The sequence below is a fragment of the Eriocheir sinensis genome, unplaced genomic scaffold (genome assembly GCF_024679095.1).
Source record: "Eriocheir sinensis breed Jianghai 21 unplaced genomic scaffold, ASM2467909v1 Scaffold558, whole genome shotgun sequence".
Classification (NCBI taxonomy): Eukaryota; Metazoa; Arthropoda; class Malacostraca; order Decapoda; family Varunidae; genus Eriocheir; species Eriocheir sinensis.
This window is the reverse complement of record NW_026111896.1, coordinates 60,935-133,023: the sequence shown is the minus strand read 5'-3', so window position 1 is coordinate 133,023 and position 72,089 is coordinate 60,935. Positions and strand designations below refer to the sequence as shown.

The window sequence follows — 72,089 nt, the reverse complement described above, 5'->3', positions numbered from 1 at the left end:
CAGTTAATTGAGGCTTCTTAGTCCAGATTAGTTTTCCATTTTTCTTTCAGTCTTTTTACTTTTAGATTATTTTACATTATCAGTTTTCCATCAGTTTGATACGTATATTTATATTTTTAGTAAATATATATCTTGTGTTTTATATGTATAGAGTATAGTAATTTTTAGGGAAATAAAATTATTCTGATTCTCTCTCTCTCTCTCTCTCTCTCTCTCTCTCTCTCTCTCTCTCTCTCTCCCCCCTTGGTGTATGGCTGTTCCATGTAAGCTGTTGTCAAATCCCCTCAGCTGTGTCCTTTCTTTGTCACTGGTGGAGGGTTGAGACTGACTGGTGCTGAGTAAATGCTGTTGTATTCTATTTTCCTGTACAGTCCTGAGCAGCGCTGGGTGGGCTATTTTTGTTTCCTTTCTTGTTGCTCCTCAGCTCCTCCTTTGATGTAAAGAAACAGCTCATCATTGCCATGGTTAAACCTGTTTCTCGATCAAGAGTCTTGCCCCATTCACCCGTCACGTGGTTCCACTGACTTGCATGTTTTGGTTCTAACTCCACATCCTCACCATCGTCACTGTTCTCCTGCTGCCCCACTCCCTGTCACAGCCTCCTCTCAACTTGCATATTTTGGTTTTCCTGAGGCCTCGTCAGCATTATTGCCAAGCTTGGGTTCTTTTGTTCCTGTTTTACTCATGTTGTCAAAACACATCAGCTGTATATGTCATTTCAGAGGTAAAAAAGAAATTGAGTTCTTGGTATTAATTCGGCCTCATCAGCACCACAATCCCAGCTTGTAATCTCCTACTCATGTTTTTGCTCCCATCTTCTGTTGCCAAGTCAGGTCGTCATATCCTTTCAAAGAAGAGGTATGGTGTTGGTTATATCTCTGTGCCCCGGCATCACTGCCTGGGCTTGCATTCTTTGCCCATGTGTGTTGGACTCATCCTTGTCTTCTGCCAAATCACATCAGGCGTATATATCCTTTCAGAGACTCGTCTGGAGCCCAGGAAGAAGCTTGGGTCTGAGTATGAGTCCCTGATGGAAGTGGCGGCGCTGTCAGCCAGTCCAGCTGGCCACCTCTCCGGGCCCATAGTCGTGGGGGGCATCTTGGCGGAGGGGACTGTAAGGGTTCATGGAGCTCCTGGCTCAAATTACAAGCAAAAGGTGTCTCAATTACTGCCTCAAATTAGAGTATTAGGAAGATGAATTATGATGACTTACATGTCTCCAATAAGTTTATAATACCCTGCTGTATATAAATGCATCACAATATCTTCTGGTCTGGATTCAGTACTTGAAGGGCGGGAACTTGAGGCTGCTGAGTACCCCCTTGGCCGAGGGAGGGGACCAGGCCTTCCTCACACTTAGCTTTACTCAGGTGAGGTTGGTGGAGGCTGAGTTTAATGAGTCATTAGCTTGTCCTCACACTTCTTAAAGGTAGAGGTGGGTGCCTGTGGCATGTCTGTGGTGCTCATCTGCAAACCATTGGCCCTTTGAGCCTGTGTTGGGGAAGAAACACTCACACTGGGGCAGGCCAGGGGGAGTCCTGGGAATGCCACACTGTACCTTCCCCTGGTTTACTCAGCTGCTTGTTTATGGACCCCCCTCAAGGGGAGGATGAACAGCTGGGTGAGCTGCACGCCCTGCACAGGTTGGGATTCAAACCCCGGCCCGTGCAGTCATGGCCAGGCTTGGTGACCATTGCTCCACTTCTTTTACTGTCCCTCAAGTTATTTTTCCTGACTGTTAACTTTAGCCAGCAAGGTTGGTGGCTTGTGAGGTTTAGTTCATATGACATTGTTGTTTTGTGACTTTACAGGAGATTGTCACAGACAGAACATAACTTTAAGTGTCTGCAAAAATATGATGACTTGTAAAAGGAAACAGAAGTCAGAACTGCAGTTTTAACGTTATGTTCCTCCTCTGTGTAGGTCAACCGCAAGAGTCTGGACTTCCAGATCAAGTATGGGTCCAGCCTGCAGCACCTCCACGGGGTAGTGAGCCAGCTAAAGGCCCACCTGCAGCAGTCTGGCAGCCTCAGTGGCGCCCTCCGGTCGTGGAGTGATTGTCTTGCTGTTTGGGTGACTTAGGGGCTGGACAAGGGAAAGGAAGGCATGGTTAGGGTAGTGATTGTCCTGCTGTTGTTTGGGTGACTTAGGGGCTGGCTGGACAAAGGGAAGGGATGGTTAGGGTTGTGATTGTCCTGCTGTTTGGGGTGACTTAGGAGGCTGGACAAGGGAAAGGGAAGGCATGGTTAGGGTAGTGATTGTCCTGCTGTTTGGGGTGACTTAGGAGGCTGGACAAGGGAAAGGGAAGGCATGGTTAGGGTAGTGATTGTCCTGCTGTTTGGGGTGACTTAGGAGGCTGGACAAGGGAAAGGGAAGGCATGGTTAGGGTAGTGATTGTCCTGCTGTTTGGGTGACTTAGGAGGCTGGACAAGGGAAAGGGAAGGCATGGTTAGGGTAGTGATTGTCCTGCTGTTTGGGTGACTTAGGAGGCTGGACAAGGGAAAAGAATGCAATCAAATGGTCACAACTTTTTAACCCTTTAAATTGGGCACAGGCAGAGACTGACGCTGGGTGTGGGTGGAGCAGCTGGATACATGGACCTTGCTGGGTGTGTGAGTGCCTCCCAAAGAAGAGTTCCCAGCGCCACGGCTCCCAAGACCTCTGCCAAGCTGGGCAATGTCAGTCTGGTCATTGGACACAAGTCGCGGCAGGTGGCAAAAGTGGACGTGGCTGGTGAGTAGTGTGGACTTTGTAGTGATTCTTTTTATCCGTGTATTTATTTATGTTTGGAGCAGGTTTTATTATAATTCCTTCTTCTTTTCTCTTTTTCTCATTTTCTCCTGGTAATGGCTCCTCTCTGTTTTCCTTTTTTTCTGGACTAGGTTTTATTGTTGAAAGATTAGGTGTTGTTAGATATAGTATTGTTAGGTGTTAATAGGTTTAGATCAGAGTATTAGTCTTTTCCTTTTCTATCTTTTTCTCCCTCCTCCTCCTCCTAGTAGTAGTGATTCTTTTTCTTTTCTTTCTCCTTTTCTTTCTCTTTTTTTTCTATTTTCTCCTCCTTCCCCTTCTCTTTGTTCTTCCTCCATTCCTCTCCCTCCATATACAGTGATGCATGCTTTCTTTTTCTGTGTGTCTCTAAACATGTCCACTGTTCATCTCAGTAAACAAGTCTGTCTTCAACGCAGGGACTACTTGTGTATATGTACACTTCATGCATGTTGTCTTTGTGTTCATAAGCAAGTCTTGCTTTTGTGAGCTGAAGGAGGACTGTTTATCATAGTATACAAGCCTGCTTCAACTTATGCTTATGTACTCAAACCTGACATGCACTCATCTCCTAGAATATTGTTGACACAAAACTTCTCTCTGGGGGTTCTGGTAAACCTGCCTCTTACAACAATGGGTAATCCTAGACTATTGTAACTTACTATGGGTAATCCTAGACTATTGTAACTTACTATGGGTAATCCTAGGCTATTGTAACTTACTATGGGTAATCCTAGACTTGTTACTTACTATGGGTAATCCTGGACTATTGTTACTTACTATGGGTAATCCTAGACTATTGTAACTTACTATGGGTAATCCTAGACTATTGTTACTTACTATGGGTAATCCTAGACTATTGTTACTTACTATGGGTAATCCTAGACTATTGTTACTTACTATGGGTAATCCTAGACTATTGTTACTTACTATGGGTAATCCTAGACTATTGTTACTTACTATGGGTAATCCTAGACTATTGTTACTTACTATGGGTAATCCTAGACTATTGTTACTTACTATGGGTAATCCTAGACTATTGTTACTTACTATGGGTAATCCTAGACTATTGTTACTTACTATGGGTAATCCTAGACTATTGTTACTTACTATGGGTAATCCTAGACTATTGTTACTTACTATGGGTAATCCTAGACTATTGTTACTTACTATGGGTAGTCCTAGACTATTGTTACTTACTATGGGTAGTCCTAGACTATTGTTACTATGGGTAGTCCTAGACTATTGTTACTTACTATGGGTAATCCTAGACTATTGTTACTTACTATGGGTAATCCTAGACTATTGTTACTTACTATGGGTAATCCTAGACTATTGTTACTTACTATGGGTAATCCTAGACTATTGTTACTTACTATGGGTAATCCTAGACTATTGTTACTTACTATGGGTAATCCTAGACTATTGTTACCTACTATGGGTAATCCTAGACTATTGTTACTTACTATGGGTAATCCTGGACTATTGTTACCTACTATGGGTAATCCTAGACTATTGTTACTTACTATGTGTAATCCTAGACTATTGTTACCTACTATGGGTAATCCTAGACTATTGTTACTTACTATGGGTAATCCTAGACTATTGTTACTTACTATGGGTAATCCTAGACTATTGTTACTTACTATGTAATCCTAGACTATTGTTACCTACTATGGGTAATCCTAGACTATTGTTACTTACTATGGGTAATCCTAGACTATTGTTACTTACTATGGGTAATCCTAGACTATTGTTACCACACTTGCCACAAAACCTTTCCTCTCTGGGGGTTCTGGTAAATTTACAAAGACTTATTCTGTACAAATTTGTTACCTTATTAAGTAGCTTTGAAAAGATAAACTGTCCTTATAAGTCGCATAAGTACTGCATGATGATTTGCTGTTGAATGCCACTCGGAGATCCAGTGATCCTTAACATTCCTCTGGAAAGCAAGTTTCTAGCAGTGTGTTGTGAACCTCTTGTTCCAGACACATCCCCGACATACTCAGCTGAGTTGTTCAACAGCGATTTTATACTTCATCCTTGGTGATTTGGAACTATTTTCATTATGCATTTTAAAAAAGACATTGATACATTACATAACAGTTTCTCTTGTTTACCGGAAATTATCCTTGAGTCAACCAAAGCCTTGTCAAACTATCACTTTGCTCTTAAAACTACCCATGGAAATACTACTAACACAACCACTACCAAAGCCTTGTCAAACTATCACTTTGCTCTTAAAACTACCCATGGAAATACTACTAACACAACATCTACCAGAGCCTTGTCAAGCTATCACTTGGCTCTTAAAACTACCCATGGAAATACTACTAACATAACATCTACCAAAGCCTTGTCAAACTATCACTTGGTTCTTAAAACTACCCATGGAAATACTACTAACACAACATCTACCAAAGCCTTGTCAAGCTATCACTTGGCTCTTAAAACTACCCATGGAAATACTACTAACACAACGTCTACCAAAGCCTTGTCAAGCTATCACTTGGCTCATAAAACTGCCCATGGAAATATTACTACTAACACAACCTCTACCAAAGCTCTGTCAAATTATAACTAGCCTCGTAACTCTACTCATAGATGTACCCAGAGGGTCTTATCCATTGTTGGCGTGTGAGGCCTGAACTCTCTGAGGATACTGACCCAGGCCTTGAGATCAGTCCCAGCAATGTCAGTCAGCCAGGCACTGTTCCCTACACACTTCCCATGAACCTCTGCTGTGGGTCAATGGCCACACCCAACACACTCATTATCCCTGTCAGTAATAGCAAACAGACCCCAAAAAGTGATGGAAATGAACTCTATGGAATGTAAGGGAGGCAGAAAACAGTGTAAAAGCTGCCATTGTTTTTTAAGCTGGTAATAGTTGGCATTTCTTCATGAGGGAGAGCTGGCAATACTGTTTTTCATGCCCAAGGCAAGGCTTAGGTAGTCTTACACTTGACTAATTAAACGGTTCAATGAACACTTTCAAAATAATAGGAATGTTAATAATATGACACACACACACACACACACACACACACACACACACACACACACACACACACACAATAACATCCTTAGCACACACAGTAGCTAAAATAACAGTAGTAGCCTAGCACACTGACCCCCCATGACCTGACCTGACCTCTGCCGTGTGCATAACTAAACTCAATCTTCCCTGATGTGCCGTGTCCTCTGCCGCCCCGTGCTGCCCCGCGTCGCCCCGCCAGTGCCCCATCAGGACGTCATTGTCTCCAGTCATGCGGTCCAGCGAGTCGCCGCTCTACCGCACGGCACTGACCCCAAGGACGTCCCGGTGAGTCAGTCCGTCTGTCAGTGAGGGACATAACCCCTGCCTGAGCTAACCCATCGCTGAGTCAGGCATTCATTATTTGTGTTATTTCAAGCCATAAGAGTAGCCTGGCATATGAGGAGGAGGAGGAGGCATCCATCAGTTTACTCAAGCACTATCTCAAGAGCATAATGTAACATAAGATAATAAGGAGTCTGCAAGAGGCTGATAGGCCAATACAAGGCAGCTCCTCACTATCCATGAACTCATCTAACCTCTTCTACCCGGCCCTCACACCACCAAAGCCTTATTAACACTCCTTACTAATTAAAGCCCTTCATACATTTGTAAGCCTCCATCAAGTCTCCTCACACCCTTCGCTTTTCTAGAGAATGCAGGTTTAAATGTTTGGGTCTGTCCTCGTATGACAAGTTTCTCGCCCCTAAGAGATTGTAACCCTTTTCCATATACTAACACAGGTAAACACACACACATTGACCCTTCCTGACCTGTTGTAACCCTCCACAGATCCACAGCAGGGACGTGGCCACCCCTGCCAAGCCCCTGGACACAGCCCCAAGTGTTCCCTGGTGGGCCATACTCGCTGGGCTCCTCCTCCTCCTCCTCCTCCTCCTCCTCCTCACCCTGCTGCCGTGGAAGGTGAGGGAGAGAGAGAGGGACTTTGATCACTGTCCCAGGCATGGCCAGAGGAATGTTGATGATGAGGTTACCGTAGTATCTTTTTTTTCTTTCCTACTAATTCCTCCACCTCGGAAAAACTGAGCTTGTCGTCCGTGACCACACCAGTGTTACCTTAGGCTGGGATTAAGTTCATGAAAGTGTTATTCTCTCTCTCTCTCTCTCTCTCTCTCTCTCTCTCTCTCTCACACACACACACACACACACACTTCTGGTCTGGGTCATCACTGTATCTATTCTTTCCAGTTTGTCTGAGGTACAAGTTGTTTCTGGCTGCCACAATGTCTTGGTGCTCCAGTAATATTTGTCTTCCATTCCAACACTTCTTAAATCTAAACCCAAGTTCTCTTATAACTTTCCATAAAGCTGTTCTGCCACCTTGAAAGTTTTTTGGGGTTTCCTTGGCTTTCTGTAGCACAGTATTCATCATCATCATTTCCAGGAGATGGCCATGGCAGAAGAGCTTCCATCTTCCTCTATCCAGACACTCCCTCCTTGCCTGCTCAAAGTTTCTCAAAGATCTTTCCCCCCTCTCCCTAACGTACTCTTGCACCCTATCCCTCCATTTCACTGGAGGTCGTCCTCTAGTATTCCCTCCCTCTCTCTCACTCACATACACCCTTCTGGTCATCTTACTCTCCTCCATTCGCTCCATGTGGCCAAACCACTTTAAAGTCTGTCGCTTCCCTTCTTCCACCACTCCACACTTCTTCCCTTCACCCCGTGACACATTCCAAAATGCTCGTACACACTTTCATTACTCATTCCATCCATTCTACTCACACCACAAGCACTCCTCAAATAACTCATTTCCACTGCCTGCACTCTAGACCTCTGACTTTCATTCCAGGCCCACGTTTCACTTGCATATGTGAGGGTTGGTACTATTATTGCATTTCTCAAATCCCTCTTTACCTCCATGCTCACACTTCTGCCATTCATGATTCGTCCCAAAGACCCTACCACCCTTCTTCCTTGCAATGCCCTTTCTCTTGTCTCTCCCTCCATACCACCATGCTTACACATAACTGATCCAAGGTACTTAAACTCATTGACCTCCTCCATTTCCTCACCATTCAAAATTATTTTGCATTCTTTTTCACATTCAATTCCCACTCTATATGGGCATACAAAATCTACAACCTCACTTTGCTCACAAACCATCACTTTACTTTTGTTGACATTTACTTTCAGCTTTCTCCTTTTACAGACACTATCAAAAACACTGACCAAATTATGTAGGTCACTTTCATTTTCTGCAATGATCACCGTGTCATCAGCAAACAGTATTGAATTCAGTACCCACTTCCTTCCCTCATCGAACAGTCTTACTCCAACTTCTCCAACTTTGCCCTTCATTTCTCTAATAACACCATCCATATAAATATTGAATAACCATGGTGACATGACGCACCCTTGTCTTAAGCCCACTTTTATCTCAAAATGTTCACTTGTTTCTCCAGTAATTTTGACACATGCAGATGCATCCTCATAGAAAGACTTTATTGCACTAAGCAGTTTTCCTCCCGCACCATAAATCTTTAAAACATCCCACTTTGCAATGCAATCCACTCTGTCATAAGCTTTTTCTAAATCCATGAAGGCAGCGTATAGTTTCTTTCCTTTTGCTATTATTTTTTCTAGTACCATCCTGAAGGCAAATATCTGATCCACACATCCCCTTCCCTTCCTGAAGCCTCCTTGCTCTTCACTGATTTTCTCTTCTGTAAGTCTTTGCACCCTCTCTATTATGACTTTTCCATATACCTTTCCGGGTATACTCAGGAGGCTTATACCTCTATAGCTCCCACATTCCCCTCTCCTGCCCTTCCCCTTGTAAACTGGGACAATGATGGCTTTCGTCCAGTCTGCTGGCACCCCCCCCCCTCCCCCTCCCATGCTACTGCACATATCTTGACCATCCATTTCACGACTTCATCTCCTCCACACTTCAACATTTCTGCTGTGATTCCATCAATTCCTGCTGCCTTTCCATTTTTTAATCTTTTTATTGCCTGATTTACTTGTTCATATGTTATAGTTCTTTCTTTATATACTCCTCCTCTACCTCTACTCAAAACTGCTGCTGTTACAGCTGCTGGACGTCCATCCTCCAATTTCATTAAGGTTTTGAAATATTCTCTCCATCTCTTTCACAGCTTCCCCGTCTTTCAACATCTTTCCATTCTCATTCATAACTTCATTTATTTTACTTGAGGAGATATTTTCTGCATTTCTTTTGTTTTTTCCTGTCTCCATATCTGTATTTATCCAGCTTTTCCTTAAAGTTATGCACACTCTTTGCCAATACTACATCCTCATTTAGTCTGTTCCAAACCTCCAGGTTTCTTTGCGGGAAGCTATATTTCTTTGTCTCTCAAGCATCTTCCCTTTCTCAATTGTGTTGCTGGTGTTTCTTCCTTCTCTTAGTAGTAACTAAGCTAACTAAGCTTGTTTTCGTGCTGTCAGAGATAGAGAGGCAGCTCACAAAAGGTACCAGAGCCTTTGCACTCCTGCTAACCATGATCTTTACATTTTCGCCCAAAATCGTTCAAAATCTATTCTTCAACTTACCAAAACCACTTTCATCCATGGCAAATGTCAAAACCTTGCTTTTTCTAATTCTTCCCGTGACTTCTGGCACCTAGCCAAAAATATCTCCTCCAACTTCACCTCTTCATCATTCCCTCCACTCCTTGACCCTGACGGCAGCACTGCCGTCTCATCGTCTCATCAGCTCTCCTCCTCATACTGATAGTCTTCTACCTCTCAAATTCTGCCGCCATGTTGCGTCTCTTTCTATCTTCTATCGATATTTTCATGCTGACTGCTCTTCTGAACTTGCTAACTGCATGCCTCCCCCCCTCCCGCGGCCTCACTGTACACGACTTTCTACTCATGCTCATCCCTATACTGTCCAAACCCCTTATGCAAGAGTCACCCAGCATCTTCACTCTTTCATCCCTCACGCTGGTAAACTCTGGAACAATCTTCCTTCATCTGTATTTCCTCCTGCCTATGACTTGAACTCTTTCAAGAGGAGGGTATCAGGACACCTCTCCTCCCGAAATTGACCTATCTTTCGGCCACCTCTTTTGATTCTTTTTGTGGGAGCAGCGAGTAGCGTTTTTTTTTTTTATTGTTGTTTCCTTATCCTTATCCTTATCCTTATCATATCCTTATCCTTGTAGTGGAATGCTAATCCTATATTTCTTACCATTCTATTCATATCTCTGAATATCCTATTAACATGACTCTCAGGCTGTTGATTATCTTGTATTGTCACTCCCAGATCTCTCTCTTCTTGAACTTTTTTTTAATATTTCTCCATCTCCCATTCTATATGTTCATTTTGGTCTCCCTTCACTCTTTTCCCATTTCCATTACATGACATTTATTCACATTGAATTCCATCTGCCATTTCATACTCCAGTCCCAGATCTTATTCAGGTCCTCTTGCAAAATTTCAGTCTTTACTGTTTCTTATATGTCTCAGCAATTTCCCATTGTCTGCAGACAGGCTCATGTAACTGCTTACTTTCTCCGGCATAACATTTATATATACCAGGAAAAGTATTGCTGCCAATACTGATCCTTGAGGCACTCCACTCTCTACAATTATCCTTTCAGATTTCATGTCCTTTACCACTGTGTGTATTTAGGAAATTGGATAGCCTTACTGTTTTCTGTGGTAGATTCTGGTGTTTATTTAAGAAATTGGGTAGCCAAACTATTTTTTGTGGTAGATTCTGGTGTTTATTTAAGAAATTGGGTAGCCAAACTATTTTTTGTGGTAGATTCTGGTGTTTATTTAAGAAATTGGGTAGCCAAACTATTTTTTGTGGTAGATTCTGGTGTTTATTTAAGAAATTGGGCAGCCAAACTATTTTTTGTGGTAGATTCTGGTGTGTATTTAAGTAATTGGGTAGCCAAACTATTTTTTATGGTAGATTTTGGTGTGTATTTAAGTAATCGGGTAGCCAAACTATTTTTTATGGTAGATTTTGGTGTGTATTTAAGTAATCAGGTAGCCAAACTATTTTTTGTGGTAGATTTTGGTGTGTAATTAAGTAATCAGGTAGCCAAACTATTTTTTGTGGTAGATTTTGGTGTGTATTTAAGTAATCAGGTAGCCAAACTATTTTTTGTGGTAGATTTTGGTGTGTATTTAAGTAATCAGGTAGCCAAACTATTTTTTGTGGTAGATTTTGGTGTTTATTTAAGTACTCGGGTAGCCGAACTATTTTTTGTGGTAGATTTTGGTGTTTATTTAAGTACTCGGGTAGCCGAACTATTTTTTGTGGTAGATTTTGGTGTGTATTTAAGTACTCGGGTAGCCAAACTATTTTTTGTGGTAGATTCTGGTGTGTATTTAAGTAATCGGGTAGCCAAACTATTTTTTTGTGGTAGATTCTTGTGAGTATTTAAGTAGCCAAACTCAGGCAGCTGTTTCTGGCGCCAAACACCAGCTTATTTCAACATCCTCCCCACTATCCTAAACCTCTGTCTGAATACACTGCAGCCCAAAAAATCTAACCTAACTCACCCTGGCATGAATAACCTAACAGGGGGCCTTGTCACCCCCCCCCCCCCCATCTTCACATATCATCTGAGAAAGGGGAATAAATTTAAGCTAACCTAAGCTAATGTAGCCCCAGACATTTAAGACTATGGGCCGCTTCACAGTCACTTTGTTTGTTTTGACCGTTACCAATGGCGGCTATAGTACTTCCGTGTCAAACTGGCCGATGGGGTGGTAGTGGCTGCTGCGGGGTTAGCCTGGCCCAGCACCTTGGCACACACTCTCAACACCTCTCGCTTCCCCTGCTGCCGCCACTCCCCTATAGGACAGTTTCACGTGGAACACTGTAGCGTTGATCGCCGCCATTAGCAGCGATCAAAACAAACAAAGTGACTGAAAGCGGCCCGATGGACACAACTCTTCTTCTTCTTCCACAGGTGTCGGGTTCCTGCACAGGTGAACCAAGATGGAGTCATGGCTTTGGGGCGGCTTGCTAAACAGGTGCGTGTGTGTGTGTGTGTGTGTGTGTGTGTGTGTGTGTGTGTGTGTGTGTGTGTGTTTACCTGTTGTGTAAGGAAGTGGAGGCTTTCAGGTTTATTTTACCCACACACACACACACACACACAAAAAATGGACATATAAAATGGGAGATGATGAAATACTAAAGAAAGTACATGAAGAGAAAGATCTGGGATTAATAATGCAAGATAACAAACAGCCTGAGTCTGAGAGTCATGGTAATCTGATATTCGGTGATATGTAAAACATAGTGAGAAATATAGGAATAGCATTCCACTACTTGGATATGATGAAAAAATTCATTACCACTGTGATCAGACCAAAATTGGAATATGCGGAGGCAGTGTGGTCTCTCCATAAGAAGAAACACATAAAGAAACTAGAAAGAACACAAAGGATGGCAACAAAAATGGTTCCAGAGCTGGAGGGATTGACATATGAGGAAAGACTTGCCAACACTGGAACAAAGAAGAGAAAGGGGAGACCTAATACAAATCTATAGATTGTTGAGCAAAATGGAAGAAGTAGATAACGGTGAGTTACTACTGAGGGAAGGAAGTACAACCAGGAACACAAGAGGACACTGTAGAAAATTGAGGAAGGGAAGATGCTTGAGAGACAAAGAAATATAGCTTCCCGCAAGGAAATAAAGAGGTTTGGAACAGACTAAGTGAGGATGTAGTATCGGCGAGGAGTGTGCAAAGCTTTAAGGAAAAGTTGGACAAATATAGATACGGAGACGGGACCACACAAGCGTAAAGCCCAGGCCCTGTAAAACTACAAATAGGTAAATACAACTAGGTAAATACATACACTTAACTTCCGCTGACCCACACTGCAAGCTGAAAACATCTAAACTAACCCGAACATGAACATAATTTACCTAATACTCTTTATTTATTTATTTATTTATTATTATTTTTTTTTTCCCTAACACTTAACCTCTTGACTGTGGATTTCCTACAGTCCGACCTCACCAAGCTACAGGAATGGAACAAAAAGTGTCTATGGCTACAAATCAGTCAAGAAAAATGTCAGGTCCTGCACCTTGGGAGGGGATATCCAGCACACCAATACCACATGGGAAACACTCTACTATCCACCACAGAGGCAGAGTAAGACCTGGGAGTGTATGTTACCAGGCTACCAGTGAAGGGATATCCAGCACACCAATACCACATGGGAAACACTCTACTATCCACCACAGAGGCAGAGTAAGACCTGGGAGTGTATGTTACCAGGCTACCAGTGAAGGGATATCCAGCACACCAATACCACATGGGAAACACTCCACTATCCACCACAGAGACAGACCTGGGACTATTATGTTACCAGGCTACCAGTGAAGGCAAAGTCCCTGACAATCGCAGCGGATGGGTTAACTTTGGTTGGCTACACCGCAAGCCAAAAACTTTTAAACTAACTTAACGTAACCTATCGAACAGACTTCCTTGACTCCCCCATCGTTTTCGCATTTATTATTTTTTTTTATTTGTTATTTGTATGCCCGAGCCCACAGTGCTGTTAGGCTTTCTTTTTTATGGGCCTAGTGGTCGGTTCGAGCCCATCTTGGCACAGGCAAGTGTTTATAGTGGCGCCATCTATTCTCAATTAAAATCTATTCTCGATCCCCCTTGTTTTCAAATTTAATCTGAGCATTCTGAATTAACCCGTCCACTGTGGTTGGCAAGGATTTTGCCCTCACTGGTAGCCTGGTCATATACAGTCCCAAGTCTTTCTTTGGCTCTGTGGTGGATAGTGGAGTGTTTCCCATGTGGTATTTGTGTGCTGGATATCCCTTCACTGGTAGCCTGGTAACATATAGTCCCATGTCTTTCTCTGCCTCTGTGGTGGATAGTGGAGTGTTTCTCATGTGGTACTGGTGTGCTGTATATCCCTTCACTGGTAGCCTGGTAACATATTATGGTCCCAGGTCTTTCCCTGGCTCTGTGGTGGATAGTGGAGTGTTTCCCATGTGGTATTGGTGTGCTGGATATCCCTTCACTGGTAGCCTGGTAACATATGGTCCCAGGTCTTACTAAGGCTCTGTGGTGGATAGTTGAGTATTTCCCATGTGGTATTGGTGTGCTGGATATCCCCTCCCAAGGTGCAGGACTTTACATTTTTCTTCATTGAATTGTAGCAGACAGTTTTGGTCCATTCCTGCAGCTTGGTGAGGTATTCTGGTAGGAAATCCCCAGTCAAGGGGTCACACTGCCCTAACCTAACGTAACCTCCTTAATGGGAAACTTTGAACCCCGCGACCCCTCGTTTCCACACTTAATCTGAGCATGCCAAATTAAATCAAACTAACTTAACCTAACGTAACCTCCTTAATGGGAAACTTTGAACCCCACGACCCCTCGTTTCCACACTTAATCTGAGCATGCCAAATTAAATCAAACTAACTTAACCTAACGTAACCTCCTTAATGGGAAACTTTGAACCCCACGACCCCTCGTTTCCACACTTAATCTGAGCATGCCAAATTAAATCAAACTAACTTAACCTAATGTAACCTGACTAATGTCTTTTTTTGTTCGCCCCTTCAACTCACCCTGTTTTCACATTTCATCTCAGGCCTGTACTTTTGGCTGCTTTTGGGGGGCTAGAGGGCATCATACGCATCTCTCTCTCTCTCTCTCTCTCTCTCTCTCTCTCTCTCTCTCTCTCTCTCTCTCTCTCTCTCTCTCTCTCCAAAAAAAATTAAAGTCCCCACATCCACAGGTCAGATGAACCACAACGTGTGCAGGTCACGACAGGTCACCACATGCGGGTCGGAGGTCACACAGCCACCGTCCACGACCTGACCCCTAAGAGTGGATACCAGCTGTCTGGAGTGGACACGGAAGTGGATTCCTTACAGCATCGGGACTCCCATAAGAGGAGACGTAGGAAGCACAGCTGTGGAGGAGGAGGAGGAGGAGGAGGAGGAAGGGTTAGAAGAGGCATAGAAGAAAAGAAAGACAATATAAGAAAATGAGAGAGAGAGAGAGAGATACACAGAGATACTTACACAGTTTATATATATATATATATATATATATATATATATATATATATATATATATATATATATATATATATATATATATATATATATATATATATATATATATATATATATATATATATATATATATTTAGTTATTATTTACTATTTTTAACTATTTCATATTTATAATTATATCCTTCTTCCCTCCCCTTCCTCCCTTTCCTCCTCCTCATCTTCTTTAATTTTTTTTCTTTCTTTATAATATAAATTTTCTTTTCATATATTTTCTTTTTCTTATTTGTTTTCTTCTTCAACCTCCCCTTCCCTTCCTTCCTTCTCCTCCTCCTTTCACCCAACCCCCTCCTAACCCTCCCTTACCCCATAGGTCAAGATCTCGGTCACCTCAGTCTCCTCACTGGCAACTTCCCGAGGAGCTGCGTCGGCGCGTCACACTCCACCTCCAAGCTAACCCAGGACTGTCCCAGGCTGAGCTGCATGACATAACCTATACTAAGATTGAACCCGCCTGCAACCTCAAGATCAAGTACGGGTCACCCTAGCCTAGGAGACAGAGTAGCACTCGCCGATCTAAGAGGTGGGTGATTGCGGCTGATTGGGGTCGGGAGAGGCTGTTTTTAGGGGCGAGAGGGCAGGGATAAGACTGTAAGGTTACTATCAGTGCTGAGAGACAAAAAATGTGAAGGGTAATTTTTGGGGCTGATTTCGGTGCCTGAGGGGGCTGAAAGGAGTAGAGGGGAAGGAAAGGGGCTGAGAAGGAGTCGTCAGGTCGCTATGGGCTTAAGAATGGGCTGGTTTGGGGCTTTTTAGGGGGCTGATTTCGGGCTGCGAGTGTAAGGCCGCGGGCACACAGAAAGTGAGAAAGCTACCGAGAGCTGCAAGGCGAGTTTCTGTGGCCATACTCACTCTGGAATAGCTTAAGTTAGGTTAGCACTTTTTTTTTAATTATTATTTTGGTGTAATGTCTCTCATGCATCTTCCTTTTCTCTCTCTCTCTCTCTCTCTCTCTCTCTCTCTCTCTCTCTCTCTCTCTCTCTCTCTCTCTCTCTCTCTCTCTCTCTCTCTCTCTTTTTTTTTTTTTTACATCTAAGGATGCGGCTCAAGGGCAACAAAAAGAATAGAAAAAAAAAAGCCCGCTACTCGCCGCTTCCACAAAAGTAGAAAGTACAGAGTAGCCAAAAGAGAGGTCAGTTTTGGGTGGAGAGGCGTCTTGATACACTTCTTGAAAGAGGTCAAGTCCTAGGCAGGAGGAAATACAGAAGAAGGAAGGCTGTTCCAGAGTTTACCAGTGAAGGGGGACGAAAGAATGGAGATGCTGGTTAACTCTTGCATAAGGGGACTTGTTATCTACTTCTTCCATTTTATTTCACAATTCGTACATTAGTATTACTATTAGGTATTTACCTAGCTTACCTAGTTGTGAAATACAGGAAAAGAGCAGTATTAGGCTCGTGCTGTCCCGTCTCTATAACGCTTAATTTTCCAGTTTGGCTTTAAATTCATGAATCGTTTTTGCACACACAGTCTCCTCGTCAAGTCCGTTCCATGTTGTTGTGCTTCTGTATGGGAAACTGTATTTATTGACGTCTCTCCTACAGTCGCTCTTCTTCAATTTCTTACCATCCCCTCTTGTCACACTTCTGTCACATACCACTAAATCTTCCGTCCAATTTATCCAATCCCTCTTGTATCCTGTATTAGTTCCCCTCTCTCCTTCTCTCCAGTGTTGTAAGTCCCAATTTCTCCAGTCTTTCTTCATAACCCCCCGGTCCCACAGAGCCCGAATCGGTCCCGAATTTGAAATTTTCAAATTCGGGTTGAATTCGGCTAGCTTCGGGAGCTTCGTAGTACTTCGTGAATCAAATCGGCATCAATTCGGGTTCAAAAACACTTCGGGAGAAAAATTTCAACTTGCGCCAAAAAAAAATTTTCCCCCCAAATTCAGAAGCCGTCCCGAATTGATAAGAAATCAGCGTGTTTTGGTGTACTTCATAGTACTTCATAGTGTTTTGGTGTACTTCATAGTACTTCGTAGTGTTTTGGTGTACTTCATAGTACTTCATAGTGTTTTGGTGTACTTCATAGTACTTCATAGTGTTTTGGTGTACTTCATAGTACTTCATAGTGTTTTGGTGTACTTCATAGTACTTCATAGTGTTTTGGTGTACTTCATAGTACTTCATAGTACTTCGTAGTGTTTCGGTGTACTTCATAGTACTTCATAGTACTTCGTAGTGTTTCGGTGTACTTCATAGTACTTCATAGTACTTCGTAGTGTTTCGGTGTACTTCATAGTACTTCATAGTGTTTTGGTGTACTTCATAGTACTTCATAGTACTTCGTAGTGTTTCGGTGTACTTCATAGTGTTTTGGTGTACTTCATAGTACTTCATAGTGTTTTGGTGTACTTCATAGTACTTCGTAGTGTTTTGGTGTACTTCATAGTACTTCATAGTGTTTCGGTGTACTTCATAGTACTTCATAGTGTTTGGGTGTACTTCATAGTACTTCATAGTACTTCGTAGTGTTTCGGTGTACTTCATAGTGTTTTGGTGTACTTCATAGTACTTCATAGTGTTTCGGTGTACTTCATAGTACTTCATAGTGTTTCGGTGTACTTCATAGTACTTCATAGTGTTTTGGTGTACTTCATAGTACTTCATAGTGTTTTGGTGTACTTCATAGTACTTCATAGTGTTTCGGTGTACTTCAAAGTACTTCATAGTGTTTTGGTGTACTTCATAGTACTTCATAGTGTTTTGGTGTACTTCATAGTACTTCATAGTGTTTCGGTGTACTTCAAAGTACTTCATAGTGTTTCGGTGTACTTCATAGTGTTTCGGTGTACTTCATAGTACTTCATAGTGTTTTGGTGTACTTCATAGTACTTCATAGTGTTTCGGTGTACTTCAAAGTACTTCATAGTGTTTCGGTGTACTTCATAGTACTTCGTAGTGTTTCGGTGTACTTCATAGTACTTCATAGTGTTTTGGTGTACTTCATAGTACTTCGTAGTGTTTTGGTGTACTTCATAGTACTTCATAGTGTTTTGGTGTACTTCATAGTACTTCGTAGTGTTTTGGTGTACTTCATAGTACTTCAAAGTGTTTTGGTGTACTTCATAGTGTTTTGGTGTACTTCATAGTACTTCATAGTGTTTTGGTGTACTTCTTAGTACTTCGTAGTGTTTTGGTGTACTTCATAGTACTTCATAGTGTTTCGGTGTACTTCATAGTACTTCATAGTGTTTTGGTGTACTTCATAGTACTTCGTAGTGTTTCGGTGTACTTCATAGTGTTTTGGTGTACTTCATAGTACTTCGTAGTGTTTTGGTGTACTTCATAGTACTTCATAGTGTTTTGGTGTACTTCATAGTACTTCATAGTGTTTTGGTGTACTTCATAGTACTTCATAGTGTTTTGGTGTACTTCATAGTACTTCATAGTGTTTTGGTGTACTTCATAGTACTTCATAGTGTTTTGGTGTACTTCATAATACTTCGTAGTGTTTCGGTGTACTTCATAGTGTTTTGGTGTACTTCATAGTACTTCATAGTGTTTTGGTGTACTTCATAATACTTCGTAGTGTTTCGGTGTACTTCATAGTACTTCGTAGTGTTTCGGTGTACTTCATAATACTTCGTAGTGTTTCGGTGTACTTCATAGTACTTCATAGTGTTTTGGTGTACTTCATAATACTTCGTAGTGTTTTGGTGTACTTCGTAGTGTTTCGGTGTACTTCATAGTGTTTTGGTGTACTTCATAGTGTTTTGGTGTACTTCATAATACTTCGTAGTGTTTCGGTGTACTTCATAGTGTTTTGGTGTACTTCATAGTGTTTTGGTGTACTTCATAGTACTTCATAGTGTTTTGGTGTACTTCATAATACTTCATAGTGTTTCGGTGTACTTCATAGTGTTTTGGTGTACTTCATAGTACTTCGTAGTGTTTTGGTGTACTTCATAGTACTTCATAGTGTTTTGGTGTACTTCATAGTACTTCATAGTGTTTTGGTGTACTTCATAGTACTTCATAGTGTTTTGGTGTACTTCATAGTACTTCATAGTGTTTTGTACTTCATAGTACTTCTGAGTGTTTTGTTGTACTTCATAGTACTTCATAGTGTTTTGGTGTACTTCATAGTGTTTTGGTGTACTTCATAGTACTTCATAGTGTTTTGGTGTACTTCATAGTACTTCGTAGTGTTTTGGTGTACTTCATAATACTTCGTAGTGTTTCGGTGTACTTCATAGTGTTTTGGTGTACTTCATAGTACTTCATAGTGTTTTGGTGTACTATAACTTGTAGTGTTTGGTACTTCATAGTACTTCATAGTGTTTCGGTGTACTTCATAGTACTTCATAGTGTTTTGGTGTACTTCATAGTACTTCGTAGTGTTTCGGTGTACTTCATAGTGTTTTGGTGTACTTCATAGTACTTCGTAGTGTTTTGGTGTACTTCATAGTACTTCATAGTGTTTTGGTGTACTTCATAGTACTTCGTAGTGTTTCGGTGTACTTCATAGTGTTTTGGTGTACTTCATAGTACTTCGTAGTGTTTTGGTGTACTTCATAATACTTCGTAGTGTTTCGGTGTACTTCATAGTACTTCGTAGTGTTTTGGTGTACTTCATAATACTTCGTAGTGTTTGGTACTATAGTACTTCGTAGTGTTTTGGTGTACTTCATAATACTTCGTAGTGTTTTGGTGTACTTCATAATACTTCGTAGTGTTTTGGTGTACTTCATAATACTTCGTAGTGTTTGGGTGTACTTCATAATACTTCGTAGTGTTTTGGTGTACTTCATAGTGTTTTGGTGTACTTCATAGTACTTCGTAGTACTTCGTAGTAGTCTCCTCTTTCTTCTTCTCTCCAGGGTTGTGAGTCCCATGCTATTGAGTCTCTCCTCGTAAGTCCGATCCCTAAGTTCCGGTACTATCTCTGATCTCCGTCCAAGGGCACAATGCATTCAAGCTAGAAATCGAGCAAATAGGGTGCTGGGATTAATTTCAAGGAGCGTAAGCAACAGAAGCGCCGAAGTCTTCCTCAAACTATATTTAGCATTAGTTAGATCTCATCTTGACTATGCAGTTCAGTTCTGGTCACCTTACTATAGAATGGATATCAAAATGTTAGAATCGGTGCAGAGGGGGATGACTAAGATGATTCAGGGGTTGAGAAACTTGCCATACGAGGAAAGACTCAAACAGTTAAACTTGCATTCTCTAGAAAGGCGAAGGGTGCGTGGAGACATGATAGAGGTTTATAAATGGATGATGGGCTTTAATAAGGGAGACATTCATAAGGTTTTGTTGGTAAGAGAACCGGGTAGGACACAAAGTAATGGGTTTAAACTGGATAAATTCAGATTCAACAGGGACATGGGCAAAATTGGTTTACAAACAGGGTGGTGGATGAGTGGAATAGGCGTATCAGTCATGTGGTGATTGCCAATACTATTGTCACATTCACAAATAGATTGGATAAATTCATGGACAGCGATTATTAGGTGGAGTTAGATACACGGGAGCTTAGGTTCAGAGGAGCTGCCTCGTACAGGCCTACCGGCCTCTTGCAGACTCCTATGTTCTTATGTTGTTATGTTATCTTAGTTGCCATTCTCTGTTCTCTTTCCAGCTTTCTTATATTCTTCTTTTCATGAGGAGACCAGACCACTGCTGCTTACTCCAACCTTGGCCTTATCATTGTAACTATTATTTTCTTCATCATCTCTTCGTCCAAATACACAAATGCCGTCCTTATGTTCTTCAGCAAATTCATAGTTTGTCCCGTTATCCTGTTGATGTGTTTGTCCGGTGACATGTTCTCTGAGATAGTCACTCCCAAATCTTTTTGTTCCATTCCTCTGCATATTATCTCACTTCCCATCTTATAATCATATTCACATCTTCTACCACTCCTACCAAACTCTTTTACATTTCCCAAGGTTGAATTACATCTGCCATGTACCACTCCACTCCCATATTTTGTCCAGGTCCCTCTGCAATGCCTCACAGTCTTTCACATCATTGACTCGTCTCAATAGCTTTGCATAATCTGCAAACACTCACATAGCTGGTCACTCCTTCCACCATATCATTTATATAAACAGCAAACATTATTGGCGCCAGCACCAAACCTTGTGGGACCCCACTCCTCACTGGGCACCAGTTGGAAGCCTTGTCCTTGATTATTGTCCTCATTTCCCTGTTAGTTAGGAAGTCCTCCAGCCACTTAATCAGTCCATTACCCACTCCACCCCTATTTTTAATTTTCCAAATTAGTCTTCTGTGTGGTACTTTGTCGAATACCTTTTTCAAATCCAGGTACACTCCATCCCCCCAGCCATCTCTCTCTTGTATTAAATATGTCACCCTTGAGTAGTAACATAACAAGTTGGTGACACACGATCTCCCTCTCCTGAATCCAAACTGGCAATCCGAGATAATTCTCTCACCAAAAAATCCGACCACCTGTTTTTAACTAGCCTCTCACATATCTTCGCAACCACACTAGTGAGTGATACCGGTCTGTAATTTAATGGGTCCTCACTCTCTCCTCCTTTATAAATTGGTACTATGTTTGCTCTCTTCCAATCTTGTGGTACCTTCCTTCACTCAGGAGTTGCTCACTACATTATTTAAGGATCCACCCTGATACTTCATCCGGACCTGTCGCCTTTCTTACATCCAGCTTGCTCAAGCTTTCCTTGACCTCCTGCACCGTTAACTGTATCTCCTGCATAACCCTTCCTCTTTCCTGGCCCGGTGGTTGTACGAATTCGTCTTCCTTTGTGAAAACTCTATGAAAGCTGTTGTTCATCACTTCTGCCATCTCTGCTGGGTCCTCATATGTAGTTCCATCCATTTTCAGTTTATCGATTGTTTCTCAATTCTTTAATTTGCCGTTCACATGTCTATTAAATAATTTAGGTTGGTCTTTGCATTTGTCGATTATATCTTTTTCATATATCCGTTTTTCTTCTCTTCTAATCTTTGTATATTCATTCCTTGCTTGTTTGAAATTGTTCCATGAGTTGATTCTTCCTCGTCTCCTCCATCCCTTCCAGGCTTCCTCCTTTCTTTTTCTAGCTGCCTCGCATCTTTTGTTAAACCACTCCTTTTTACCAACGTCCTTTTTGGTTACCTCAGGGACATATCTATTCTCGGCTTCTTTGTACAGCTTTAAAAACTCCTCCCACTTGTCTTGGGTACTTTTGGCTTTGTACAGCCCACTCCAATTTGCATTTTCAAAAAAGATGTGTGTGTGTATTTACCTAGTTGTATTTACCTAGTTGTAATTTTACAGGGCCTGGGCTTACGCTCGTGTGATCCCGTCTCCGTCTTTGTGTGTGTGTGTGTGTGTGTGTGTGTGTGTGTGTTAAACCCTTCAAACTATAGCCTTTCATCTCTGTAATAATATTTATCTATTTTTATCTCTATATATATATATATATATATATATATATATATATATATATATATATATATATATATATATATATATATATATATATATATATATATATGAAAAATCAGGGTAGGAAAAGATCACGATTTCCTTTCTAATGATAATCTTTCTTATGCTTTTTAATATTTGTCCTGTAATAGATTAAATCACATAATTTAAATCAAAGCAACTCTGATATATGTCTGTCTGTTTATGTGTTTACAAATTCCATCATTTAGTTATTATTTACTTGCATTTCTTGGCTTTTGGAAATGTGTATCATCACTTTGCTTATACCCAGCCATCCATCTTGTTTCTTTCATAACTTACCAAGTCCTTCCTCGCTCTCCAGGCCTCAGCATCACCAGACCTTGGGAGCAGCAGCAGCCCAGTGCCAACACCAGGCCACAAGACCCCAGGCTGCCCAGCCCACCGCCAGTGCCGGGGATCTTCAGACCCGTCTCCAGCCTTAGGGAATGGAGGGCGGAGGGCTGCAGTGGCGGTGGCGGCTATAGTAATGTGTCAGCAGTATTTTTTTTCTGCCTCTTGGTGTGGTAGTCTTTCTTGGTGGTGAGTCCCATCAGCCAGCGTCAGCCCTTTATAGTGCAGGGAAATGTTTATAGTGGCGCCACCTTGCCTGGCTCACCTCTGATCCCCTCTTTTAGAGAGAGAATCTAGAGTCTGGGTTGACAGGCGTGCACCAGGACAGCATGTGGGTAGTGTTGGGCCACTCAGCGGTGACTGAAAAAGACTGTCTGTTGTGGTGGGCGGGACCCAAACCCCCATCTTGCACTGGCGGTCACTTTTTGTGTCAATTATTTATTATTATTATTACTATTATTATTATTATTATCTTTTTTATGTCCTAGCCTATAGCAGCAGCAGGCTTTGGTCAGTGGCCTGGTGGTGGGCCCGCGGTGTTTTCAGTGGCAGGGTTGTAATTCCTGGGGCTGGATAGAGATTCCCAAATATCTTCTGCATCGGCCTCCAAATGCCCCGAAGAGTGCTGGGTTTTCAAAAATTTCCCCCACCTGAGGATGCCTTCTAGACCCCCAAAATATCCGCCAAAATTAGTCCTGAGTGGTGGTGGTGGTGTTGAAAGTGTTAATGACAGTGATGAGAAGCATTGTTAGGGGTGCTGGTGTGTAGTGATGAAGTGGTGGTGATGTCAGTCTGTGGTGGTGTTGAAAACTAGCCTCTTTTAAACGGTGATGAGTGGTGGTGAACGTTGTTTACTGTAATGGTGGTGATGAAAATTGGTGTTGATAGCCTTTGTGGAGGTGTTGATGGCAGTGGTGGTGAAATATAGGCATTTTTAGAGGTTCTGGTGTTGATGGTGGAGGTACTTGTGTTGGTGGTAATGAAAATTGGTGTTATAGTCCTGGTGGTGATGATCTCTATACCTAATGGTGTTGTAAATATGCATCTTTAGTGGTGTGGCAGTGTTGAAGGCAGTGGTGATGAAAAATCGGTGTCTAGTGGTGTTGTGTGGTGGAGGTGAAACATGCATCAACACCATTTTTGTCCATTCTAAAATTTCATGTATATCTATTGCAGTTCATTTTTATTTTTACATATTTTTATTACTTCAACAGGAAAGGAATGAAGAAAGAGAGAGACAGGAGAGGATAAAAATAGCTTAATCTATCTATCCCAATCTATTCTGCAAGGTGTACAATAGGGAACATTGTCTTTCATTACACCCAGTCCTTCAGCTCTTAGGGATGGCTCCAGAGTCCAGTCTTAGCAGTTAAGTCCCCAAAGTCTTGTTCGTGTTATTTTAGTGCCAGTGAGTGTCTGCTTACAGTGCCAAAGTGACTATCTAATTGAAGAAGCTAAGGAGAAAATTTACAATGAGGTAAAGGATGATTTAGTAAAATCTTGCAAGGATTATGTGATGGAAACTCAGAATACTTACAACTCACAAAGTACTACAAAAGCAGGCAAAAGTGGGATTGCAGAGGAGGCAGTGGAACAAGTTAAGGACATTCTCCGTAGAGAGAATAATATAATTCTTCACAGAATGCCGGAAGTCATGATAAGTGGGTTTAATATGGAGGATAGAGAAGACAAGATGAGACATGATAAGCTAATGTTTAAAGAGTTTTGTGGAGAGTTGGACCTAAATTGTTTTGATAGTGACGTTGTGGAATTACGCAGGATAGGTATGGTGCCTCAGCCCGCAAGTAATGAAGGAGGTGAGAACAGTGCACCAGAAAGAAAGTCAAGACCAATGATTGTGACATTAAAGGAAGGAATGAAAATGAGGATCATGAGGAACTTGTATAAACTAAGAAATGCTAAGGAACCTTTATTCAGGAATGTGGTAGTGTACCATGATATGACAAGGGAGGAACGTGAGAGAGAAAGAACTAAGGAAACAGGCCAAAGAAAAGAGTGATGAGGAGAAGGACACTGGAAATTTTTATGTGGTGAGAGGAAAGCCATGGAAAAGGTACCTGTTGTGTGTGAGGAGAAAGTAAGAAGGAAATATCCAGCAAACTTGAGGCAGAATGGGGAAAAGATGAAGTGTCAAAATAAAATATGTGTGATGTTTAGTAATGTTGATACATTTACAAGAGACAAAGTGAATGAACTTGAGGAAAGTATAGAAGATATGGAAGTGAAACCCCATGTGATAGTAATACTTGAGGTGAAGCCAAAGAACTATAGATATGAAAGGAGTATTGTGGAGTTCAACATTGAGGGATATGAGGTGTCAGGGGAAAATATATCCGAAGAAAGCTGTGGGAGAGGTTTGCTGTTATATGTGAGGCATGGGGTGTGCTACAGTATTGAGAAGGGTGGTGATTTTTGTGAATATATAAAAATTAATATAAAAGGTAAAGAGGACATATTGCTCACGGCTGTATACAGGAGTCCAAACAGCACCAGTGTGAACGATAATAGATTATTGGATCTGTTACAAGAAATTGCTGACCAACGAACGAATCATAAAATAGTTATAGGGGATTTTAACTTGCCTAATATAAACTGGACAACTTGCACAGTATCAAATGGAGATCAGTATAGTCACAGTTTTATAGAAAGAATAAGAGATTGTTTCTTAGTGCAACATGTAAAAGACATAACAAGATGTAGAGGAAACGACAAAGGGAATGTGCTTGACCTTGTGTTTACTGATGATGACCTGAGAGTAGAGGAGATTGAGGTAACCAGCCCACTCGGCAAAAGTGACCATAGTAGTATAATTTTTCATTGTGATATAGAACCACAGATAAGGAAGACAAAGAAGAATGTGTACTTATATGAAAGGGGAAATTACTTAAGAATGAAGGAGAAGCTAAGTATAGACTGGAAAGTATACTTGAATACTGGAAGTATAGATGACATGTGGAATAGATTTACAACTAAAATGCAAGAAGTTATCAGAGAATGCATACCATGCAGAGTGTTTAAAGAAAGGGAAACAAGGAAAAACGTAAACAGTGATTTACCCATGAACAGAAAACTTAGGGCGAAGATTAAGAAAAGCAAAGGCTATGGGAAAGATTGAAGAAATTGTCAGAAAGAAATAACAGTGGAAATGAGGAATATCAGAGAGTTTTAAGTGAGTACAGACATTTAAATAATCAGGTTAGGAAAGAAACAAGGAAAGGAGTTAAATTGAAGGAACAAACAATAGCACAAAATGTAAAACACAATCCAAAATTTTCTGGAAGTATGTTAACTCCAAGACAAAGACAGTATCTGGGATTACAGAATTATATAAGGGAGGTGACCAAAATAAAAAGACAGAAAGTGACAAGGAGAAAGCCGATGAGTTGGGAGAATTTTTTCATCAGTATTTACAATTGAACCACCAGGAGCAGTGCCAGAATTGGAAGTGAGACAAACCCCACAGTTGTCAACTATGGAGATATCAAGGAATGATGTACTAAAAACATTGAAAAAGTTAAAGAGAAATAAATCCCCCGGACCAGATGGACTACACCCTAGGGTTATATTGGAGGTTGCTGACATGCTTGTGGAACCATTATGGATTATCTTCACCCTGCCTGGTCAAACTCTTTCGCCTCTGCCTGTCAACATCTACCTTTCCTTCTTGCTGGAAGTATGCCTTCACACAGCCTGTACCTAAGAAGGGTGACCGCTCCAATCCCTCAAACTACCGTCCTATTGCTTTACTTTCTTGTCTATCTAAAGCTTTTGAATCAATCCTTAACCGTAAGATTCAAAAGCACCTTTCCACTTCTGACCTTCTATCTGATCGCCAGTATGGGTTCCGCAAGGGGCGTTCTACTGGTGATCTCCTAGCCTTCTTAACTGACTCTTGGTCATCCTCTCTTAGCCGTTTCGGTGAAACTTTTGCTATTGCGCTGGACATATCAAAAGCTTTTGATAGGGTCTGGCACAAATCTTTGCTTTCTAAACTACCCTACGGTTTCTATCCTTCTCTGTACCTTTATCTCCAGTTTCCTTTCTGACCGTTCTATTTCTGCCGTGGTAGACGGTCACTGTTCTTCCTAAATCTATTAACAGTGGTGTCCCACAGGTTCTGTCCTATCTCCACTCTTTTCTGTTGTTCATTGATGATCTTAGAAACCATAACAGCAGTGTATTTTTGTACGCAGATGACACCAAATTGTTTAAGGAAATTAAGAACTTAAGAAGACTGTGAGGCATTGCAGAAGACTTACTGAGAATGGAAAGTTGGGGTCTAAGAAATGGTTGTTAAGGTTTCAACGCCCCCAAAAGTGTTGTGTCATGAGAATCGGAAGTGCTCAGGAAGAGAGTTTTATATACAAAATGGAAGAAAAATTACGGAGGTTAAACATGAAAAGGATTTAGGAGTAATAATTGACAATAATTTGAGTTTTGATGAACACCTGGCTGAGTAAACAAGGCCAAGATTGTGGGAATTATTAGAACATTTATAACTTTGGATGAGTCAAAGTTCAAGGCCTTGTTTACTGCAATGGTACGCCCTCACCTTGAATACGCAAATCAAGTATGGTGCCCTTTTAAAAGAAAGACATCGAAACTATTGAAAATGTCCAGAAGAGCCACCAAACAAATCCCAACACTTAAGAACATGACATATGAGGAAAGACTGATTAAACTTGATTTACCAACACTGGCATATAGAAGAGTACGAGGAGATATGATTGAAACTTACAAAATATTAAGCAGAATATATGATGGAGAAGTATGGGACTTATTTACCATGAGTGTAGATGCAGGAACAAGAGGACACAGTAAAAAGTTGTACAAGAGCAGGTCAAGGTTGGACGAGAGGAAATATGCTTTCTGTAACAGAGTGGTAAATACTTGGAATAGTCTGCCGGAAGAAGTGGTGAATGCAGAGTCTGTTATAAGTTTTGAAAAGAAACTGGATAAAATATGGAAAGGACAAAGTATAAAATATGATTACAGAGCAAGTATTGAAGATGGCCAGCGCGGGAGTCACAGGCCTGAAGGGCCTCTTCCAGAAGTCATCTGTGAGTATCTGTGAGTATGAAATCTTCAAAACAGGATGGATGAAAAAAAAAAAAAAATCCATGAAAATGCGTCAAGTTCCCTGGGAGTGGAAAACTGCTAATATTACAGCAATATTTAAGAAAGGGGATAAGAGTGATCCAAGCAATTACAGACCTGTGAGTCTTACTAGTGTATTAAGTAAGGTTATGGAAACCATCGTGAGGAAAACATTATGAAACACATGGAGAGTAATAAATTATTTAGCAAAAGACAGTATGGCTTCTTACCAGGGAGGTCTACCGTACTACAGCTGATTCAAGTGTTGGATATGTGGACCGAGTCTGTTGATAAAGGATGTGCAGTGGATGTGGCTTATTGTGATTTAAGGAAAGCCTTCGATACAGTCCCCCATAGACGGTTGCTTGAAAAACTCAGGAGTTATAATATTACTGGAGAACTACTTGACTGGATGAAATATTTTTGTGTGGTAGGAAACAACGGTCATTGTGAATGGGGAGAGGTCAGAAATGAAAGAAGTTATAAGTGGCGTGCCTCAGGGATCAGTTTGGGTCCACTCTTGTTCGTGATATATGTGAATGACCTGGTAGAAGAAATCCATAACAGCAGTGTATTTTTGTACGCAGATGACACCAAATTGTTTAAGGAAATTAAGAATAAGGAAGACTGTGAGGCATTGCAAGAAGACTTACTGAGAATGGAAAGTTGGTCTAAGAAATGGTTGTTAAGGTTTCACCCCCAAAAGTGTTGTGTCATGAGAATCGGAAGTGCTCAGGAAGAGAGTTTTATATACAAAATGGAAGGAGAATTACGGGAGGTTAAACATGAAAAGGATTTAGGAGTAATAATTGACAATAATTTGAGTTTTGATGAACACCTGGCTGAAAAGTAAACAAGGCAAACAAGATTGTGGGAATTATTAGAACATTTATAACTTTGGATGAGTCAAAGTTCAAGGCCTTGTTTACTGCAATGGTACGCCCTCACCTTGAATACGCAAATCAAGTATGGTGCCCTTTTAAAAAGAAAGACATCGAAACTATTGAAAATGTCCAGAGAAGAGCCACCAAACAAATCCCAACACTTAAGAACATGACATATGAGGAAAGACTGATTAAACTTGATTTACCAACACTGGCATATAGAAGAGTACGAGGAGATATGATTGAAACTTACAAAATATTAAGCAGAATATATGATGGAGAAGTATGTGGGGACTTATTTACCATGAGTGTAGATGCAGGAACAAGAGGACACAGTAAAAAGTTGTACAAGAGCAGGTCAAGGTTGGACAAGAGGAAATATGCTTTCTGTAACAGAGTGGTAAATACTTGGAATAGTCTGCCGGAAGAAGTGGTGAATGCAGAGTCTGTTATAAGTTTTGAAAAGAAACTGGATAAAATATGGAAAGGACAAAGTATAAAATACGATTACAGAGCAAGTATTGAAGCTGGCCAGCGCGTCCGGCACCCAGACCAGGATATAGTAAGTTTGGAACTGGAGTCACAGGCCTGAAGGGGCCTCTTCCAGAAGTCATCTGTGAGTATCTGTGAGTATGAAATCTTCAAAACAGGATGGATGTTAAAGGCATGAGGTTTGAGTTCAACAAAGCATATTTGAATTCATTTAAAGAAATAGCTCCCAGCCAGCACACTGCAAGCAATCACAAGTTAGAAACACGTGTTAGCTGCTCCACCAAGAGACACAGATATCACAAACAGAGGTCACTTGTTACCCTGCAACTATGTATAGCACAAAATGAAAGTCCATCTTGAACATTTCCTAAGAACAAGTTTACCTTTCTTTTTCTTCCTCTAATCTTGGCAAACTTAAGTCTTTAGGACTATGCCCTGCAGCCTTGTTCTCCATATTACAAAGTGAATAAAAGTTCCTGCAGTCAGTGTAAAGGATTGCTGAAATGAGTCATGGGATGAAACACACCAACAAGAAACTGTCCTGCCACCTTACACAATGCTTGGCCTGGGCTCTGCCTTGACCCGCGGCAGTACAGTGTGGTGGCCAAGAAGGCCCCCAGCTGGTCATGGCTCCTGCCACGCCAGCGATCACCAGCACAATCAGGCCTCTCGCTCCACACACCAGCCAGGGGGCTCACCGATGCTCTTGTCAACAGCTGGAACACAGGAGCAGATGTATAATATTTTTAACATTGGCTTAATCAATCAGTCAATCAATGGGGGCCTCTGCCAGCCTGCCTCACCCAAACTATGACACCATTCTTGGCGGTTCCTCTGTGCAGGTCCCCATGCAGGCACCTTCCCCATACCATGTACAGTCGCGATATGAAGTGATGTTGCCGTGTACGTTTATTTTCGATCACGCAAGTATCGTTATATATTTTGAAGAGTACCATTATTTTCCTGTATCTTCATCACAACTTAACTAAATATATTTTACAAGCTAGAAAAAAATAGAAAAGAAATTTTCAATGATGTCTTACGAAGAGTTGTCGAAATATTTTGACACAAAGTGTTTTCGTTCACCAAGGAACAAGTCAAATGAAGTCCAAATATCGACATATTACTCAAACAGAAAGTAAAATTATCTTTTCATGATCATTGTTGACAACACTAAATCTACCATATGCACAATATATAGGACATGCATAATTAGTCGATATCCTAAACTAGGATGGCGTAGTTTATTGAATTTATACTCTCGTATGATGACGTCATCGCCCGCGCACCATACCTATTATTCAGCCCTGACTCACTCTTTGCCTTTCGTGGTCAACATAACGATAACAAAAGCTTTCCGTGGACTTCTAATGCATGATAGTGATCAAGGGAAGATGCCCACAGCCTATAACTACCGAGGGATAGTGGGAGATGGAAAAATAAGAATATATAGCTTCATAATAGTCGTGTTTTGTAACTCACTCTTTGCCGCCGATCGCAAACATCATTGCCTTTCTTGGTCAATATAACGATGACAAAAGCTTCATGTAGACTTCTAATGCTTGGAGGTGATCAGTGGAACATGTCCACAGCTTATAAGTGCCACAGAATAATCGAGGAAGGTGGGGAAATAAGAATATATGGCTTTGAAATGGAGGTGGTGGTCGGGCGGGTAGGCTAATGGCAGCGTTGCCAAACATTAGGCTATGGTCGAGTGTTCGTAGAGGCGTCCGGAATTTTGATAGTTCAGATAATTATGGCAACCCTACCTATGAAGGCATTCTTCATTCATCATCGTTACTGAGCAATTTTACTATATATTCCAGTGGCCATGCTTATGATAAGAAATAGTGAATAAAAGGTGTTTAATGTGAAACCTTATTATTTGATCGTTTCTTAATCAATAAAACGCAAAGTAATGCCACCAACTGTCCATTCCCTTCGTGTCATACTGTGCGTGTGTATTAATAACTGCAGAAGACAGTTCATGGTATGACACAGAATATATATATATATATATATATATATATATATATATATATATATATATATATATATATATATATATATATATATATATATATATATATATATATATATATATATATATATATATATATATATATATATATATATATATATATATAGCTAAATCTGAACAACGTATAACAACTGTTTTGGAAAGATAAGCACACGACGTGAGCTAAATCATTTCAAGGTTGTCTTCGGTACTGAAAACAACACATGACATTCGCAGTCGCATTTTTTTAAACAAATGAATGTATAATTGTAGTTCAGGTACTACTATGTTATTTTACCGTGTTTTACATCACAACGTATTATAGATTATCATTAAAAGGGAACATTATAACATAAATAATAAATACACATCACTTCCGTTACCTTCAAATGCTCCCGTACGAAACATTTTGAGAGCGGCGACATCACTTCATATCGCGACTGTACCTCCCAGCAGGATCCATCAATCTGCTCTAACCCAACTTTCTGGGCACACTCTTTACTAAGGATTGTCTCTTACATAAACAACCTGGTAAGCAGGGTTTACCCACATGCCCATAGAGCCAGAGGTGGCATTCACAGAGCATGCAGGTAATGGGCCTCAAGTCAGCCTCAGGGAGGGAGTGCTCCATGATGAGGGACAGTATGGTGGGACACAACATGTGCATAACTGGGAGAACAGTGACTGATGCACCACAACACACAGCATGCAGGTAATGGGCCTCAGGTCAGCCTCAGGGAGGGAGTGCTCCATGATGAGGGACAGTGTGGTGGGACACAACATGTGCATAACTGGGAGAACAGTGACTGATGCACCACAGCAATGACGGCTCCCTAAAACTAACACTTCCTTACCTGGAAGAGTCGTGAAGCTTTCCACGGAGGATAATGGACCAAAACCTTTGACATTGTGAGTGTGCATCTTGTGCAAATACTTCCTTGAAGGCGTCAGTCCATGGACAGAGAGGGTGAGCCAGTCCCCCGTCACTTCCCCCATCACCCAGTCACTGACAGTTTGGTCCGTGGTGAGGAATATCACGTAGCCTGGAACAAACAAAATTACTCTCTCAATAATCTTTTTTTAACCGTGTACCAGTGACAGGCAAAATTTGTGGCTTTACCGTGTAGCAGCGACGGGCCTAATTTTTGCTATGATATAAGCCCCCAAAATAGAGGATGCATAAACTGATCACAAATGCATTGATATATATTATAAAATGGTTTGCCTGAGTGATGATTTTTTCTCTCTCTCTCTCTCTTTTACGTCGCGGCCTATTGTGCCGGTAGGCTTCTTCCCGGTGGGTCCTGATGGTCGGCCCAAGGCAGTGCTTAGAGTGGCCTTTCAGAAACATGATCCCTGCAGCTACTGGGTTAAGTGCTGCCCATAGCTCCAGTAGGCTCTTTGGAGGGGCCTCTTGGATGACCCCAGCCCAGTAGTGGCTCAGGCAAATTGTATTTATAGTGGCTGACAAGATGTATGGTTCTTGCTTCCTGCCTGGCCCACGCTGCCCACCACCACGACCTAAGTCACTGTTTATTTACTATATATCCAGGTCTTTTCCATGTCAGTGAAGGTGTGTTCCCTTAACTATGTAGTCTAGTACATCACTGTGGTTTGGCACACTGACTCTTTTTTTATTTTTATAATTTGAAGATGCCATCCTGGTAACCCATCAGCTCACCTGTGATCCTCCCGTTGTTCCGCTGCAGCGGCTGCCGGGTGAAGGTGGTGGTGGACGGCTGCTGGGTGAAGGTGGTGGTGGACGGCTGCTGGGTGAAGGTGGTGGTGGACGGCTGGCCAGGGAGGGCCAGGACGGCTGGGCCACCAGGCTATAGGGGGACTCACGCCAAACCTGATGGGGACAAGTGTGTGAGAAAAAGTGTGATTTTGGCACACCAAAACTTCAAAGTTCCCCCATCATACATTTATATCATTTATACATTTATAGCACAGTCAAGGATCCAGATACATACTTGTTCAGTACTTGTTTGTAGTTGGTACAGGAGCAGGTTTAGGACAGACAGAGTTGCCTGAAGTTGTCATTTTCATGACAGAATATTATATTATTACCATACAGAAGAATATCTACTTTTATTCTGTTACGGTTTGGTTGCAAACCTTGGTTGCTATTATGATACACTGCCGGCCAAGTTAGTAAAGACTAAAGGAGGCTGATTTTTTACCTAGTAAAAAACATGTCAAGTTGGCAACATTAACGCAAGAGGATATAATAATGTAGGAACCTTTTTTTATATACTTTGAAGATAATAAATGAATCATTGCACATGAATAGGTTTTTACTTTATCATCTTTGGAGCACATCATTTAACCTATGGAATACTTTTACTCAGAAAAAATACAAATAAAATCAATGATTTAATCATTTGATTAAATCAATTTGATTAAATCATTGCCAACCCTGCTGTGCTGTTTCTAATACCATTATGTAAGGTCCATTTTTAAGTACTTGCAAAAGGTCGGTGAAAAAATCAATATCTCAAACACTAATAATAGCTCACCCTATGAGTCATAATTTCTCTGTGCCTCATCACAGCAAGGATTCAGCTGTGCAGGATTTCCTTGAGAAGTGTTGCAGGACTGAGTGAATATTTACTGAAAGAAGAACGAAGGCTTCCAGCACTGTGGTCTCACCCTGATGGTCTTCACAGCAAACTCACACACTGTTGATGGCTTGAGGCTGTCAATGAGGCAGGTCACATCCGTGGCGTTGACGTAGCGGCTGGAGGATTAGGACGAGAAGGTAGTGCAGCTGTTGTACTGCAGGAGTCAAAGGTCAGTATTAACAGGGAGTCAGGTACAAGGACGGAGGGAAAACATAAGAAAGGTCACTGGATGAAGGACTGGCTTGTGAAATGAGACATGAATGACAGGAGGATAGGAAGGGTGTGAGGGAGTGCTTGCAGGAAAAAGAGGATGTGTAAGTGAAGGATAAGGATGTATGAAGGAGGATATGAGGTGTATAAGGGACTGTTTGCAGGAAAAAGAGGATGCATGAGTTATGAATAAGGATGTGTGAGGTGGACGTGAGGCGAATAAGGGAGTTTGCTGGGACGAGAGTATGAGTAAGTAATGGATAAGGATATAGAGAGGAAGATATGAGGTGAATGAGGGGCTGTTTGTAGGAGGGAGAAGGATGCAAGTTACGAATAAGGATGTGGAGAGGTGGATATGAGGTGAATAAGGGAGTGTGTGCAGAGAAACAAGAATGTGTAGGTGGTGAATAAGTTCCTTGACAAATGACTAACTTTTCCACAGCTGTGTTGATGCAAGTGGCAAGTCTGTGACACAGTGCACAAAGAACATGAGATAAAACATATATTTTCCAGCTGATGACTGCCCTCCCTGAAGCAGCCCAGCAACACTACCCAAAACTGACCTCTTTTGACCTCCCATTCTTCATGCTTGTATTTGGAACGGCATCTAGTGGCCTTTTAATTGTTGTTTAATTTGTTTACCTTGAGTTGCCTCCCTTGAAAAAAGTAAATAAATAAATAATAAAAAAAAAAAAAAAATAATCACCTGGTTCTTGCTCAGCATGGTGTCCGCCCACTGCAGCACCACGGTGAAGGGTGTCAGCACCACGGCCTTCACCCACACCGCCGGGTCCAGCGTGGGTGCCACCACCTCCTCCTCCTCTGGCTGGGTGCGGACATACTGGTACACCGGTTGCCCGTCACCCACGTTGTTGAAGGCTCGCAGGCTTATCACAAACTCCATGTTGGGTTCTGAGGAGACGGAGAACTTGTTATGGACCTAATCGTAACAATACAACAATTTTTTCACGACCCTTAACCCGTCCGCTGCGATTGGCACGGATTTTGCCTTCAATGGTAGCCTGGTAACATAGTCCCAGGTCTTTCTCTCGCTGTCTGTGGTGGATAGTGGAGTGTTTCCCATGTGGTATTGGTGTGCTGGATATCCCCTCCCAAGGTGCAGGACTACACTTTTCTTCATTGAATTGTAGCTTTTTGTTCCATTCCTGTAGCTTGGCGAGGTCTGCTGCTAGGAAATCCGCAGTCAAGGGGTTAAACTGGGCAGAACAGATAACAAATAAGATAGACTAACAGACAACAGGTAGAATAACAGGTAGAAAGACAGATAACAGGCCATGGATAACCAATGAATAACCTGACTAACATTATGACCACCCAGGAAATATCTGAGAGTTCAGGGCAGACAGAGGAATGAGCCTGAACGATGATGAGTCTGAAAATGGCAGCTTAGAATACCACCTCCTTTCCCTCAATAATTGCTCTCATGGTCCAGGGTCTTCACAATATGGAGAGCTAACTTTTATGATGGTGTGTTTACAAATACTTTTCTGTGTGTGTTTGTGTGTGTGTGTGTGTGTGTGTGTGTGTGTGTGTGTGTGTGTGTGTGTGAAATGTTAACAGACTCAATAAATGTTTAACTATGATCTACTTAACAAGATCTCTACCTTCACTTTACTTAGCTTAAATGAAAACTTGTTATGGACCCCATCATCATTTTTTTTGGGGGGGGGGGGGGGGTGAAACTATGATATCATTTAACCCATTGACTGTGGATTTCCTACCAGAAGACCTCACCAAGCTATAGAAATGGATCAAAATGTTTCTACTAAAATTCAGTGAAGAAAAATGTAAAGTCCTGCACCTTGGGAGGGGATATCCAGCACACCAATACCACATGCGAAACACTCCACTATCCACCAGAGAGGCAGAGAAAGGTTACCAGACTAACAGTGAAGGCAAATCCGTGCCAATCCGTTTGACGGGCTAACAAATTCTTTACTTTCTCTTTGCTCAACACAAATGTAGAAGTGGCTCATTCAAAATCCCTGTCTTGTGGAGAATCACACTGCAGGTCTGCATACTACTAGGCCAGAAAATGGAAAATTAGTCACAAATGATCATCTTACACACCCAGCTTATCAATGATGTAACCGCGCTGCTTGCTGTCCACGCTCTTGGAGTAGATGTCCGCCACGCCTCGGTCCCAGGCAATGGTGTAGCCGCACAGCATCACATTGTGCTGTGCGGGGGGCTGCCAGCACACCCTGATGTGGTCAGTCAGCGCCACGGCTGTAATGAACCACAAGACACTACAGATAACACATTAAAATTTACTCTGTTGAAATGAAATGGGAAAATTATATTTGACCCCTTGACTGTGCATTTCCTAGCAGAAGACCTCATCAAGCTACAGGAGTGGAACAAAAAGTGGCTGCTACAATTCAATGAAGAAAATGTAAAGTCCTGCACTTTGGGAGAGGATATTCAGCACACCAATGCCACATGGGAAACACTCCACTATCCACCACAGAGACAGAGAAAGACATGAGACTAGTATATATATGAGACTAGGCTAACAGTGAAATCCAAATCCGTGCCAACCGCAGCGGACAGGTTAACAGACTAAGTTCCCTCCAGTGAGGTATATTCAGAGTTCCAGTCCGTGGGTTTTAGGTCACAGGGTCCACCCGGCTTGAACTATTTTTTCAATTATTGTAAATTCCCTGTTTCTCTGGGGCTTGTGGCAATTACACTTCAGTACAATGAGTGACACTGTTGTTAACAAAAATGTAGCAGATCATTCTCGTCGTTTTATTTATTGGTAAACGAGAGGAAATAAATGACCGATGCAAGGTTCTCCTCTTTAAAATTCGTTTCTGCATGAAAGTCAGGCTGTGGAGCAAGCAGAAGTGAACTCTTTAGAAAAATTCTGTTTGTATTACAGTATTTGCTGAGTGCCTGCAAATGCAGTGTCGCATTTGATGGAATTCATCAAAAACATTAGGGCGTCAAGCATCTCGATAACCACCTCCCCCCCCCCCCCAAACACTAGGGCGGCCAGGTGTTTGGGTCCACTTCCAGAATATTATGCTCCACCCTCAAATGACTGCTGCATTTTGTCTGGGGTGGTTCAAGACCTTGGGTGGATGCCTGCCGCTGTGAAAAGGGTGGTCAAGTCAGTGGTGATGGCGTTCAAGACCAGAGGTTGAGGGTGGAGCGTTACACTGGAAGCCAAAGCCAGTGTCCCCCAGAAATCAAACAGTGGATGCTATGAGATGCTTGATGCCCTAATGTTTTTGATAAATTCCGACAAATGCGAAGCTGATGCACCAAAAGCAGGTACTCAGCAAAAAATGAAATATAGATTTTTTAAAAAGTTCAGTTTTGCTTGATTTTGCAAGGCTTTCATGCTGGTGTCCTAATTATTACAGAAAAAGCTTGAATCTTGGAGAGCTCATTCTCTGCTTCCAAACACCAGTGTTGCCACAACAGTGGTGGACAGCACAGCGACATACTTCTGCCTGGAGGTATTTCTCACAACACCGGCAAGTGTAGTGGGCCACTGCTTCCATGTCCCGTCCTGCGCTGCATATTTCTGCTCCCCGCACTGCCTGCCCAATAAGCCTAAACTAACCAAACCTAACTTGCCCTAACCTACCTAATGAGGGGCCTTCACCCCCCTCAACCCCCCTTCTACTTGCAGCGTCAAGGCAATCCGGCAGTGTGTTGTGTGGACACTGAACACTTCATACAGCACCAAGGCTGTGAGGCGGCTGACAATCTGGAACAGCACCCTGGCCTTGACCTCAGGGACTAGCACTTCAGCAACCCAGCCGGTACCACCACAGGACTGACCCCGACCATAACCTGACCTCACAGCCTTCCCCGGTGACCCTGACCACACACTTTGACCTTCCACGTAAACTCAGAATAACCCAAACTACCTGCCCCGTCCACGGACCCCCATAGGGCACGGAGGGTAGATGACCGGGGCTTACATGTCAACGCCTACACCCCCCGCCACGGCACCGCTACAGCACGAGGATAACAAGGGTGGACACGTGGATAACACGGATAACAAGGGGAAGCACGGAGCACAGCGTCCCTTCCTCACTCCCCCGCGCGAGGTAAACAAACACTGAACAGCTGATGGCTGGGATTTATGTACAACGTTGCCAGATTGTCGTACTCAGTTTCTCATATTTCCCAATTTCCATCCCCAAAACTGTTTCCTGGGTCACAATAACGATATTTATTTGTAGTTATTGTTGAAATGGTTTATTATTCCTGTTTCCTGGTGATATTTATGCGGGAGAAGCTGGTAAATGTAATGCTCCGAGTACGACATTCTGGAAACGATGCTGGGATAACTTGCCTTCATCATCTCGCCCTCGTGCGTGTACCGGTTTTCGACGCTTAACCATTGCCAAAACACATCAGGAATCAACGGCTTTGGTGATAACTATATCTGAGTCTCGTTATTGGGCGCCTCTTCGTGACCGATTTGGTGCGTGAGGCCTTGACTGCTCCTACAAACAGGAACCAAGCCCTCTCCCCTGAGATGAAGGTCCTCGTAACACTGAGGTATCTTGCTACGGGCAAAATGCAGCAGTGTAGCAGCGACGACTTGGGGCCTTCACAACAGACCGTCAGCAGGGTCACCCGGGAGACTGTGTACGCCCTTGCACAGCCTCATATAGTGAGACGCTTCATCAAGTTCCCCCTCACTGTGCAAGAAACTCAGGTGAAGCGGCGAGAGTTTGAGGAAATTGCGGGATTTCCTGGTGTGGTAGGGGCAGTAGACGGAACACATGTGAGGATTGTTGCACCCAAGGAATTTGAGGCAGAGTATGTGAACAGAAAAGGGCACCACTCTATAAATGTGCAAATCGTATGTGACACACACGGGAGAATTTTACACCAAACTGCAAACTGGCCCGGGTCTGTCCATGACGCACGTATCTTGCGTGAAAGTGCTCTGTTCACAGGGTTCGAGAGGGGTATGGTCCCTGCAGGATGCCACTTATTGGGAGACAGTGCCTACCCCTCCAAGAAGTGGCTCCTGACACCCTATGTACGACCTCAGCCGGGCCCACAGTCCGCCTATAATTCACAGGGTAACAACCAAAAAATCGTCAGGGGTTTCTCAGCTGATTCTGACTAATTTTGGTGTTCTGAGTCCGAATATCACACTGATTTTGCTCTATCAGGTCAACTTTTTGAGATACAGCCATAGGCCTACCTGACGAGCTATACATATGCTAATATCAGGGGTTTTGAGTTCAATCATATTTTTCTTGAAGAATATATCGAATTACAAAACTAACTTACTTCTCTAAATTAGCTGCATACGTGTCAGTCAGTCATCCTGCTGACAGTCAGCTGCATCCTGCTATTACATATTACATATATTTTTTTTAAATATTTTTCAGGTCATTGATATGGCTTCGGCGCGACGGTCATGCAGGAATAATCCTGACGTTTTCTGCTACATCTGCGGAGAATACACGCTGTCAGTGGACAGGAAGAACATCACAGGATTTGTGAAGCGCGCCTACCAGGCTTACTTTGAAGTCAAGCTGGGTGACCAAGATAAGTCCTGGGCACCGCACACGGTGTGCAAGACGTGCGTGGAATACCTCCGGCGGTGGACGAAGGGCGCGAAAACTTCACTGAAGTTTGGGATTCCGATGGTTTGGAGGGAGCCGTTTGACCATGCATCGGATTGTTACTTCTGCGCCATCAATACTACTGGCATCAACCGGAAGAATCGGCACAGCCTCCAGTACCCCGACCTTCCATCTGCCCGCCGTCCAGTTGCTCACTGCGAAGAAATTCCTGTACCAGCGTTCAGAGAGCTTCCTGACAGCGACGACGAGGCCACCACTACAGACGAGGGAGGAGATACAGAAGAGGAGTATGGTCCGCAGCCCTTTTCACAAGGTGAGCTTAATGATCTGGTTCGGGATCTCAGCTTGTCGAAGACTTCCTCCGAGCTGTTGGCCTCTAGACTCAAAGAGAAAAATCTACTTGGCGAGGACGCGCGTATCACTTTCTTTCGTAGAAGGCATGAGGACTACATGGGCTACTTCTGCCAGGAGGAAGACCTCGTGTACTTCCGAGATGTCGCCGGTCTTTTGTTAAACTCGGCGCTTCTCAATACGATCCGAGAGATTGGCGACTCTTCATTGACAGCTGCAAGCGCTCTTTGAAGTGTGTGCTCCTCCTCAACGGGAACCAGTTCGCCTCAATCCCTCTTGCGCACTCCACAACTCTCGAAGAGAACTATGAAGCAGTGAAGTACGTGCTCGACAAAATCCAATATGAGCAGCACCAATGGATCATCTGCGTCGACCTCAAGATGGTGAACTTTCTACTTGGTCAGCAGTCCGGGTTCACAAAGTACCCATGCTTTATATGTATGTGGGACAGTCGAGACAGAGCCCAGCACTATGTAAAGAAAGAGTGGCCGGCGCGAGAGCAGTTAGTACCTGGGGCGAGAAACATCATAAACGAACCTCTTGTTGACCGGGAGAAGATATTGATCCCACCGCTGCACATGAAGCTTGGGTTAATGAAACAGTTCACGCGCGCTTTGGACAAGGATGGGAGGTGCTTCAACTACCTGTGCCGAGCCTTTCCTCGACTGACCATTGAGAAGCTGAAGGCCGGCATTTTCGATGGCCCACAGATACGGCAGCTCATCAACGACGCAGAGAAAGTAGCTTTCTTAAGTACTTGTGCATATCTACGTCATTAGTATAAGGACTCTAAAGGCCAAGTTCTTGTATTTTCCTCCATACGGCCTGGCCCCAATGAAATACACATCCACGAATCTCAACCTCTGGGAAGATTTCAGGAATTGCGCGCCAAACGCTTGCCTCGAAATCAATTAAAATTTCCGTTAATTTAAAACTATCACCTAGGATTTCCTTTGTTTTAGCCAGAATTTTCTTATAGTCTCTCCTCCGTTTTCCAGACATTAACGCAAATAAAAGAGGAACTTGTTTAAAATTTCCATCACGCTGCACAAATGCATGAATACTAAATAGCTGCGTGAAGGGCTGTCTCACAACTTTAAAAGTAGCGTCAGCATACCATCGTTTTGCCTTTGCAAGTAACTTCAGCTGATAATTAGTAGCAAAAATCAAATGGCGCCTTTCACCTACACGAACATCATATTGTAAAAACTCTGATGGTATGTGATCCTCATTTAAATCAAAGTTCAGGTCAACTGGCTCGTCTGGTCTGTTTGCCCTGCGTTTTCGGTTTCCTTGACGCGCCAAGTTAATAGGAGCGGGAAGTGAAGTCAGAGGAACATTTTGGTCCACGTGTTCCCTTAGAACCTCGTCTACTATGTCTGCTGCGGGGCGGAAGACATCTTCCATTGCCTTTCTCTTAACTATGGATGACACTTTTGTTGAGAGGGCAGGGCAGGCTTCGGGTGGATGGCAGTGGTCCATCTCTCCCCGAATATACTCATTATTATGTTCTTTTATTACCACTGGGCATGTTGTATTTCTATTTCTTACAGAACAACGCCAATGTACACAAACGTTAGTTTTCCTTTTCACTGTGTATGAATACCCGAGACTATCTATAAGTTTATGTTGCCCTCTCTGTGTGGAAGAACAAATCTTTTCATATGTCACAATTTCACTGGGACTTTCTGTTTCAGAGTCCCTGCTGCCACAGCACCATTGATAGGCGAGGAACATTCACCATTTTCTAACACTGGGATTTCATTTACTTGGGAGAAGCACAGGTGACACATCCAGTCAATTTCCCTCCCTTCTCTAACTGCTGCACGATATTCGTCCCTAGTTATTCCAGTTCCACATTTGCGATGTTGCCACAAACTGCATCTATCGCATAACAACGCCTCCTGTAAAGAATATAAAAGTATCATTAATAAAGAGTCTTCAGGCTCTCTAAACGCATGCACATACACACGCACACAGTTTTTCATCCACGTACCAATATGTCATTATCACATTATAAGAATACACTTAGATTTCATTTTACCTGTAAAGGGCGCACGGTATTCCCGCAGACCAAACAGTTACTCTCCATATTGACTGACCAGTCCTTCCTCCTCGAAGTGCAGGCGAAATCTAACCTGTTTCCCAAAGCAGTCCACCACCTCGTCTTCCCCTCGTGAAACAACCTAATACCTCGCTTTTCAGTCCCGTCTTTCAATTGGTAAACTACTGCTGCCTGGTAGTTGCATGAGAACTTACCAAACTGCTAACTGCTAACTACCGTCAACTGCCGTCAACTACCGTCAACTACTGTCACCTCCCTTTATTGATAACTAGAAATACATGTAAAAATCCCTACTTGTTATACATCCACCAATATTTTAATGAAACTTATTGTTTCAGTACAAAATATTAATTTGCTGACTTTTAATGCTAAGTACTATAGAAATGTATTTAGGCCCAAAAATCACTACTTGTTATGCATTCAGCATTTTAATACAACTCATTTTCTTAGCTTGCTTACGAGGTCAGTTGTCATGGGAACGGTTTCGATACCTGAACGTTTCGCTCCTTAGTATGAATTTTGGTAGTTATATATTTTGTGTGTGTGTGTGTGAGGAAGGAGGGTGGGGTTGGAGGAAAGGAAAGAGGGAGATAGCAGGGAGGGAGAAGGGAAGGACTGGGAGGGAGAGTCTGGGAGGAAGGGAGGGAGGAGGGATGGGATGGGAGATAAGGCGACAAGCGTGTGTGCAGTGTGTCTGGGTGTGGGTGTGTGTAATAATAATAGTAATAATAATAATAATAATAATAATAATAATAATAATAATAATAATAATGATAATATTAATAATAATAATAATAATAATAATAATAATAATAATGATAATATTATTAATAATAATAATAATAATAATAATAATAATAATTTATATTATTATTATTATTATTATTATTATTATTATTATTATTATTATTATTATCTTTATCACTAAAAATTTTACATATCACTGCTAATTGCGATGGTAAGTGAGTGATTATTGGATTAAATTAGTTCACCCTTATGCAAAAAGTCTCTTAAAGACAATGGTGTATAGCTTGTACAGATGGTCCGAGTTGGTGGAGATAATGGTCCGACTTGGTCATATAAATGGGCCGAGTTGGCGTTTGAAATGGGCCGAGACAGCGATGGGCCGAGATGGCCCGACACCACCTAATCAAACCTAACCTAATTTAACCTAACATAATCTTAACTATCCTAACCTAACCCATCCTAACCTAACCTAATCTAACATAACATAACTTATACTAACATAACGTAGCCTAGTCTAACCTAATATAACCTAACCAAACTTAGCGCAGCCTGGCACTCCTTGGGAGTCGAGGTTGTTCTTACCTGGTTCTTACCTGGTTGGGCTCCCTTGGAGGGAACCCCACAGTGGCTAGCACGCCAGTCTTGTGTATTAGAGAACAACAGAAATCCAAGACAAAGAAAGATAAGACTGGAAAGTGTGCTAAAAGCCTGTTTAGAATGGTAATAAGTAGATTGAGCTCAGTAATGAAATAAAGTGTCTCCCAGGAACTCGGCAAGTCCCTTCTTGAAAGAGATTAGGTTGGTTAACTCTGCTACCTCTGGGGGGAGTGAGTTCCACAGCCTCACCACACGAACTGAGAAAAATCTATGTCTGGCTTCGCAAGTGCTGTGAGGAACAAAAATTTTGAACTTGTGCCCTCTAGTAATATCCCTTGTTGGTGCCATGGTGAATAGATCTGTAGGTGATATAGCTGACATACCATTGAAGATCTTCCAACATTTAATAATATCTGCACGCAGTAGTCTTCCTTTCACATAGTAAAGATCTAAAGTTTTAAGTCGCTGATCATAAGACATAGTCTCACAACCTGTGATAAGCTTAGTCCATCGACGCTGAACTGATTCTAGAAGAGATAAGTCAGTAATATAACCTGTGTTCCATACTGGGGATGCAAATTCAAGAAGTGGACGTACATGTGTAATGAATAGTTTAACCATAAAGGAAGGTGAGCGACACAAGGTTGACTTAAGAAAGGAATATGACAAACCAGCAGCCTTTGACACTACAGATTGGATATGGTGATGGAATCTTAATGATGGATCAGTGGTTATGCCGAGATCTACTGCAGCAAAACTGAGACTTAGGGGATTGCCTTTAACAGTATAAAATGAATACGGGCCCAAATCATAAGACTGACGGAGGTCGGTGCCAAAGCTCATGAGTTTAGTTTTGTCAGCATTAATCCTTAAGTCCCAAGATTCTGCAACTTTAATTAAAGAATCAATATCTCTTTGGACAATACTAATGCCCTCCAACACTGTATTAAGGCTCTGAGGCTTTATTAGAAGATAAAGTTTTAGATCATCAGCAAATAATTTTATGTTTGATACTAAAGTATTGGAGATGTGATTTATGTAAATAAGGAAAAGAGTAGGACCTAACACAGAACCCTGTGGCACACCGCTAATTACTGGAAATGAAGAACTGATCTGTCCGCCCACTACAACTTCCATAGTCCTATGGGATAGAAATGTCTTGATCCAAGATAGAATAACACCATTAATGCCCACTGAATTAAGTTTAGTAAATAGAATCTGGTGATTAACAGCGTCGAAGGCTTTTGAAAAATCAAAGAGAATAAGATCAACCATATTGCCCATGTCCATCCACTCAGAGACTGCATCATACGTAAGTAAGAGCTGATCCTCCACAGACTTGCCAGAGCGAAAATCAAACTGGTTGACATTCAGTATTGAATTGGCTTCCAAATAATTATGCAGTGCAGCAACAATTATTCTCTCTAAAATTTTACAGCTAACAGAAGTGAGGCTTACTGGTCGATAGTTAAGAGGATCACTTCGTTTACCTTTCTTGAAAATAGGTACTACTGAAGATTTTTTCCAAATTTCAGGAATCTCCTCCGAATTTATAGATGAAACGAATATTTTAAACAGAGGATATGCTAAATTAGTGGAGCAATGTTTTAGTAATACTGGATGAACAGAGTCAGGTCCCATTGCAGTGGAAGGGTTAATAGCACCGAGTTCCCTAGCAACATCATGAACTGTGAAGTGTATCTGGTGAAAGGATCCATCATGTACTTGGTGTGGTGACTGTGGAAGACCAGAGGGTATGGTAAACACTGAGGAAAAAGCACCACCTAAGAGCTGAGCCATCTCTTTAGGGTCGGATACTAAGTTTTCTGCATCACCGAGAGGACCAACGGAAGGACAGCCTACTTTTTTCCCGCGTATGTACAAGTGAAATAATTTGGGCTTAACTGAGTAATTATTAAGGATGTCCTCCTCATAAGAAATCTGTTTCTGAGTGGAATAGTTCCTGTACTGGTAATTTACATCCAGAAATGTTTGCAAAGCTTCAAAAGCAAGTACAGAGTTTCAAGCATGTACTGCTCTCATCTGTTTGTAATGGTTCCAACCATTCTTTCGGATGTTGATAAGAGCTCTAGGAGGTTTGTATTCCCATGATTTGTAAGGGGCACTTGATGAGGAGCGAAGAGTTTTTTGTGGAGCATATGTTCTTCCAAGATAGTTTATATAGGACAAAAATTTATTGTATGAATCATTAGAGTTCATATTCTGGAATTCAAAGTCCCAGTCTACAGTGGACAAGAATTGATTAATTTGCTTAAAATTGGCTTTAGGCCAGAAAGGGGATGCAGCGCTGACATTTGTCTTCACAGGTTTGTACTGGAAAATATAGCCACAAAGTATAACACAGTGATCACAGTTGGGAAATGAGGGAAATACATTAGAGGAGCCTACTCGATCAGTTTCAGTAGTGAGAAATAGATTATTGCCTGCCCTGATGTTTGTTGGCTCATCAATCCACTGAGTGAGGCCTAATGAGGTGAAACAGTCTAGAAAAAGTTTATCAGTATTAGCTGTTACATTATTTACACCGCCTAGTAACCAAGAGATAGAAGGAAGGTTAAAATCACCAATCACTATTACTTCCCTGTTAGTACAAAAATCTGTTAGAAAATCTATGAGTTTATTATTTTTTTGAAGAGAGTAAGAGGGAGGTCTATAAACAACTACAATAAATATTTTGTAATCTGGAAGAAAGACTAAGCAGACGTTAGGTGTTTTGATGTTCATGTTGAGACATCTGTAAGAATTGTGTCAATAAATGCCAACTCCATGTTTATGAACTGAACCAGAAACGTCATTTCTGAATAAGTTATAGTTAGTAATTGAAACTGCAGCATCTGGAATAGTACTAATTAACCAAGTCTCAGTAACCCCTAATACATGTGCATTATTTGAAAATAAGAAGTGCTTAACAAATGCAACCTTATTGATAAGACTATTTACATTACACAAACTAACATTTAGTTGGGTAGTAAAAGGGGAGTTGAGCCAAGAGAATCAGAACTGGCAGGCTGGGCTACAGGCTGAGCTGAGGCACCAGCTAGCCTGTTCCTTTGTCGCCTCTCATACAGTTCTTTTCTTTGTTTGAATGTTAAATCCCTATTAACATAAATGCCATTGAACTCGTGGTTGTTTCTAAGATTTTTTGCTTCCATCACTAGCTTCCTTCGCGAGTCATCATCGGCAATTTTAACTCTGTAAAGACCCTTGTTTCTATCAATACAAAATAAATCAGACATAGATGGAGTGGTATTCAGAAGATAGCGAGTGATGTTTGCAATGCTAGTCCTTGCATCTTCATTAGACTCGACCTTTACACCCCTGAATATGACTGATTCTTTCCTTTTTCTTCTCTCGTCCATCTCTACTATTTCCTCCCGAATAGACATTCTCAAATCATCCCCAGAGGTAACCTGAGTCGGAGAGGCAGAAGATGAATGCGAGGCAAGAGAGTCCACCCTTTCTGTTAGTTTAGTAATTGCTGAGCTCAAGGATCTCACCATTACAAAGAGTTGAGCTAAAGCTGGGTCACCTGAGGAATCCTTACCAGCTCCAGCAACCATAGGATGAGCCCTACACTGAGTACAAACATATTCAACCCCAGCACCTCCTGCCTCACGAATGACATCAATCACACGATCAGATACCCCCATACACAGTGGACTAGGATGAAAACAATTATCACATTTATCACATCCAATGCCATCTTGACCAACAGCAACCTCACAGCTACCACAAGGAGACACAACAGACCAACCAGGTTGACCATCAGTACGAGTTGATACCGGCGTGCCACCATGATCAGCTGATCAGGGTCCCCTCCTTTCTGGGATCGAGTACCAACCAGTCCTTTTGTTTTCAGGATAGTGCCATCTTGCTTTGGAGTTCTCGACGAGTGGCCAGCAGGACCAGGGTATTTTGAAAGCTTGGGTGGCATGGCGAGACACAACACCAATAATAATAGGCAGAAGTTCAGTTAGGGAAGAGAGGCGGCACGTCCACCCTCCCTGCGTGCTGACCGTTCTACTCATCCTAACCTAACCCATTATATATATATTGTGGTAACACCAGCAGAAAATGCATTACTGGCAACATAGCCCAGCGCATGTAGAGGAGCTGAGACAATAGGGAACACTTTGTGATAGGATTGCCGTAATATCTTTCATCATTGCTTATCATTTCAGGCTTAGGCCATGCAAACTACACTAATGTAGGAAAATTAGCTAAGTTGGGTAACAATATTATGATTAGCTAACAGTGCTCTTATACATTCATCCTTTTTCCAATCATGGCTGTGTTTTACTTCTCCTTAAAACCCCTTGTATGTTCACTAGAAAAATCTAGCATAACAACCCTTAACTGCAGGATTATAAATCTTACAGAAACAATATTGTTGTCCCATGACGTTGCATTGCTAATTTGAAACTTGACAAGGCATTGTCTAGAAAAGGTTGCTGCCATTTTAGGTTGTTACAGTTAGGCTTGATCTTTTTGTAATTTCAGTATTGCTAGTACATACTAGTCTATGAGGGGGAAAATGTAATATAGGTAGGGTTAATGAACTTAGTGTGAAACATGACTTTCTTAAAGGAAAGTTTGATAAATCTTAAGAATAGCGGCTCCATTCCCTCCACCACCCCAGCCCCCTACCCCCAAGACAAGCCTGGATACCTGTGGGGAAGCTGAGTTTAGGGGGGGGAAGCCCAAATCACTGAAAATTTGGCCCCCACAATTTCCCCAGAAAAATTCCCCTGTCGAAAGTAATTAAAGTCCCTAACGCTTGCTCTTGTAATCTATTCCAATATAACTTGGCAGCCGCCGCAGCCGGTCTGTTGACGAGTGTCGGGCGTGTCATTGGATGGCAAGCTTAGTGACCCCCCTCCCAATCTATCCCGCGTCGCATAATTTTTTGATGGGCCACACTGCATGTCGAATATATTTAAACTACCCCAACCGAACCTTACGACCTAACAGCTAACTACCCCCTCTCGACTCCCTCTGGACCCCCCCCCATTCTTAAATTACCCCAACCGAACTTTACAACCTAACAACAAAAAATATAGAATGGCCTCAGAAATACTTACAAAATTAAGAGGAAGTAGATGCGGCATGCGTCTCCTGTGGGCGGTTACAGGGGTTATATAGTGCAGCTGCCTCTTGAAGGAAGACATGCAAGCGTTTGTTAGGGTCATTAATGGCCATAAGAAACATGCACCTTGCAAGGTACCCCACAAAGTGCTTCTTCCTCCTGCCAAAGAGGGGCACTTTTCTCTTTGCTTCCCTCCACAACCGCTCGATATTGTTTGTGGCGAACACACAAGTCAAGCAAGTCTCTTGCTTTCCCGGAGTACCGCAAGCAGAAGTCAATGAGGCCAAAATCGCAGTCGGTACACCTTTCCAATGCCATGACACAGACAGAAGTGACGGAGGTGAGGAATTTAAGGTATCCAAGCTGCAGGTGAGGAAACCCGAATATCCCTAAACGTGAAAAAAATCCCTAAATTTGGGGCAATGCTCTTCAATGAGAACCCAAGCAGATTATGTTATGGCTTAGATTTCAACTTCATTTTCAATGTAATAAATTAGGGCAAGAGTGTCATGCCTTGTCTGAAGGCAGAAAGACGCGTAATAAATTACATACACATTTTTTCGTGTATAATTCGTTCTTCCCTTGTCCTCCCCTTCCTAACCCTACAAGTGTGAAAAGCTGCAGAATTCGTACGTGACAGTACGTCACAGTACCTGCACACACACAAACAAACATATGGATTCCACCAGCCTCCTGCAAGCCAGTCTCATCGCCCATCGACTTGGAAAAAATCGTGAGGCCCGCGTGGAGAAATACACCCCTTGTGACAAACACGCCTGACCACTTGTCAAAATCCCGTCGTATGTGCTAGTAATGTTGTAATTACCACCATACCGTGCCCTTTATGCGCACCCGCTAGGAGCTGCTATTCTTAAAATTATCCGAAAGTTGTTTTTAAGTTCAGTTGCAAAAGCAATTTTTACAGTATCACTACATTGTCATTAACTAAAAATTTCAGAGCACACAAAAGGACAAGGAGCACAGTGGAGAAGGGGATTGGCCAGTGGAAGTGGAGATTTCATGTGCTCCATGGTGAAATCAGAGTCAGCCCTCCTGCATATGTGTGTAGAATAACACAGGTATGTAGACAATCAAGTGATGATCACATCTCAATACTGTATCGTCCACTACACAACAATAATTTTTATTACTTGTTAATATTAACTCTATCTGTAGGTGTGTGCTATTTTTGCACAACATCTGCAAAGACAGACGCCTCCCTGTACCCGAGGAAGGAGAGGACGAGGGTGATGGTGCACTTCTTCATGAGTACTCACCTGTCCCGCTACCACCTGTACCTGGACGAGTTCGGGAAGGTCTGCGCTACAGGGATGAGTTTGTCAACTTCACTTCATGTAAGTTACAAATATCAAAATAAAATGTTTTGTGTATCTGCCTGTATCTTTCCATGCTGCTCAGTATTCAATTTTAAATTTTCATTTAAAGAATCTTACTGTTGCAATGTTCCAATTTTTGTTGCAGTGACAGACCCCAACTTCAGCCTCGTGCAGCTGTGTGAGGCTTCCCGACCCATCAACAGGTTAATTCCACACCTACTTCCAAGTATGTGTGTTTGTAATACAATTGTGTGTGGATTTGATATATATATATATAAATATATATATATATATATATATATATATATATATATATATATATATATATATATATATATATATATATATATATATATATATATATATATATATATATATATATATATATATATATATATATATATATATATATATATATATATATATATATATGTATTACAAATTCACTAATAAATGCAGAAGCTATATACTCAGTATTCAAATAAATTTATTACAGTATTTGGTAGAAATTTTCACCAGTATGTATGGTTTAAAACACCCAATATACTCATGATTGCCTTTACTTTTTTTCTAATATGAAGCAATAAATGATTTCCTTTTTAACAATAAATAAATAAATAAATTCCTTTTTAATAAATAGCTATGTAGGAAAACTACATAATGGATATCCTAAGGAAAATATATTACAGGAAAGCTAATGTAGAAGAGAGTACCGGCAGGGTAGACAGGGTGGAGTGTGTTGGAGAGAAGAGGCAGGGTGAGGTGTGTGAAGGAGTAGAGGCAGGGTGGTGTGTGTGTAGGAAAGTAGAGGCAGGGTGGAGTGTGTGAAGGAAAGTAGAGGCAGGGTGGAGTGTGTGAAGGAAAGTAGAGGCAGGGTGGAGTGTGTGAAGGAAAGTAGAGGCATGGTGGAGTGTGTGACGGAGAGAAGAGGCTGGATGGAGTGTGTGAGAAACAGGATGGATTTTGCAAAGAGAGGAGAGACAGGGTGGAGTGTGTGGGGTGGTAGCAGCACGGTGGAGTGTATTGCGTGTTACATTAGTTTTTTTACTTGTAGTTCGAGTAGGGTTTTTTGTACTTTTAAATTTTCAGTTGTTTAATTTTTTTTAATTCTGCCTGTTTTATTTCCAGTTGTAACTCTGAAGCCTGCAGATCAAGTTCCCTCTTCAGGTGGATGAACTGCAGCTCCTCCTCATCCACCAACATGGTGCAGGTCCCAACTGGTGTACTGGAGGAAGCTGCAGCGGCAGGAACTACTGGTGGTGGTGTGGTGGTGGTTTGAGGTGTGTCTGTGCTGGGTTGGGGAGGGACAGGTGGTGTGACATCCACCTGAAGACTCCTGGCAAAAATACATCCATCAGTACCTGCACTCATAATTTTTTGTGTTATTTGACTTACATCCCATTTATGGAAACAATACAGTTTATGTTGAAAAACTTTTGCAGGAAAGGAGTGTGTGTTCCAGAGGTCATTTCTTTGGTGTTCTGCTGTTCAGTACGTAATGCCTACGTCGTTAAGGACAACTACTGTAGCATTGTTCACGAGTAAGCAGACCTGACCGAGGTCAGACGTGGGTCACGGCGCTCCGAATGGAGTAGCCCGGGGCCAGCCTGTTGGCCTCTCCCCTGCCCCTCCATTCCCCTCTCCCTTTTCATCAAAAACCCAACATCGTAAGAAACTATTGTGACATCAAGCTTAATCATGGTGACAGACAGTGAGTGCTATGCGTTTGTGGTGCCGTGAAGACACTGAAATTTAGAAATGGTCAGTGTGACATCGACGCGGCCTTACTATCCAGCCGACGTACCAGGTGCCCCGAGGTACACCAGCCCGACCATCATGCTGCTGGGAGAACTCTGTTCAGCCGCCTCTACCTGCACCTCTGCCATCAGCGGCGACCTGACCCTTTTTTGACCTCCTATACCCCTTTCATATTGTAATTTCCCATTTTTTTCAAATATGTTTCAAAATTTGTATTTTAAACATGTATATTTTCAGCTTTACAGCTGCAATCACTTAATAGACCGTTTTATTTTTATTATTACTAGGAAGGATGTCTCAACACATTATCAAGTCAGCTCTCAATAGCAATTGAATAAATTTCTGTACACATTGTTCCTCACTGTTTGATTACATGATTGCCCTAATATGGACTGCATAAAGCAGCATGATAGTATTGGGTAAATAATAATAATAATAATATGTAACAGTATTCTATAATAATACTTTAAGCAGAAAACTGTGGACTTTAGGAGATGGAGAGCAATACCTCCTCCTTGTGTACTGCAGTTTTCTAAAAGGAAAGCAAATTATTTTCAACAGTAACAGCGATACCTATTTTGGAGAACTTTAAATCTACAATCTACCTGACAAAGGCATTTCTCAGTAAAATGAACTAACGCAACTAATAAATCATTTGGAAATGTCATGTACATGTTAGAGTAATATTTTTGTACATTTGGATTTAAGAATGTTTATTCTTATTTTTGTAATGACGAAGTAATGTCAGACATAATTATGAGACACACTTCATAAAGCAATACATGTAGTACAAATAAATGACACCTATAAGACATTTTAGGTTAATCCATATTGTCTGCTTGTAACCTTAATAAAAAGTTGGTACAGAATTCCTAAATTATAACAAATCAGTGTATCATACAAACAAGCTAAAGTAGACAAATACGACGATCATCAAGGAACGGAAATAATAAATTTTACTAATGATTGTACAAATAACGTTTAGTAAATATTCAGAGCCCTCACATGGGGGGGGGGAAGCCAGGGGTGGCACTTTTAGGGGGGGCGGCAATTCTAGCCTGAACCTGCCGCCCACAAGGCTGACAAAATTATTTTAAAATCAATATTTTTCAGAAAATAACAATAACAACCACACTGCAGTCTGATGAATGCTTTTTCCTATTATTTATGAAAAAATAATTTTTAAAATTTCACTTAATTATACGGCACAGACAGCAAAAACATCTTTTATTATGTATACCGGTATCCAATAATCCCATTGCCCAAATTAGGGTCATAGGCAGTAAAGGTACGTGGTGGAGGTGGGAAGTGGTGATTGGGGGGAGGGGGGGAGTCACTGAGAACTTTGCTGGGGCGGCACTTTGGCATGTAAGGGCTCTGTAAATATTTATGCATGACTAAAGTTTTATTTACCCACCCATTTTCGGGAACATCGTCAGTGTCAAGTGGAAAAGGGTCCACCACTGTCCTGTCAACAAAACTGACTGAGACGTTCCCCTCTCCCAGCACATCAGCGATGATGACCTCTAACTCCCCGAGGGGTTTAGGCGGAAGGCCACCACCTAGAAGAATATATATATATATATATATATATATATATATATATATATATATATATATATATATATATATATATATATATATATATATATATATATATATATATATATATATATATATATATATATATATATATATATATATATATTTGTACATGAGTGCAAGGCTAAGTCAATTGAATTCCTTGATTGAAAAGAAAGGCAATACATTACAAATGTTATTTCCATCAAGCACTTAATAAGCATTGAAATTTACAGGACTGTCACTTTGCTTGTTAGCCATTCCTTGCACTTCATGAATACCATTTTATTTCAAGAAAAATCTTACCTGTTCCATTCCTGGCCTTTTGGTAGGCACTAATTTTAGCTTTTGCTTCCTGCATAACAGCTTACCAGCGTCTCTGGCACTGTTTTATGCACCTACTGAAGCCAGGGTGGAGTGCCGCTAGGCGAGAGACAATGCTGCCCCAAGCCTTCGCCTCAGCAGAGCAGCCATTGTCGGAAAAATTTTCCTTGATGATGGCTGCTTTCTCCCTATAGAGCTGTACATGTTTTAAGCGTAATGGTTATGTATAGTAGCGTGCATTATACAAGGACAATGATACACGCCCGTGGCCTGTGCTTTGTATTCCGTCTCCGAGCCGTTACACAGCGGATCCTTCGAGAATGTAAACAGCGGGTTACAGAAAACTGGATAATGGTGAGGGGTGACTGAGCCACACAAACAATATGAGTATTGAATATTGTCACATCCCTTTTCTTTTAAAAAATGAAAGCAATTCATATGTGATACATTGTTTACGTTTGAACAAATATTTAGTACATGTATATTCCTTAATACATAAAGTATCAGTTACTTGAGATGTATATTCCTTAACAACTAAAATACAAAATTGCATGAGGTATGGTAACTAATACATGAGGTATCTTAGAGCAATACATACATGAGATACATATAGTGTTCACTTACTGACTATAAAATCCTTAAATTTAGATGGAAGAACACCTCGCGTTGCTCTCATGGTGTTTCCGGGGATTTGACCTGTTTGACCTGTTTCTTGTATGTCTCCTTTTGGCATATGTGTGTGTTTTTGTCTGGAGTCAGAAACAAGTGTGTCTGTGCTCGGTAGATCTGACTTAACATTCACAGAGCTGTCATCTACGACATCATTCAAATTCTGTTCATTAGTCTTTCTGAGATGTTGTCTGTTGCGTCTAAGAATTCCTAAGTCAGTCTCAATGTCATATGATCTCTCATCTAACCGTTTGTGAACTGTACCTCGTCTCACACCGAGTCTCCTAATGAGGTTGGTTGGATCCTAACTGCATCACCTTCACTCAGTGGTGTGAGATCTTTTGCTACCTTGTCATAGTACCACGCACTTTTCAGGTTCTTCAGTCTTCTCTTCTTCTTTTCCAATGAAACACTTGGTTTTAGGAGCTCAGCTGTTGTGGGTAGTAATGTTCTCGTCCTTCTACCTAAACTACGCTGTACTGGACTCAATTCCATATCTTGAGATGGGGTATTTCTGTAGTCTAAAATGGCTAAATAAGGATCACTTTTACTTGCTAGTGCTTTCTTAATCAAGTTCTTGGCTGTCTTTACAGCAGATTCAGCCATTCCATTGGACTGAGGATATTTGGGGCTTGATGTCCTGTGTTCAAAATCATATTGGACTGCAAAATCACTGAACTCTTTGCTAATGAATTGTGGTCCATTATCACTAACAAAACTGATGGTATGCCATATCTAGCAAAATGAGCTTTTAACTTCTTGATGACTGCTATTGTATTGACAGAAGTTAACATCAATTTCCCAAAATTACTGAAGTAGTCCACAGTTACAAGAAAATGTTGATTACCCAACTCAAATAAGTCCTCCTACTCTCTCCCATGGTCTGTCAGTTACTTCATGTGACATTAGAGTTTCTCTCTGCTGTTTGTTGCTGAATTTAAGACATGTTTCACATTGGGATATATATTCTTTAATTTCAGCATTCATGCTTGGCCAGTAAACACATTCTCTTGCTCGCCTTAGACATGCTTCCACTCCCGTATGAGAGGAATGTATTGCCTTCTTGATCTCGCCACGCAATTTACGAGGAATGACAACCCTTTCTCCTTTGAATATGAGACCATCTTGTGCAGATAACTCACTTCTAGAGTTGAAATATGGCAATAATTGATTTGCAATGTCATCTTTTGCCTCAGGCCATCCTGTGATTATTGTCTGTAAAAGCAAATTCATTGTCTCATCATCCGCAGTTGCTCGCTTTATTTTCTCTAGACGTTCAGGTCTAATGGGCAAAAGGGATATCATGTTAATGCTTTCAAACATTTGACCGCCTTCATTATTTGGTAGATGTTGCCTGGACAGCAAATCTGCTATGTGCATGTCTTTGCCTGGCAGGTATTCTAATTCAAAGTTATACTGAAAAGCTTTGAGTAGCATTCCTTGTAAACGCTTTGGAGCTCGATCAAGAGGCTTCCGGATGATTGACTGCAAGGTTTGTGATCCTCACTACTTTAGTCATTCTCCCAAAAGTATATTGGTGAAACTTGGTAAGTCCAAAAACAACTGCTAACATTTCCTTTTCTATCTGAGCATATCTAGTCTCTGTAGGGGTCAAAGCTCTGCTGGCATAGGAAATGGGTTTACCATCCTGCATCAATGCTGCACCTAAACCTGTCTGACTTGCATCGCACTGTAAAACAAGTGGTCTAGTCTGGTCATAGTAAGTGAGAACTGGGGCGGAAGTCACCGACTGTGTCTTGAGCTGGTCCCCACTGCCAATCTACGTCTTTGTTGGTTAGACGACGAATGGGTTCCAATATGTCAGATAATTGGGGTAGAAACCTTGCTAAATAGTTAACCATACCAGTGAGTCTCTGTACCTCCACCACATTTTGTGGGGCTTTCATGCTGACAATTGAAGCTATTTTATCTGGGTCAGGCTTTAGTCCATCTTTAGAAATCTTATGGCCTAAAAAAGATATCTCAGACTTTCTCAGCTCAGTCTTGCAAGTATTTAACTTGATGCCCTGATTCCTACATCTTTCTAGCAACTTGCGTACATTGTTATCGTGATCAGTATGTGCTTCATCATCAGTGTCACCAGAACCATAAACTAATATATCATCAGCTACACACACAACTCCTTGTAAACCTTCTAATGCTGTATTCAATCTTTTTTGAAAAATTTCACTGCTGACAGCTAAACCAAAAGGTAGTCTCAACCATCTATATCTCCCTAGTGGTGTTTGGAATGTTGTCAAGTAGCTGGATTGTTCATCCAAAACACAATGCCAGTAGCCGTTCCTAAGATCAAATTTAGAGAATATTTTAGCCTTTGACAGGTTAGGCAGCACATCATCAATTATTGGAAGAGGATGCATTTCCCTTTGTAAGTCTTTGTTTAATGCTTGTGGATCAATGCAAATCCTTATGTCACCAGATTTTTTACTTCCAACAACCATGCGGCTTACCCACTCTGTTGGTTCATCAACTTTGGCAATGACTGGCTCTTTCAAGTTCTCTTAGCTTATTGTTGACTCTCTGCTTAATGCTGATCGGTACTCTGCATGACTGTACTGACACTGGACTTGGATTAGAACTCAAGGTTAATTTCACAACACCAGGTAGTTTGCCAAGGTCTGATGCAAATACATCATAGTAATTAGCAAAGGAATCACTTACTATACTGATGTTCTCATAATTTACTGTAATCAAGTTCATCTGCTCAGATGCTCTTTTACCCAGAATTGGTGTAACATCTTCTTCTACTACCAAACTCCACTGAATGTTTGGTATTAGTCCTACAATTGACAATGACAATTCTGCATTTACCCAATGGATGTAGTTTGGTAGAGTTATACATATATAAAACAGTGTTACAGGGTTGCAACTGAATATTTGGGATCATATGTCTAGGAATGGTATTGACACTAGCACCACAATCAACTTGGAAAGCAACTTGTTTGTCACATACCAACATAGATGCCATGATCACCTTGTTGTTGTGTCGGTCAGATACCTTCATCACGTACTGCACCTCAGGGTCATCGTCAGCGTCATCTTGTACACCATGAACGGAATTCCTTGCTGGTCCCTTTGCTTGTCGTGTTTTCCTCTGCATTTTGTTGCCAGATGATTCTTCCGGTTGCACTTGCTGCATGTCTGGCCGTATGCTGGACATTCTTCTTTCTTCCAGACGTGCTTGGTGCCACAGAATTTGCAGGGTTTCAGTTGCTTGGGTGTAGGTGAAGTTTCAGGCTTTGCAGCTTGTTTCACTTGATTGGGCTTGTTGGTTGGCTTGTGTGAGACTCTGTGAACAGGCTCTTGCGCGCCATCCTTGTAGATCGACATCTGCTTCTGTGATGCTTGATGTGCTGCGGCGATCTTCTCTGCTTGTTGTAGGGTTAGGTCTTCTTCTCGGAAAACTTCTCCCGGGTGCATCGTCTCGGCAGCCAAACACCAGCTGGTCTCGCAGTAGGTCGTCCTTTTCAATCTTAAAATCACAGTCTTTTGCCAAAACTCTGAGCCTTGTTATGAATGCTTCAAAAGTTTCTCCACTCAGCTGCAGACACTTGTGGAATTTGTACCTGTCAATCAGCGTTGTCTTCCTTGGAGCAAAGTGGGCGTCGAACTTGCCAAGGACAGTGGTTAAAGTCTTAGCAGGGTCAGTCCCACTAGCATCTGGTGTAGGGAACTCAAGAGAATTGTAGATATCAAGCAGCTCATCCCCACCTAGATTTAGAAGTAAGGCCACTTTTTCCTCATCAGATCTCTTCTTAAACCCTGCAGCAAGCACATAGTGGTCAAATTTCTGTTTGAAGGTCTTCCATGCTTGATCGGAGTTGCCTGCGAGGTGTATCTTGCCTGGGGCGTTCAGTGCAGAGACAGCCATCTTCACTTTCACTCCCTGTGTCCTCCAGAGAAATGATATTGCTGGCTCACCAGATTCTTGCACCGCCGCTCCTCGTATCACCAGGGTTGGGCGTCACTCTCTTCAACACATTTCACGAGCTTGGAACACGTCTTTCGCCGCTGCGCTGCTGTTATAGGTGTCCGAAGGGATTGTGTCACTTTTTACCGCTGCCACCATGTTTTAAGCGTAATGGTTATGTGTAGTAGCGTGCATTATATAAGGACAATGATACGCCCGTGGCCTGTGCTTTGTATTCCGTCTCCGAGCCGTTACACAGCGGATTCTTCGAGAATGTAAACAGTGGGTTACAGAAAACTGGATAATGGTGAGGGGTGACTGAGCCACACAAACAATATGAGTATTGAATATTGTCACAGAAGGAGTCAGTAAAGTTACCATGACTCCGACTCCAGCCGAGTTCTTGGTAGCATTATAAAGCCAGTTTCATTATCAACAACCATTTTGTGGCAGTTATTTCAAAATAAAGGAGTCAGATTTCAGATTTTAGTTTTACCTCCTCAGCCCTAACTCAAGGACTGTTCTACACAGTATGCCTTGATATTACAGGAGTGGCTCTTAATTACTAATACAAATTTCTGTTCATGCTTTGAGAATACACATCTTGTTGCTACATTTTTTTGCACACCGTACCTGGAATAAAAATGTGGGTATCAACAGTTTTCCTGAGTCTAACCAAACTGTTGGACAGATCAAAGAACAGTTTTCACAGTAAGGACAGGTTTCAAATAGTGTAGTTCTACAAGAATTTATAGGCCAAAACCCTAAAAAATGTCTGAAGTTACCTGATTTTATGGTATCCCCTGACCCAGCATCACTATTTGCCCACTACCCTACATGATTTAGTTTCCACTTTACTTCATTTTTGGGGCATTACACAATTTTGTTGCAATCATCTTCTGTATTTCTTTTAAACTCACATCTCTGAATTTCTTCATAACAGTCTGTGATGACACTGCACAATCTTGTATTTTTAAAAGCTACTTTGCCCCGTTGTCCATACATGTTGTACTTACACATCAGCTTCTTCGACATAATGCTGCACAATACCTTTGATATCATATCCTTCACTGAAATTCCACCTATATGGACAAATTTTTCTGTCATTTCTTTGCGAAGAGAGGGTGTTCACTATTCATTTTCAAATGCCTCTGCATCCTCCATAGAGTCCAGCTGTTGAACTGATATATCATTGTCACTTGGTGTAGAGCCAGTAAGAGTATGCAAAGAGGTCCTCATATCCAGCAACAAATGAATGACTCGCCTCTGGAATTCTGGAAAAAATAGTGAGGAAAAGAAGTTGTAACATACACTTGACATTTTAGAACAGGCAATATTTCAATCCTCCTCAGGTATTGTTATCCAAATGTGGTGAATCTGAGTGAGTGAACCATATCAATTATGGTGTGGAAATTATTTATAGCTACACTCTTACTTATTGAATCTTCCTACTTACGCATACCCTCACAAATTAACAATCCACTCTCCACCAAATATTTATATGAACTAGTACCTATATTATACAGATTAATGCTAATAATTTATTAACTTAATATCATAACTCCTTTACAAATTGCAACACAAATCCAATAATAATCTATTGATAATGATTTTTGCAGTAATTACATGGAAATTTCCATACATGCAGTTAAATTCCTTCAGATTTGTTAACTGAAATAAAGTATCCCTAAGCATGGTTAAGTATAATCCTCAATCATGTTTTATAAATCCATCACTGTCTATAATTTGCTTTTCTCATCTGTCCAAGATAAAGTGGGGAGGGGGTTTGCATATGCCTTTAAAGTTAAGCTTGACTGTGATCTGAAGATAGTCTCTTTGCCCTGTGAACAAGGAATGGCTAGAGAAGCTGAACAATAATATTTAGACTTTCAGTATTGTAATACTTTACAAAGCCCTGGCATGTTACATTGTTGCTACATCTCCATTAATTTTTATACTTTTGGACATTTATAAAAAAAGTATTTACAGGATGCATTGTGAAAATTATAGCATTGTAAATTACAATCAGGCATGATGCTGTAAGTACATGGTATAGGACACTTGTGTAATCTTTGGAACCTGCAGGTAGATGATGAGTGGTGCCACTAAGTGAAAGACAGCAGGACTTTGGTACACTCACTGTAATGTCAGGTTACCGAAAATTGTTATCACAATGAATGCAACCAGAAAGGACGTAAAACTGTTAGGACAACATAACTCAGTACATTTACAATATATTCATACAAGAAGAATTGGAACACCTAATTAAAAGCACTACACTGTTCATTGTTTAAAACACTTGAGTACTACTCAGTGCACAAAAACTTTTCAACTTACTCGCCCAATCCATAGGAAATCCACTCTGACGGTTTTCTCCTTGGTTCAAGGGTTGAACATCATCAAGGTCTTCACTAGACAGATTCTGAATCCAATCGCTCCCTTGTCGGTCACTGCTGTCATGTCTGCTGCGCGTTGGTCACTTGTCATTTCTGTGTTGTCGGTCACGACTGTCATGTCTGTTGTGTCGGTCACGACTGTCATGCCTGCTGCGTCCTGCTGTCATGTCTGTTGTGTCGGTCTTGACTATCATGTCTGTTGTGTCGGTCACTGCTGTCATGTCTGCTGCGTCGGCCACGACTGTCATGTCTTTTGTGTTGGTCACTGCTGTCATGTCTGCTGTGTCGGTCACTGCTGTCATGTCTGCTGTGTAATCGCTGCTGTCATGTCTGCTGTGTAATCGCTGCTGTTATGTCTGCTGTGTCAATCGTTGCTGTCATGTCTGCTTTGTTGGTCACTGCTGTCATGTCTCGTCTGTCGGTCAGATCTGTTCCTTAGGCTGTGGTTGTCGTGCAGGTCCAATCTGCCGTGTTGACTGCCACTGCTGCTAGCTATATGTAGGGTATCAGGCTGACTGCCTTCATCTTGCTGTTGGTAACTACTCTTCTTTTGCCGGTTACTTTCACATCTGTGAAATATATGTAATAGGAAATATTAGTAATTATCCTGGTCGGACATTAAACTGCATCCGGTGATGGGCCACAGTTCAGGAGATTTGTGGTTTTGGAGAGCGTGGAGTCACTCCTTTTATGGAAACAGCCTCAATATATAGATAGATAGATTCACAGCTACATTTTGTCATACTATATTCATCTCAGATTGAGATCACATCATAGATGACCTCATCCTATATAAAATACAGTAATATGACCCTTTACTGCATTTGGACTGCATTCGTTTCTGTACATCAGGTCATGATCACATTAAGAAATTAGTTGTAGAATACAGCTACATCTTACCTGTCAGAATTATGTCTTTTCAGATTTTTTTCTTGCTGCACTTGGCAAGCCTTTGTGTTGATGGTTGTATGGGACAACCTTTTGTGGTGGGGGGGGAGCAACTGTTACTTGTAAAGATGGCCCTGAGGCAAAGTCTGTGAAAAAATAATAGCTGTTAACAAAACAAAATTTACTATGGTAATATCTAATAATTCAAATATGCTTATCTACTGCAAACCTATAATAAAGCAAATACACATTGACATATACATAATACAGAATACATAATATATATATATATATATATATATATATATATATATATATATATATATATATATATATATATATATATATATATATATATATATATATATATATAATATAATGGATGGATAGTCAGGAATGAGGAAGTGAAAAGGAGAACAGGTGTTGTGAGAGATTTGGCAGGAAGAGCAAAGCAATGTGTGCTGAGATGGTTTGGTCATATTGAAAGAATGGAGGATGACAGGTTGGTGAAGAAGATAGTACGTTCAAACAGGAGGGTAGGAATCTGAGAGGGCGGCCGCGAAAGGGATGGATTGATAGTGTGAAGGAGGCAGTTAAGGGAAGGGGACACTAGAGCATAGCAGTAGAGTGATTGTGCGTTACAGAAGCGAATGGAGAACAGTTTTGAGTGCATGAGAATGAAGATTAGAGGTGTGAATGAGTGTGAATGTGAAGTCGTATGTCTTGTCTTGGCTACCCCTTTCTGCAGAACACCCTTGATATATATATATATATATATATATATATATATATATATATATATATATATATATATATATATATATATATATATATATATATATATATATATATATATAAATATATATATATATATATATATATATATATTTATATATATATATAATGTCTTTTTTTTTTTTACAACAAAGGAGGCAGCTCAAGGGCACACAAAAAAGAAAACACTAAAAAAATAAAAGCCCGCTACTCGCTCCTTCTAAAAAAGAAACAAAAGAGGTGTCCAAAAGCAAGGTCAAATTCGGGTGGAGAGATGTCCTGATACCCTCCTCTTGAAAGAGTTCAAGTCGTAGGCAGGAGGAAATACAGATGAAGGAAGATTGTTCCAGAGTTTACCAGCGTGAGGGATGAAAGAGTGAAAATGCTGGTTAACTCTTGCATAAGGGGTTTGGACAGTATAGGGATGAGCATGAGTAGAAGATAGTGTATGTATGTAGGTACATATTTTTGTCTAGAAAAACCTTATGCATGCTTGCAAATGTCAGTAACTGAATACAGACTTACGTGGACAATCCAAATCCTGACTACTAACAAAGTCCTTTGGCAGAGCTTTCTTCATACGTTTCTTCCTATCACGCAAGGTCAAACCGTCTTCCCCATCCAGGTCACTGCTGCTTCTGTCACCGTCTACTGCTGATGTCAGCTGGTACTGCTCACATTCCTCGTAACTGTCTGAAACCCATTTAAATGCTTGTCTATTTCAGGTTTTCACTGCAAACATGACTCAATAACTTTTTAAACTTCCAAACCCTTAAAAGTGTTACTCCTCAGGTATATTAACCCTATTGCGAAAAATGACAGATCATATATTTTACGGAGGGAAGAAATTAAGACAACTGAAAGTGATTACATTAATCCCTCCTGTATTTGGATTAATGGGGCCAGAGATTTGTTGGATTGGATATGCAGAGTTTCCAGATAAGGGAGGATCTTTTCGATCTGCCTTAACCTCTTCGTTACTGATGGCGTACTGTAGTACTTCATATAAAATTTTGGCTAAGGAACCGATGAAGTACAGTTACCAATGCTTTACAGTTGTGGTCAATACAATATGCATTACTTACCAGAAGCTATTTTTACTTTTATCAATGGAAATTTTCTCCATGATTTGGGGTCTGGGTCTTCTCGACTAGTTAAGGCATTGTGAGCATCAACTTATGATGGCCAATATAAAATCTGTCTGCCTTCAACTATCCAGGTAGATGGTACCACACTCCTCTTCTTTTCTGCCCTCCAGCCACACTGCTCTTTCCACATTCTGGAAATATCAATTTCATGCTTATTGCAATAGAATATGTTCAGTCTCCCATATAATTGACCTCCGGCGGAACCTATAGTACCTTATGTTTTACCCATTGTTTCTTAGAGAACTTTAGCGTCATCAAGACAAAATCAGACATGGAGACTATGAAAAAAGGTATTATTAATGGCAGTTTATAACAATACATTACCAATGGATTTAAACATTCTGATCATTTAAATCTCATTATCAGTTGCATTTACCAGTCGGAAATAGCTTCTTGGTATCCCCCAGTTAGGTTATGTTAGGTCAGGTTAGGGTAATTATCACTGAGGTCCACCCTGTCTTTTCACTAAAGAATTTCAGAATGCAATGGTTATTATTTTACATGTGATTCCAATATTGATTTTGTCAGAAATCATTAGTTTTATTGCTATTACCTCCGGAGGTGAGGGAATGGAAACCAATGATTCTCGGCAGAAATTAATATTGCAATCACATGTAAACATTAATAACCATTGCATCCTGAATTTCACGAATGAGAAACTAATAAACAAACACCAAACACAACCTAACCTAACTAAACCTAACAACATAACCTAACTGAACCTAGACTAACGTAACGTAACATAACTTAACGCTTTGTATCCTAACCTGGCTCATCTCATTCGTCTGAATCATAGTCCTCATCATTGGAGATACGAGGCGGAGCTAGGACATTTGGCACACAAGGAAGCCATATAGCGGAACTGAATTTGAAAATGAAGCGGGAGGGAATGAAGATGCTAGACACGATGTCACTGGCTGATAGAAATAAAAAGGGGCGGTGATTGGCTGAAGGAGTCTAGGAATTTCCTGCAAGAGTTCGCGCAGGCCCAGTGTCATGTGAGGAAGGGACACAGCAGCCAAGAGACTCCTAGACAGCCGTAATGGCGCATCTTCTCACACGCTTAACTATAAATATTTAAAAAAAATCGTATCTCGCTTATTACTAGTTTGCGACGGATGATTACTTAGAAGAAATTGTTCTATTCAATGAGAGGATTATAAAGATAAGAAAATCAATACGCAACAGGGTGGACCTCAGTGGGACAAATACCCAGGCTAGTTTCGGTTACATTAGGTTTCGTCTCGTTTTTAAGACATTCAGGCAACTTGCACAGCTAGACTAAAGCACAGCAGTTAATTTGGGATACATCCAAGAAATTATTTCAACTGACCAATTTGGGGTCAGGTTAGGTTAGATTATCCTGAGGGGTACAAGGGGGCGCCCATGATAGCATTCACAAATAAAAGTTAAATATTAAAAATCGCTGGCGGCGTTGCTATAGCGACACATATATGCAGTTCAAAATGTTCAGCATAAGGAGTCTTACCCTTTGAGGTAGGTCTCCAATGTAGAAGTGAATAAGTAGTTAAACTGGAACTGTTCCCTGCTATATATAGGTACTACACGTACAGTAGTACGTACGTGATGTAACTACAGTCTTGTGCATTGTCATACTGTAAAATAAAACCCAGCTGTTTCCCTAACATCACTGCATTCAAGGCGAGTCAAATGTAGGTACACCCACAATCCCACAACCCACATTCTTACCTTGTTTGCCGTGATTTCACTGTCCTTTGGTCCACGAGCAGGGTCTTCAATATCTCTTAATGCACAACAGAGGAGAGAAAACCCGGTAACAGGACAAAACATAGGGAGAAATCTGTTGTTGGCCGCTCAACACGAAGTCCCGAGTGAGGCAGTTTAGGCGGGAAAATGTTGGTTGTTTTGTTCAGACTTAGGTAATGTTGATTATAATTTACGACTTCCTGGTGGTGATAGTGATGATAGCAGGCCTTGTAGCATGGTGATAATGACGGTGTTCGTGCTAGTGTATATATATATCCACGTGGCAATATCTATTCCAAAATCATATCATCTTAATATTTTTGACGTAATACCGTCAATGAAAATCGTGTGGGGGGGCGTGCGGGGGGGGGGGAAGGAAATGAAGTGTGTATTATCAGAAAAATCCATTAACGAGATGAATGTGTGGCAGCTTATTAGTACTGATAAAAGTGTCTTAGGTTATTATCGCTTCATAATAATACGAATAATGATAGAGTGGTGGTGGTAGTAGTAGTAGTAGTAGTAGTAGTGGTAGTAATAGTAGTAGTGATAGTGATGATACTAATAACCATAATAAAAAATACCATTTTTTGTGAATATAAAAATGGTAGGGGATTATAACACACACACACACACACACACACACACACAGACACGCACACACACACACACTCACACTACCCCTCCTCCCCCACACACAACCCCTTCCCCATACACTTTACCCTGCCTCCCCACACACAACCCCTTCCCCCACAACCCCTTCCCCATACACTTTACCCTGCCTTCCCACACACAACCTTCCCCACATAACCCCCTTCCCCCCACACACCCCTTCCCCCCACACAACCCCTTCCCCCCACACACAACCCCTTCCCCCACACACACAACCCCTTCCCCCACTGTTACCCCTTCCCCCCACACAGCAAACCCCTTCCCCCACACACAACCCTTCCTTCCCCCACACCTTCCACCTTCCCACACTGACCCCTTCCCCACACACAACCCCTTCCCCCACACACTACCCCTTCCTTCCCCACACACAACCCCTTCCCCCACACTTTACCTGGCCCTTCCCCACACACAACCCCTGTATTCCCCCATGCCCTTCCCACACACCCTTCCCCCACACACTGACCCCTTCCCCAATTATTCCCACACACTGACCCCTTCCCCCACACACTTCACTGCCTTCCCCACACATTCCTTCCCCACACACAACCCTTCCCCCACCTTCCTGTATTCTTCCCCCTTCCCCACACACCTTGACCCCTTCCCCCATGCACACTGCCTTCCCACACACTTCCCCTGACCTTCCCCACACACCCACTACAACCCCTTCTATTCCACACACACCCCTTCCCCATGTTTCCTGACCCTGTATCCCACACTGACCCCTTCCCCCACACCTTCCCCACACACAACCCTTCCCCCACTGACCCTTCCCCCATACATTGCCCCTGCCTTCCCCCACACCATCCCTTCCCCCACACTGACCCCCTTATTCCCCACACACTTCCCTGCCTTCCACACACACACCCCTTCCCCACACTTTACTCTGCCTTCCCACAACCCCTTCCCCCACACACACCCCTTCCCCATACACTTTACCCTGCCTTCCCACACACAACCCCTTCCCCACACACAACCCCTTCCCCCCACACAGCCCTTCCCCCACACACCCTGCCTTCCCACAGCCCCCTTCCCCCACACAACCCCTTCCCCACACACTTTACCCTGCCTTCCCACACACAACCCCTTCCCCACACAGCCCCCTTCCCCCACACTTTACCCTGCCTTCCCACACAACCCCTTCCCCCACACAACCTCCCCATACACTTTACCCTGCCTCCCCACACACAACCCCCTTCCCCCACACACAACCCCTTCCCCATACACCTCACCCTGCCCCCCTACCCCCACCTTCCCTCCCTCCACAAAAGCTAAACAAACACAAACATAATTGACTTTTCCCACACCACCAGTGACGAAATAAAAAAAATAGTCACCCACTTAGTACTAATGAAAACGGGAAGAAAATGGAGTGTAACTTGGAGCCGTCCTGTTCTGGGTTTTCTCCTCGGCGGAAATAGAGGCAGCTGTCTTTTTTTTTTTTTTTTTTTTTTTTTTGCCCGATGCTTGAAGGAGATAGAAGAAAGTTTCCTTTTTTTTTTTTTTTTGATGCAGATACGCTTGAAGGAGATGAAGAGGGAGGAGGAGGAGGAGAAAGGAGGAGGAGGAGAAGGCGAACGAGGAGGAGGTATTGACAGCTGGCTACTCACGATAGGAGGAGAAGGAGGAGGAGGAAGAAAATGAAGAGGAGGACGTGTTGATGGCGGGGGAGGAGGAGGAGGAGGAGGAGGAGGAGGAGGAGTGTGCGGCAAAAACAAGGAAAAAAGATAAAGGAAAGTAAAAGAGGCGTAAATATAATGAAATTAATTATTATTGCGATATACTAGATATTGTCAAAATTAAATGGAGAATGCCGGCAGATAAAATTTAGAAGGCGATAATGGTGAAGAGAAAAATAAAAGCGAAGAAATTAAAAAAAAGCAGAGAATCCTGAGAACGAAGACAAAAAGGGGTGGAGCTCAAAAAAATATTTGGGAGGAGAGAGTAATTGTGTCGAAATAAATAAAGAGGAAGAAAAATAAAACAAGTAGACAGTGAGAGAGAGAGAAAAGAGGAGGAGGAGGAGGAGAAGGAGGAGGAGGAGGTAGCATGGAAGCAAGGAAAGATAGGCTACAGGAAGTCCATTGGCTCATTACGAGATTGCCCGCTCTGGTAATCTGATCTGCTCGACAGTCACTCAAAGCGCTTCGGTACGAGTATTATCAGTTTACTCCTGACGCAAAGAAGTAAAGGTTTATGTGATTTTTAAAGGAGTTGATGGTTCCTGCACGTACTAGATCTATAGGAAGGTTGTTCCAGTAGCGTATGACTCTTTTTGAGAAAAAAATCCTGCCAATGTATGTACTGACTCGTCTCGCTTGAATAGTAGACAATTATTTATAGTTTTTGAGTTGGTTTGTAGCTAAAAAATACTTAGAGAGCGTTCGATGTTGCTGAACCTCCTCAGTTACTTGAAGACTTTAATTATATCCCATCGTAAGCTTCTCTTTTTCAGCCTAAAGAGGTTGAGTCACCTGAGTCGTTCTTCATAAGGCAGGTCTTCAAGTGTGGAATCATTTTCGTAGCGCGTCGCCGAACTCTCGCTAGTAATTTATTGGCATCCTTGTAATTTGGAGATAACTGTACTGCATACTCAAGGTGAGGTCTTACCAATGAGTTACACAAATAAGAGGAGGAGGCGGAGTAGTCAGAGATGTTGAATTGGTGGAGGAGTAAAAGAGTGATGGAGTGTAAATAAGTAAAGAGACGGAGAGGAATGATGAATGTAATAATATATAGTGAATAATATGAATGACATGAACCTTTACGTATGTCCCCCCACGTCTGTATATGTATTAATGTATATATGCTTTTTCTTCCTCGGTCACTCGTCCGTAAATACGTTTTGCAATTTAAATGAAACGCCAAACTAAGTCAAGAGGATTACAATGAGTTTTTACAAGTGTTTCTTTGATTTGAGCGGAGAGAGAGAGAGAGAGAGAGAGAGAGAGAGAGAGAGTCAGTCCATGGCAATTTCCTTTCCTGCTCTTTCTTGCCCTCGTGTATAGTTTGATTGTCTCATCTCTCCCCTTAACACACACACACACACACACACACACACACATAAGAACATAAGAACGCAGTCTGCAAGAGGCCAGTAGGCCTGTACGAGGCAGCTCCTTTGACCTTAAGCCGCGTATCTAACCCCACCTAATATCGCTGTCCATGAATTTATCTAGTCTATTTTTGAATGTGACAATTGTATTGGCACTCACACACACACACACACACACACACACACGCAAGCAGCAGCTCTTTCACGGATGAATGGGAGACACAATGAGACCTAATGTTGGTAGTTGCTCCTCCTCCTCCTCCTCCGACCACTGCACGTTTGATCTCAGACTCTTTCCTCCCTCCTTACATTTCTGAGCCCTTCCCTTTCCCTTCCTTTCCCCTCCTCTTTTTTCGCGTAGTGGTGTATGTCTTTCTTGGGTTTTGCCTGCGGGTTCCCTTCGATGGCCTGGTCACTGTTGGGCTAATATTAGTATACTGGAATAAGAGATGGGGATAGTGGTAGGAGTAGGCAGTAGGGTAGGCGGTGGCCGAAGTGATAGCGTACTGGACCCACATTCGCCGCGTGATGGACGACGCGGGTTCGAATCCTCACGCTACCACTCGGATTTTTTAGGCACCGCCGAGTGGCTTAAAACTACGCACATGCTGTCCTGAAGACCACCCATCAACCCGGACTCTAGAGGAAGCCGTCCAAGCGAATCAAGAACGAGTTCCGGGGGGCAGCATGAGCCAATGCAAGATGGCGCCACTATAAACACTCGCCTGCGCCAGAACTGGCTGGGCCGACCATCAGGCCCCACCTGGAAGAAGCCTTGGGCCGATCATCAGGCCCCACCGGGAAGATGCCTACCGGCGCAATAGGCAACAACGTAAAAAAAAAAAAAAAAAAAAAAAAAAAATTGTAGTAGTAGTAGTAGTAGCGGCATCAGGTTTAGTAGAAGTAGTAGTAGACAGTTTTCATTACCATACTTCTAGGAAAAATCAGGTGAAAAATATGTATAGGTGTTATTAATTCAAGGAGCTTTATTAATAGAAATACTAATAACATTTGTAACACTTATATATTTTTTACCAGATTGCAAGAGTATTTATTTTTTTCCTAGTCACACATTCATCATTAAATTTTATCTCTAATTCTAGCTTTCTATACAACTACTTAGAACATGACGTATCTCCGTGTGTGTGTGTGTGTGTGTGTGTGTGATGACTGACTGCCTCTGATCGATGGCTCACCCTCGGGGCCTTGTGTTCATTTTCTCTCCACCACGCCGCAGCTTCTTTGCCTCCATGTCTCTCCCTCTCTCCCTCTCTCCCTCCTCCTCATCTCTCTCCCTCTCTCGTCCTCTCACTGCATCTCTCTCTCTCTCTCTCTCTCTCTCTCTCTCTCTCTCTCTCTCTCTCTCTCTCTCTCTCTCTCTCTCTCTCTCTCTCTCTCTCTCTCTCTCTCTCTCTCTCTCTCTCTCTCTCTCTCTCTCTCTCTCTCTCTCTCTCTCTCTCTCTCTCTCTCTCTCTCTCTCTCTCTCTCTCTCTCTCTCTCTCTCTCTCTCTCTCTCTCTCTCTCTCTCTCTCTCTCTCTCTCTCTCTCTCTCTCTCTCTCTCTCACTCCACCCGTCCTTGCATTTCTCTCCCTTCCCTACCCACCTCTCATTCTCTCTTATTTCCTTCGTCCCGTCTTTACTGATACGAAGAGAGAGAGAGAGAGAGAGAGAGATATTCTGCAATGATGTGTCTGGTTGCATGACGATACGCAGAGTATAAATAGAGTCTGAGGGAAGAGGGAAGGAAGGAAGGAAGAGGAAAAGGGAAGGATGCAATAAGCGTGTGTCTGGTGGTGTGATGAATTAGAGGTGACTCATTTTGCGAAGAGGAGGAGGAAGAGGAAGAGGAAGAGAAGAAATGTGGAAGAGAGGGAAGGTGATATAAACAGATGGGAAGAGAGTGAAGGTTTGATAACTGGTGATAAAGTGGGAAGGAGAAATAAACGGTGGTGATGGCGATGTTGAGGACGAAGAAAAAGAGAGTGAAAGAGAGAGAAAGAGGAGAAAAAAAAAAATGATAAAAGGGTGAGGTAAATCTGAGGAGGATGGAAGGAAGCTGATAAAGGAAGAAGATAGAAAAAAATAATAGGAGGGATGGGAATAAGAAACACAAGTACATACTGCTTATAAGATGAAAAAAAGAAAATAAGAAAAAGATGGCGGTGATGCTGAGGAGAGAAGGAGAAAGGGAGAGGGAAAGGGAGAGGAAGAAGAGGAAATAAGAACGATAAAAGTGAGGTAAAGACGAAGAGGAAGATGGAAGAAAGCTGATAAAGAAAGAGACAAAAAAAAAAAAAAACGAAGGTATTAGTAGAAAGAAAAACAGCTGATTCACAAAAATACATGTTGTTTAGAAGATGAAAAGAAGATAAAAAAGAACGATAAAAGATTGAGGTAAACACGAAGAGGAAGACGGAAGGAAGCTGATAAAGAAAAAGACAAAAAAAAAAAACGAGGTATTAGTAGAAAGAAAAACAGCTGATTCACAAAAATACATATTGTTGAAAAGATGAAAAGAAGCAAATGAAGTAAAAAAAACATAGCACTGAGAAGTAAGGAAGATTAAAGAAGAACAGAGAAATCGGATCCATAATAAAGGAAGAATAAAATCACATTGAAACCTATACGGATAACAGATTGCGGCGGGAATAAGGAAATCTACTCTGGCATAAATCTTTCCCAATCCACTTTCATTTTTCTTGTGGGCGAGGCGGAAAGGCGGAATAGTAATAACAGGTTATGAAAGGCAGAGTGGCGCTGGAAGATGGATCGAGGAAAGCTGCCAGAAAATACCCATAAAAAAGGTACTGAATAGGGTGTTGAGGAGAGTGAACGTGGGATGGGTGGAAAAAGAGGCGTTGAGGTGTGAGACGCTGTGGTTTAATCCTCTCGTCGTAAAGATAAATGAAAAAAGGAAAGGAAGGAGGTAGTGGTACATTTCAGACGAAGAAAGGAACGGAAAAGAAAGAAGCGAGGAAGAGAGAAGGAGAAGAGAGTGGGGAAGAAGAGGATAAGATACAGAGAATTAAGACGGGATAACGAAAGGAAAAGAAAGGAGCGAGACGGAAGAGAAGATGGGGACGAGAAGGAAAGGAAAGAAAGAAGGAGAAATAGAAATAGTGAAAGGAAAAAAATCAGAATCACATATTTGTGACGACGAAATGAGAAGTAAGGAGCGAGGTCATCTTCCTCCTCTCCTATTTCTTCTACGGCCTTTCTACCTTTTCCCTATTTCAACTGCGTTCTGTCCCTCTCTATTCCTTCTCCCTTTCACCTTCCATTCTTTATTCAATAGGTTGTGTGTGTGTTTACTCTTCCCACACACTCTCTCCCCTCATTCCTGACCTTTTCACTTTCTCCTTTCACCT

At 41.7% G+C, this 72,089-nt stretch overlaps 3 protein-coding genes and 1 long non-coding RNA gene across 6 annotated transcripts in view; 2 read left to right on the top strand and 2 right to left on the bottom strand.

Annotated features, from left to right (window-relative positions):
- LOC126993091 (uncharacterized) overlaps positions 1-2,082 on the top strand; it is a 2,334-nt gene extending 252 nt beyond the window's left edge. The window contains exons 2-4 of the mRNA XM_050851921.1: positions 981-1,156; positions 1,284-1,370; positions 1,924-2,082. Coding sequence (XP_050707878.1) covers positions 981-1,156; positions 1,284-1,370; positions 1,924-2,082 — 422 coding nt within the window. The remainder of the gene's footprint in view (positions 1-980; positions 1,157-1,283; positions 1,371-1,923) is intronic.
- A 110-nt stretch (positions 2,083-2,192) lies between these two features.
- Positions 2,193-14,686, top strand: LOC126993094 (uncharacterized). Its single transcript, XM_050851928.1, has 5 exons — positions 2,193-2,733; positions 6,012-6,097; positions 6,602-6,733; positions 11,732-11,795; positions 14,541-14,686. Exons 1-4 carry the CDS (start codon positions 2,595-2,597, stop codon positions 11,789-11,791), a joined length of 417 nt encoding a protein of 138 aa, XP_050707885.1. The 5' UTR covers positions 2,193-2,594; the 3' UTR covers positions 11,792-11,795; positions 14,541-14,686.
- Positions 14,687-29,654: 14,968 nt separating this feature from the next.
- Positions 29,655-38,089, bottom strand: LOC126993093 (neogenin-like). Of its 3 annotated transcripts, XR_007747347.1 has the most exons (7): positions 37,964-38,089; positions 36,096-36,254; positions 34,711-34,916; positions 33,849-33,948; positions 32,852-33,022; positions 32,025-32,213; positions 29,655-29,866 (listed from the first exon to the last, which is right to left on the bottom strand). XR_007747347.1 is itself a non-coding variant. In XM_050851927.1 (4 exons), exons 2-4 carry the CDS (start codon positions 36,193-36,195, stop codon positions 33,919-33,921), a joined length of 336 nt encoding a protein of 111 aa, XP_050707884.1. In that variant the 5' UTR covers positions 36,196-36,254; positions 37,964-38,089; the 3' UTR covers positions 33,464-33,918. The 3 variants fall into 3 exon arrangements, 1 of the variants encoding a protein (XP_050707884.1); XR_007747346.1 differs by lacking the exons at positions 29,655-29,866; positions 32,025-32,213 and having other exon boundaries at positions 32,678-33,022; positions 33,690-33,948; XM_050851927.1 differs by lacking the exons at positions 29,655-29,866; positions 32,025-32,213; positions 32,852-33,022 and having other exon boundaries at positions 33,464-33,948.
- Positions 38,090-60,685: 22,596 nt separating this feature from the next.
- On the bottom strand, positions 60,686-62,809 carry LOC126993090 (uncharacterized). Its single transcript, XR_007747345.1, has 3 exons — positions 62,646-62,809; positions 61,359-61,492; positions 60,686-61,027 (listed from the first exon to the last, which is right to left on the bottom strand). It is a non-coding gene; the product is annotated as an uncharacterized LOC126993090 (long non-coding RNA).
- Between the last annotated feature and the right edge of the window lie 9,280 nt (positions 62,810-72,089).

Coding starts and splice junctions, on each gene's coding strand:
- LOC126993094 (XM_050851928.1), top strand. CDS start 2,595: ATGGACCTTGCTGGGTGTGTGAGTGCCTCCCAAAGAAGAGTTCCCAGC. Junction 2,734..6,011: donor GGCAAAAGTGGACGTGGCTG/GTGAGTAGTGTG, acceptor TCGCCCCGCCAG/TGCCCCATCAGGACGTCATT. Junction 6,098..6,601: donor CTGACCCCAAGGACGTCCCG/GTGAGTCAGTCC, acceptor AACCCTCCACAG/ATCCACAGCAGGGACGTGGC.
- LOC126993093 (XM_050851927.1), bottom strand. CDS start 36,195: ATGCTGTGCGGCTACACCATTGCCTGGGACCGAGGCGTGGCGGACATC. Junction 34,917..36,095: donor TTACATCATTGATAAGCTGG/GTGTGTAAGATG, acceptor CCGTCTCCTCAG/AACCCAACATGGAGTTTGTG. Junction 33,949..34,710: donor CCATGCTGAGCAAGAACCAG/GTGATTATTTTT, acceptor TGACTCCTGCAG/TACAACAGCTGCACTACCTT.